General features: G+C 33.2%; 5 protein-coding genes and 1 pseudogene across 8 annotated transcripts; 3 read left to right on the top strand and 3 right to left on the bottom strand.

Annotated features, from left to right (window-relative positions):
• Nucleotides 1-12,596: 12,596 nt before the first annotated feature.
• Nucleotides 12,597-14,305, bottom strand: LOC133288470 (putative pectinesterase 10). The gene is made up of 5 exons (XM_061486224.1): nucleotides 14,151-14,305; nucleotides 13,914-14,061; nucleotides 13,612-13,815; nucleotides 13,271-13,509; nucleotides 12,597-12,762 (listed from the first exon to the last, which is right to left on the bottom strand). The coding sequence occupies exons 1-5, from the start codon at nucleotides 14,297-14,299 to the stop codon at nucleotides 12,597-12,599; spliced, it is 906 nt and encodes a 301-aa protein (XP_061342208.1). The 5' UTR covers nucleotides 14,300-14,305.
• A 9,579-nt stretch (nucleotides 14,306-23,884) lies between these two features.
• Nucleotides 23,885-25,689, bottom strand: LOC133288469 (probable pectinesterase 55). Its single transcript, XM_061486223.1, has 5 exons — nucleotides 25,535-25,689; nucleotides 25,298-25,445; nucleotides 24,993-25,196; nucleotides 24,646-24,884; nucleotides 23,885-24,050 (listed from the first exon to the last, which is right to left on the bottom strand). The coding sequence occupies exons 1-5, from the start codon at nucleotides 25,681-25,683 to the stop codon at nucleotides 23,885-23,887; spliced, it is 906 nt and encodes a 301-aa protein (XP_061342207.1). The 5' UTR covers nucleotides 25,684-25,689.
• Nucleotides 25,690-36,132: 10,443 nt separating this feature from the next.
• LOC133288486 (ethylene-responsive transcription factor 3) lies at nucleotides 36,133-37,588 on the top strand. Of its 2 annotated transcripts, none has more exons than XM_061486249.1 (2): nucleotides 36,133-36,510; nucleotides 36,605-37,588. In XM_061486249.1, the coding sequence occupies exon 2, from the start codon at nucleotides 36,607-36,609 to the stop codon at nucleotides 37,249-37,251; it is 645 nt and encodes a 214-aa protein (XP_061342233.1). In that variant the 5' UTR covers nucleotides 36,133-36,510; nucleotides 36,605-36,606; the 3' UTR covers nucleotides 37,252-37,588. The 2 variants fall into 2 exon arrangements, with proteins under 2 accessions (XP_061342233.1, XP_061342232.1); XM_061486248.1 differs by having other exon boundaries at nucleotides 36,592-37,588.
• A 5,544-nt stretch (nucleotides 37,589-43,132) lies between these two features.
• LOC133288493 (protein transport protein SEC13 homolog B) lies at nucleotides 43,133-45,138 on the bottom strand. The gene is made up of 2 exons (XM_061486264.1): nucleotides 44,897-45,138; nucleotides 43,133-44,281 (listed from the first exon to the last, which is right to left on the bottom strand). Exon 2 carries the CDS (start codon nucleotides 44,275-44,277, stop codon nucleotides 43,372-43,374), a length of 906 nt encoding a protein of 301 aa, XP_061342248.1. The 5' UTR covers nucleotides 44,278-44,281; nucleotides 44,897-45,138; the 3' UTR covers nucleotides 43,133-43,371.
• Nucleotides 45,139-52,445: 7,307 nt separating this feature from the next.
• Nucleotides 52,446-62,808, top strand: LOC133288468 (eukaryotic translation initiation factor 3 subunit A-like; annotated as a pseudogene).
• Nucleotides 62,809-65,272: 2,464 nt separating this feature from the next.
• LOC133288487 (EH domain-containing protein 1) lies at nucleotides 65,273-71,881 on the top strand. 3 transcript variants are annotated; one of them, XM_061486251.1, is made up of 16 exons: nucleotides 65,273-65,523; nucleotides 65,676-65,755; nucleotides 66,848-66,916; nucleotides 66,989-67,046; nucleotides 67,215-67,270; nucleotides 67,375-67,411; nucleotides 67,519-67,580; nucleotides 68,167-68,280; nucleotides 68,409-68,511; nucleotides 68,612-68,661; nucleotides 68,914-69,042; nucleotides 69,128-69,379; nucleotides 69,478-69,557; nucleotides 69,754-69,880; nucleotides 71,248-71,391; nucleotides 71,472-71,881. In XM_061486251.1, the coding sequence occupies exons 1-16, from the start codon at nucleotides 65,439-65,441 to the stop codon at nucleotides 71,655-71,657; spliced, it is 1,632 nt and encodes a 543-aa protein (XP_061342235.1). In that variant the 5' UTR covers nucleotides 65,273-65,438; the 3' UTR covers nucleotides 71,658-71,881. The 3 variants fall into 3 exon arrangements, with proteins under 3 accessions (XP_061342235.1, XP_061342236.1, XP_061342237.1); XM_061486252.1 differs by having other exon boundaries at nucleotides 67,501-67,580; XM_061486253.1 differs by having other exon boundaries at nucleotides 65,474-65,523; nucleotides 66,864-66,916.
• Nucleotides 71,882-72,089: the final 208 nt, after the last annotated feature.

Here is a 72,089-nt window from a genome sequence, read left to right as displayed (position 1 = left end):
GTGCACCTTGACGAGTTCGAACTCTCCACTTTCCACCACATCCCGGATACAGTGATACCTCACATCAATATGCTTAGTGCGGGAGTGATAGGTCGAATTCTTCGCAAGATGGATTGCCCTTTGATTGTCACAACCCAGCTCGTACTTGTCTTGATCATGGCCGAGTTCCATAAGGAATTTCTTCATCCACAGCATTTCTTTGTTTGCCTCAGTAGCGGCAATGTACTCAGCCTCAGTTGTCGATAGTGCAACTCATTTCTGAAGTCTTGATTGCCAAGAGACAGCTCCTCCGGCAAATCTCATCAAATATCCTGTAGTCGACTTCCTCGAGTCGGCGTCTCCCCCTAAATCAGAATCTGAGTAGCCTTGCAACTCGGCTTTGCCTTCTCCAAATTGGAGACATAAGTCGGTCGTACCTCAGAGGTACTTAAAGATCCACTTCACTGCTTCCCAGTGCTCTTTGCCGGGGTTTGACAAATACCGGCTTACCATTCCAACAGCATACGCCAAGTCGGGTCTAGTGCAAACCATTGCATACATCAAGCTTCCGACGACGGATTGGTAAGGGACCATCATCATCTCATCTTTGTCTTCATCAGGTCTCGGACATTGCTTTTGGTTCAGCTTTATGTGTCCGGCAAGGGGGGTGCTCATTGTTTTGGGTTTGTCCATGCTGAATCTCTTCAGAATCTTCTCAATATATTTCTCTTGACTCAGCCACAGTAGCTTCTTCTGTCTATCTCGGATGATCTTGATTCTGATAATCTGCTTTACAGGGCCAAGGTCCTTCATTGCGAAGGACGAGCTCAACGCCTTTTTCAGGGCGGCTATCCTCGATTTGTCTTTCCCTACAATAAGCATGTCGTCAACATATAACAACAATATCAGAAAATCTTCGGCCTCATACCTCTTCACAAATACGCAGTGGTCAGCTTCTGTCTTCTCAAACTTATGATCAGTCATGAATGATTCAAACTTCTTATACTACTGCCGAGGTGCTTGCTTCAAGCCATAGAGGCTCTTCTTCAACCGACATACCAAGTCTTCTTGGTCTGTAGCTCGGAACCCTTCAGGTTGCTCCATATATATTTCTTCTTCTAAATCACCGTGAAGAAATGTCTTCTTCACGTCCATTTGTTCTACCTCGAGGTCCATCGAAGCCGCAATGGCTAACACGGTTCGGACCGAGGTCATTTTCACCACAGGAGAAAAAATCTCCTCAAAATCAACTCCTTTCTTCTGATTGCATCCTTTCACTACAATTCGAGCTTTGTATCTCGGCTTTTTCCCGTTCTCTTCATTCTTAATCTTGTAGACTCATTTGTTTTTCAGAGCTCGTCTTCCTTCTAGCAATTCGGTCAGCTCATAAGTCTGATTCTCGTGCAGAGACTTCATCTCATCTTGCATTGCCTTTTTCCATTCTTCTTTCTCTGAGCTCGTCACAGCCTCATCATAACTCTGAGGCTCACCGTCTACAGCAACAAAGGTGTATTCATCAGATGGGTATCTCGTAGAGGGTCTTCTTTCTTGAGTTGGATATCTCGGCTGTTCTTCAGCTTGAGAACCCGGTTCATCATTCTCATCCCGGATCTCATCATCAACTCGGACCTCAATGTCTTGGTCATCTTCAGCTTGTTGCTGGTTATCAATTCCATCATTCTCTTGATTTTCTCCCCCTGCTTCAACTCGGACAGGAGCATTGGGTTCTTCGCGTCTTGCAGTAACCCGGACTTTGGGATTCGAGATGTCATGAATGTTCTCATGCTCATGAAAGATCACATCTCGGCTTCTCACGATCTTCTTATTGATTGGATCCCAAAGTCGGAACCCGAACTCACATCTCGGCGAACCAAGATAGATGCATTCTTTTGTCTTCGCATCGAGTTTTGCCCTTTCATCTTTAGGGATATGCATGAAAGCTCGGCATCCAAACACTTTCAATTGATTATAGACCGCTTTCCGACCTGTCCAAACTTCTTCTGGAATTTCTCCTTCAAGTGGCCGTGATGGTGAGAGGTTGATCAAGTCAACAGCTGTTTTGACGGCTTCTCCCCAGAATGATTTCGACAATCCGACATTGGATAACATGCTTCGGAGATTCTCTTCAATAGTTCTGTTCATCATCTCAGCCAGTCCATTCAACTGTGGAGTCTTGGGGGGCGTCTTCTCAAGTCGGATCCCGGCCGCTCTGCAGTATGCATCAAATGGGCCGCAATACTCACCACCATTATCAGATCGGACTACCTTCAATTTGTTGTCAGTTTCCCTTTCAACCATAGCATGAAATTCTTTAAAGGATTGGAGTACCTGGTCTTTAGACTTCAACAAATATACCCACACTTTGCGGGAATGGTCATCAATAAATGAAACAAAGTACTGAGCTCCTCCAAGGGATCTTTCCGACATGGAGCAGACATCAGTATGGACGAGGTCAAGAATATACCTGCGTCGTCTAGGTTGATCCGGTCTCTCAAAAGAAACCCGGTGTTGCTTTCCAGCTAGGCAATGCGTGCAACTCTCCAACGCTTGGCCTTTCAACCCGGTCAATAATCCTTTCTTGTTCAGAATCTGGAGCCTTTTCTCGCTCATGTGGCCGAGGCGCTTGTGCCATAGCTCCAAGCTAGGTTCATCTCGAACAGAATTGACTTCTTCGCCATTGATCTTTCCTTGCATCACGTACAAGAAGCCTTCCTTCTTACCTCGGCCACGACCAAGTTTCCCTTGGCCAGCATCCATCTAACACTACCGAAGTAGTTCACTAACCCGACATCGTCAAGTTTGCCTACCGAGATTAGGTTCAAACGCATGTCAGGAACATGCCTTACATCTTTCAACACAAGTCGGCATCCGACATCCGTGGTCAGAGTTACATCACCGACACCACCAATCTTGCTGGTCACCTGATTTCCCATCTTCACGACTCCAAAATCACCACCTCAGTAAGAGGAGAAAAAACCTTTGTGTGGAGTAACGTGGAAGGAGGCACCGGAATCAACAATCCAGGTGCAGTCATCATATGCAACATTCAAATAATTATCCTCACCAAGGAGGAATATCGCGGCATCCGGGTTGGCAGCCACCGCAGTGGTGCTCTTGTCTTCCCTCTTCTTGAGAATAATCTGATCCGGCTTCACAGAGTCGTTCTTCTCATCATTCTGCAGGGTCCAGCAGTCTCGCTTCTTATGGCCTGTCTTTCCACAGTAAAAGCACTTCAACTTATATTTCGGCTTTGACCGACCTCTGGACTTTTCTCATCTGTCACGACCTCTACCCCGACTTTTGCTTCTACCCCGGGAGTCAGATTTCCCTTTGTTCTCAGCAACATTGGCCTCAACGTACTCGAAGTACCTCGTTCTCTTCTCTTGGATTCTTTGCCCAGGAGGCTGTCTGTCACGACATCTATCTTTAATTTTCCATCTGGAGTCGAATTATTCAGGGTCACCACCAGAATATCCCAGCTTTCTGGCAGCGAGCTCAACAGCAGCAATGCCTGCAATTCTTCATCAATTTTCATATCAGCCTTTGATAGCTGATTCACAATACCTTTGTAGGTGTTCAAGTGTTCAATCATGCTCATGTCATCCTTGTATTCAAGCTTAACAAGTCGGCGAACCAGGTGTGCTTTGTTCCTGAGAGTCTTCTTCTGAATCATGGACTCCAGCTTCGTCCACAACTCATACGCGTTCGTGAATTCGGACACGTGCTCAAAGAGGCTTTTATCAATATGTTTCCTTATCGTGGCTACCGCCTTCCGACTCAGGATCTCCCACTCCTTATCAGTTTTGCATGCCGGTCTCTCATCAAGGGTAATGGGCTCACATAGATCTTTGCAGTAGAGATGATCTTCCATCATCGGTCTCCAACAAGTGAAGTTGTCTGCGGTCAACTTGAACATGTCTCCATCATTGGTTATGCCACTGGTCTCCATCTCGTCTCCCTCAGAACCCGTCGAACCCGGGCTCTGATACCACTGTTGGGAACTCGGTTCCCTCAAATCGGCTAAGCAGCCTTTGTGCAGAAGTCAACCAACAAGATCTTGATCTCGGATCTCGGCAATACCTCGGCCTGAACTTCACCAGGTCAGGCAGCGCAGCGAAAAAACAAAACGAAAGATAAGAGAGAGAGAAGAAGAACTCAACCAGATTTAACGTGGGAAAACCTTCTTTAATGAAGAAGTAAAAACCCACGGGACCTAGTCTAGATCAAAAATCCACTATGAAATTAATGGTTACAAAGAATCAAATACACCAATGTGGTGGTTAACTCAACCTCTCCAACAATGGTGATAATCAAACTACCCTAGAGATGTTTCACTCAAACTCTCTTTAGAGATCTCTCAAATGCAAAGCATAAAGCTTTGCTCAAACAATCAAATAATTTTTCTCTCAAATTTGTTCTCTCAATGTGACCTAGCCTCCACCCTCAACTAATGAGTATATATAGAGGAGGTGAAAATTAGGGTTAGGGGTTTTAGGAAACCCCTCAAATAGGCTTGAGCTTAGATTGAAGGAGGAAGCCCAACACTTTCCTTAGACTATATAGTTCATAGAAGTTACAACGAAGTCTAACTGTTGACTCTATTATAAATCAGGCCCTCCTCCAATCATGAACTTGAACATGAACATTAATATCTATTTATTACATAACCTAGTCACGAAAGAAAATGATAGGTTGTCTTTGAAAGAGTATATTTTTACTGGAATGATATTTAAAATTCAAAGGCCCACTTGGTGCATATCAACCATGTCGATTATGTGGTCAATTTCGAAAACTAGAACGATCAAAAGACTAAAGCTTTCATCATATACTTCCTCAAGCTTGAATACTTTCTTTACATCAGCTATTCTATTGTATAAAGAATTAGTTCAAGCCATTAAAATCTAATATGAATGAGAGAATTCGGTAGTTTGTAAGAGTTTTTTAACCCTATCATTATATATACCCAAAGAAGAAAATTGAAAAAAGTTGGAATTATTTCTAATTGTCCTATCACAATCAACTCACATTCTTTTTTCCTTTCATTGCAAGTAAAATGCAAATCCAATTGAGGCTTGACAGATTACCTGTCCAATTTCACCTCCTAGTCCGTGTTTAACATTTTTTTTTAATAAGCAATTTTTTTTTTTTTTGGAAACAATAATAAGCAAAAGTTTATATTACCTACGGAATGTATGCCCCCTATAAGATCAGCATACCCCTCATATAATATCAGGATTAAAGGAGCAAATACGTTGGACCGAACTAGATTTTAACTTAAATAGGTAAAGTTTGTATAAAATATTTTAGGCCTAGCCTGATTTGATCTGTTAGGCCCAAATTATAAATTTAGTCTTTCTTATATTTAGAAAATAAAAATCTTAGCCTAGGGCTGTTGCCAGTTTAAGTCTATTAGGCATTTAATAATTTAAAAAATAATTAAAATAATATTACTTTATTATTCAAAATTAATAAAATAATAATTTATTTATTTTATTTATAATAAATAATATGATATAGGACGACCTGTAGACTTATAGACCAGTATATAAAAGAAAGCATCTGCTTTCTAAATAGACTTTTTTTTATGCCTTAGTCTATTCTATTTGATTATATGTGATATATTAAGCCGTAGGTCCCTGTTTGGTCGACTAATTCATTTACACCCCTAATTAGGGTAAATCGCCAACCTTTAAAGTGAAATTACATTTAAATTGGGATTATATGTGTTTAACAAGCACACTTACGCATTTTTCATTTTTTTTTTCACTTTTGTAGGGCTCATTTGCTATTACATTTAATCCTTTAGGGTGGTGTGCCTCTCTTTTTTTAAAAACAAACTCCTTTAAAGTGAGTTTGTACACAATTTTCATAAATAATGATATACCCACCCTTAATTAAATTTAAAGTATATGATGATCTTATTCCACTTAAATTGACATCCTTATTTATATATTTTAGAGACAAATATGTTTTAGAAGAGTCTTGTCTCTCCTTGGCTGTCCACTTTCATCTCTCCATCCTGAAATCTCTGCATTTTTCCTTAATTTTTAATTCGGAAGCTGCACCCTAATTTATATTACTTGTCAGACTTTTATGATCTCATAATGGTACATATAGGCCTGTCTAAAAATTGAAAAACAATTATTTGGGTCTTCCAGCAAAAACCCCCTTCCTATACGTGGGCTTCTTTTGCACCAATTTTCCTTTGTTACTGGAAAACCAACATTCGTTTTTGTTCCTCCTTGGATCAACGAAACCCAACATTCCAAATTATCTTACCATATTGCTCCACTTATTCAATACGGTCTGAACATCTTAACGGGCCTTGGGCCAAGTTGCACGTAATCTTATAACATCTGTTTTTATTTTTTATTTTTTTAAAGAAAAAAAACTGGCTTAATATCTCATCATGTAATTTCTATCGTAAGAAAATGATTACGAGCTAAATATTTGAGAGACAATTTCCAGAAAGATGAAAAATAGGGCAAAATTTATGATAAATTAGTAGCAGTTGGTTGAGTTATATTATTCTCACGTATCATTTGCAACATGTCAGAGTTTGTTGTTGCAATTTATAATCCTGGTTCAAATGAAATTAATTGTACGGAGAAAATTATGTTTGAACGCACTCTTTGTGCTATTTATGGACAACACGAGTCCTTTACTCTGATAGTAAACATGGTTGGTAGCATATTTACTGGTTCCATGCTGCAAGTGACTGTTTGGATTTTAATCATATTCATTTGCCTCCCTTTTCGTCAGAATTTACTCTCCTCCAATTTGGATCCTCACTTTTCTACGACATGTTTAGATTATAATTTTCAAAGTGGGGATAGAATCAGTGAATTTTTTGTTTTTATTTACTTCGTCTATTTGAATTATATTTTCTTTAAACATTATTTGGCCGTGAGTTTGCCAAACATAATGTTATGAACTTAGTTTAGAGTGTGGAAATTATAATTCAAACATCATACTATTCTTCAATTGTCATAAAATCAATTGTTTCGGATCATGGTACTTACTGCCTCAAAGGCCTAATTCTCCATATTCGCTAGAGGATAAAAGTCTTATTTACGTTTTATCTCCGTTCACATATATAGCATGCCCCTTGCATGTGAGGGTCATGATTGGCTCACGCAATATGCAGGCCCATGAGGGCTAAGGGTTTCTATCAACATGCATCACGTGCTTGGGGAGTCATTTTCCTCCTATATATACCACTATCATTCTTACACAAAGCGCTTTATGTTCTCAACTACACCTCACCGTTACTCTACCGAAATATAGCTGGACACTTTCCTATTGCACATCCTCAGTTTGGGCCATCACACTTTACAGAAATCTCTATTGAGTTTTAGTCTTTCTTTCTAATGTCTCTTTACTTATATCACTGTTGCATCAACATATTGTACTCTTTGAGGAAAATAGCCTCTCCTCTTACCCACAATCAAGTTCACCAATTATTCTAAAAATTAAGCCGTTAGGTAAAGGCACGTATATTATTTCTTAATATCGATGCTGAATAATTTATGCAATGACTATGAGCTATCAATTGGTATGACGAATATTAATAGCTGAACATGGGCATGGTCAGCAGTAGAGATGAAAATGGGCTGGGTTGGGCCAAGCTTTGCCCTGAAAAGCTCAAGCCTACATCAAAAAATTTCAATTTGGCCTGATCCAAGCTTAGTACGAGTTTAACTGTTAGCCTGGCTTGACCTATTTATAAAATAACAAATGGCCTGGCCTGTTGGCATGTTAGTTTTTAACTTCTAAGCAGAACTGTGAATCAACTTTACAAAATACTCAAATTCTGTTGCTAAACCAAATATCATAATTTCAACATCCAAACAAAATTATGAATCACAACAAAACTCATACAATCTGCATTTAAGTCACTTTTAAAACAAAATGCTCAGACTAAATAACGTATATTTTATCATATCCAACAAACAAATTCATACTATGTAAATTAAAATAACTACATGAATCCAACAAACACATCATGATGCTTGTAGTAAGTATAACCTCTCCCAAAAACTTTTTAATATATTCATATACACAATCTAACATGCTGAGATGTTGGTTCCTCCTACATAAGAAATAAATTCAGATTTTTATTAAAATATAATCGAATATAATTAAGTTATAAATAATTACAATTGATTAAATTTATATCTTTTCTTTTTTCTTTAAGGCATACTTGTTTTATTTTATTTAAAATAAATATTATTATATAGGCCGGCTTGTAGGCTTATAGGCCAGGCCTTGTGAAAGTGGGCCTACGGTCTTTTTATTAAACAAGCTTTTTCAAGGCCTAAGTCCGACCTATTTTACGAAATATATTAGGTCAGAACTGACCTGACATAGGCCGAGCCGTAGGCCCCTGTAAATCGACCCGGCCCAGTTTCACCTTACTTATTTTCTGGGTCTTGTACCTTCCCACAATGACAAAACAACTTTAAACATAGACGATAATTGTGTCTTTAGCCAAGTAATGTTCTCCTGAAGCGCGTATGATGATTTTTTGTTTAAAGAAATAAAATAGTTTGAATTTTTTTTACCCAAATGACTACAAAATTCTTATTTCAAGGTTAGACTATATATTTGTTTAAATTTTATTTTATTTTCGGAGCGAGCGAGATAGACTATGAGAAATATTTTTCTTATGTTGATGGAGATAGGTTATCTCATGTTAGTGGCACAAAATTATAGGAGGGACCCATAAATAATTGGAAAGAGAAAAAATAGATGTGGGACCCACCTTTGTTATGTGTGTGTAAGAAATTGATTTATCTCATGTTGAATGAGATAAATATAACCCATAGACTATTATATATTTTTATTGAGAAGGACAGTAGAGAAACCAAACTCTTGCTTTTAAGTGTTAGTATCTACATAAAAGAAGTCATACGTACATTGATCTTAGAGAAGGGCCAACGCAATGAAATAAGATACAAAAATTATGCATATATAGTTTGACAAAAGGCTTGATATGGACGATTTAAGAAATATGTCAAGAATTAAGAGGAGGCGCTGCCCTAAGGGAAAGGAAATCCACGGAGAGAAATGCATGTATGCGACGAGGGAGGGGTCAGAGTTTGGAAGAATTGACGATAGTTAAAATTTTGATTTAAATTTTTGATTTTATAATTTTATATTTTTTTTAATTAAAATAATTTCATCAAAATTTTAAACGTTTTTAAACTTTTACGATTTTCTACGATTTTTTTTATTTTATGTTTTACGATTTTTTTTATTCTCTTTTCGATTTTAGGTAGAATTTCAATTTTAAACCGCCAATAGCCAAACGAATCCCGAATTTCCAACGTCATCTTCTCTCTCTTTAATTTTCATTTAACAATCCTTTTGGTCATTATGTTTGCAAAATTCTCTTGATTTATTATTTTCCATTGTACATTTGTTTATATTATTATTATTGTATTACTTTATGCATCGTTTTTAAGCTTTTAAATTTTATCACTCTTAATAAAATTTAATCACATATATATACCTGCAGAACCCAAATTTTTTGAGTTAGAGAACTAAATATATATTTACTTATTTACATACATATGTTATAAAACTTGTAATAGTAAAGATCATTTAATCTATTTAATAGGGCTTATTCTCGAAATTATACACAATAAACAAGTAAAAGAAATTATATTCATAAAAGCAATGAGAACAAGTAGGAGCCTTAGTCCTCTAACCATAGTTCTATTTTCTGTTATACATTTAAAATATTTTTTATGAAAAAGAAATATATACCGGCCGCTTCATTCATTAATTTTTTCTTCAGCTCATATTATATTAAAAACCAAATATTAATTATATTGGTAAGTTTATGTTTAACTGCTTAATATACTAATTAAAAACATATTTTATTTTAAAAGTAAGAGACATTATAAATAAAAATAAAAATTTTAAAAAGAAGCTTGAATAAATTAATCACATGAAAAAAAAAAGTTTTTAATAAAAATTGAATTCTTATATACCATGTTAAATAAGGAAAAGAATCCGTTTACAAATTTTTTTTTACAAATTATATTAAGTATGACCGATCATACACTCTTAATTGAAGTATGACTGGTCATACTTAGTGTAATTTGTAAGAGTTTGTAAATATAACATTCCTCATTAAACAATTCAAGATGTATTATTCAGTTATATAACAATCATGACATAATTTTATCTTTCCTTTTTTTTTGAGATAATTAATCAGGTCATAAATAAAATTTATGGCATGAAATAATAATACAACATTATACTCAAATTCAAACCTTATCCTAACTAACTAAACTCGTTTATATTTTTTAATTTAAATAAACAAGTCCAAACTCCAAAGAGGATAGGCATGAACGCGCCAAATATGAAGTGGTTGTGGTTGGAGGGTGAGGATATGATAGATGTTGTTAGTTGGCGTTGGTGATGCGAGTACGAAGCTATAATAAAAGCGTAACCGACCACCACGATAAGAATGAAAATGTTGCGTGACAAATCACAAATTACGCGGTTGCATCATTTTCCCGCGCATGAACCAACCAAATAAAAAAAAGAAAAGAAAAGAGAGAAAAAAAAAAAAACGTGTGTGTGAGAGAGAGAGATAAGGGTAAAAGTGGAAAATGGACGCGTTTCTCGAAGTAGAAGTGGCGTGCGCGCTTAGCAAGAAAAAAATAAAATAAAAAAAATAAGAGTTCCCAATTCCAACAACACTCGAACCTGACTCCTCCTTCCGCAACTCCCTTTCAGTTTCCTTTGAGCCTTTGAGTGATACACACTGTATTCTTCCGTGTTTCACATGTTTCAAGGACGAACCATGAAAGGTCACCTTCTGACCCCTCAAATTAAAAAAAACGTAAAATAATATTAAATAGTGAAAATAATTATATTCATAATTTATTTTTCTTATAACCTCTTATAACAATTGCTCTTATTTAATATCATTTTTGGGATAAATGGTTATTAGCAAAAGTAGACTCTAAATAAAACCTCCTTCTTATATAATTTTAATTGTCTGGACAAGTTATTTTTACTTAAAAGTTTTATATTAATTTTTTTATTGATTCATTTGTATCAAATGATTCACATAATTAAAAAATTTGAGACATTATATTTAAATAGAATTAATGGACAAAATTGATAGTGCAACTTAAATTAATGTAAAATGATTTTAACCCTCAATTGTCATTTTTAAAATATTGAAAACATAATGAAATTGAATAAAATTAATAAAACATATTATATTTAATTCGACTTTTTTCTTCATTTTTTCCTTAATTTTGAAAAAAATGCAATGGAATTACTCTATCTAATAATAATAAAATTTATAAATCTTATTATTTTATTTACTTCTTAAATAATATATTTTTTTTGATAATTATAAAACTTGTGTATCTAATGTTCCATCCACCAAATTTGATAGTGATAAAATTGTAATTTACATAAAAGAATAATAATAATAATAAGACAAGGATTTTAGGAGGTTTCCGCATAATGTAATGTTGGTACATAATGTCACGTGAGTTAATACTCAAGAAAGGGATAAAATGAGTGTTTAAAAAAATTACTTTTTATTTCTAATAATATTTTTCCAAATTTTATATGTTAAAAGTAAATAGCTTGAAATAAACAATGCAAATAATTTAATGTTGAAAAAACTATCAACTTATAGCAGAAAAAGAATAAACACAAATGGGGCTCAGAATTTAAAGCTTGTAAAAACTTGAAAGGAAACTGTAAAAAAAAAACAAAAAAACAAAAAATAAAAAATAAACTCTCTCGTCCATCACCATTAATGAGCAATTGAAACTTTGATGATATCATGTTTGCCTATATTTTGATTTATTTTTATTTAAATTTTTTTAAATGCGCTGAATCTGATGAAAGAAATTTTTGAAATTTAACTTTAAATGGACCACAAACTTGCCCTAACCAATAGAATTTTTGGTCCATACAAATCTTTTTTTGTAAGTTATTTGATTCTGGGATTTTTTTTTGTCCTAACTCGCAATGACTAGATAAGCTGATCAATTTTAACAACTCTACAAATTTATCATTATATTTTTGCGAAAAAAAAAAACTTTTTCCAGACTTGAATCCGGCTACAAAAAATTAACCTTAGCATTGTTAAAGGCTCACCTTTTTTAATTCAATTGGTAACAATAAATTATTATTCGATAGGCAATAACTTGAAAAAGCATTGAGTTTTGATCAATATAATTTACATACTTTTGAAAATTAACAAAAAAAAAAAAAAACCCAAGTAATCCATACCGTCGTGATCTAATCTAGCTACTCTCAGCTCAATGTATAAACTTCTGTCAACTCAATTATGCATCAATGCCTCTTCAACAGTTCAAACTAAAGACGGAGACATTTTATTAATTTTGAGCAAATCATTATATTTGTATATGTAAAAATAAACATACAAAAAAAAGGACATAAATATCTATTTGTAGCAAAATTAACATGACAGAAAGAAGAGATTGACAATAAATCATTTTATTCGTTGGAGTGATTAAACACAAAGTACATTAATCCAAAAGAGATTACAAAACTCTGACATTTTTATATAACCATACAATACATCTCAATCCCAATTTAGAGAAAAGAAATTACGAAAAGCTAATTGGTAAGTTGGAAAGCCACCCATCTTTGTTGATGAAAGAAGATAAAGAAAATTCGTTTAGCTCTGAGGAAGTAAGTTTCTTTTCCCACAAACGTTTTGAAGTATTAGCCCCTGGACCAGTACAGTTGACCTCAGCATAAGTAAACTTGTACCTGCATAATAAAATTGTTTACAAATTAATTAAGATAAAAGTAATAAAATGAGGAGAATGATTCATTTACAAATTTCTTTTACAAATTACATTAAGTATAACCGGTGATACACTCTTGATTGAAGTATGACCGGTCATACTTAGTATAGTTTGCAAGAATTTGTAAATATAATTTTTCTCATAAAATAAAATAAAAAGGGGTTGAAAGGCTTTGAGACTTGATCCTGTCTACTAGCAAATTCTCACCCCGTACGTAGATGTTTATATAAGTATTATTATACTATGAGAATTGTAGTATCTCTCCCCTTGAAATAATATATAACCTTTCATTCCCATTTCCCAACTTTTACATAAGAAAATAAAAAGTAAATCTACACTCTTGATTTTTTTATATAAATTTTATTTTTTATTTTTTAAAGTGCACTCCCTCAATTAAAAAGATATCAATTCCCTCTCTATATGATCCTACAATCATCTAAATAGTTTGTAATAATAGAAGTGAACCCTACTCTTGGCCGTTGAAACGCCAGGAATTCCATCCTTCTGGGGTTACTACCGAAGACAAGTATGTTTCTTGAAATATAACTCTGGAGTAATTTCGATAGGCTCTTCCAAGATTTACTTGACCACTCCCATATACAAATCCCTTTTTGAATATAAAACCACTTGTATCTTTTTCTGATTCACGGGCTTGAGCTGTTATAAAACCCGGAGGAGATTTTCCTTGCGTGGCATGGATTTTACAATCCTACAAGTGAAAAACCACATAAAACCAAATTCTCCATCATTTCATTTCATTCGCAAAAAGAGATACCCAAAAATTAATTATTATTATTTATTTATGTATTACCTCATAATAAGATTGACCACCACCATAAATGAAGTCCACTTCACCTTGAATATAGCAATCTTTAAAGTAATGGCGTCCCATTGCATCAAACAAAGTGTCTTGTAAACCCATGAAAGCACACTTATAGAAGACAGATTTGTCTCCATAGATGCTTGCTGCCATTGCTGGTGACATTGGTCTTTCTCCCACCAGATTAAATGAGTTCTATAAATATTACCCATTGATACACTATTAGAAACAAGATTTGGAGTGTTTTCAAATTGTTACTATATATCCTTACGTGAAAATATAATATTGTTTACCTGGAAGGTAATGCCATGTACAATAACATTGGATGGTGAAGAAGTGAACGTAGCAGCAGTATTTTTATCATTTGTAATGGTCGTGACATCTTTGCCATCGCCCTCTAAGAAGACGCAAGACTTGTATAAGGAGATTTGAACTTTCTCTCTGCAAAATCACAATATATAGGTAAGAATAAAATTACAATATATACTATCTTTTATATAAATATAATAAGTAATAACGTTACAACTTACACGTATATACCAGCATTTATATGAACTTTGACCCATCGATCATTGTTATCCTTTATCGAATCAATGGCAGCTTGAACCGTTTTGAATTCTCCTTTGCCATATCGATCAACAAGTATGGTATTTGTGATTTCCCTTCCACCACAATCCATGGCTCTACCAACCCAGAAAGAGCAGCTAAAAAACAAAATGAGAGAGAAAAAGAATGGTCGAAGAAGCACCTCCATGAGGATTGATCAATGTCGAATGTTTTTTTGCAAACATCCTCCATACTTCATATATAAATAAAGGAGAATGATTCGTTTATGAATTTTTTTTACAATTTTTTTCAAATTATACTATATACTCTTGGCAATACATAGATACATAGTGTAATATAATGTATTTATGGGAGTACATAGTGTAATTTGTAAAAAAAATAATTTGGAAATATAACATTTCCCATAAAGGGGAAGGTTATATTTTTTTTTTTTTTTGATAACAGGGGAAAGTTATATTTACAACTTGTTTTCATTTACAACCTCTTACAACCATATCTTAACAGTTGATTTCCGTCAATCAATGGTTAAGATTTTCGCAAATCAAATTTATTAATTAATTATTAATTCCCAATAAATGATAACTGTTGATTGACGAAAATCAACGGCTAAGATATAGTTGTAAGAGGTTGTAAACGAAAATAAGTTGTAATTATCACCTTCCTCAGTTTTAAAATATTAAATGTTTTCTAAGAGATCAAGATACTATATTATTTTATCCTTTCATTTAATTTTCTATTTTAAATAGAATTTGATTTGATCCTTTAAAAGGATTTATAATCATTCTTTATTTAATTTAAATGTAATATATTTTGTGTGTGAATAAAGTCATTTAAAGTACTAATTGATATTGTGTTTATTGCCGTTTTTTACTTTATTCAGATTCTGATTAAAATAGCACTTTTTTGCAAAATTTAATAAAAATAAATAAAATTATCATAAAACTTTTATTCTGTTACTGGTTAATTGAAAAAAAAGGATATTTTGTAATGGGCTATATTTCTTTGGGAGCAATCATCAATGGAAGGGAATAAAGTATTAACATATCATCTCAAAACATATTCTTAATAACTTGGGTTTATTAAGGAATATAAAAATATTAAATGAGAAAGAATAATTATAAATCATCCCAATTAGTTATTTTTATAAAATGTATTGAATATTTTACATCCCTAAAATAATAATTACACTATTTATTTAAGTATTAACAAAATTAAAATTATAATATTTTAAGAAGATTTGATAAATCTTAATTAAAAATATGTATCTTGGTTTACTGAAATTATTATGATGATTTAAAGAAAAGCAATAAATATTATTTTATTTATTAACTCGTTCAAAGAAAAACATTAACAAAATATTAAATTTTTTCTAAAACTTAATAAAAATTAAATAATATATGTTTTAAAATATAAATGGTATTCAATTTTTGCTTTATTTTTTTTATAAAATTGAACACATAACCTAATACAACTTAACCAAACTCCTTACCACTAGACCAATCCTAAAGACTTTTTAATATTTCTTCTTTAAATATAAGTATTGATTTGCTACTTTTTCAGTTGGTTGGTCCTTAAAATTTTTTTAAACTAAAAAAAAAAGATAGGATATTGTAACGACCAAATAATGTTATCACTATCATATCTCAACTATTAATTTTCGCAAATTAACGTTATCATTTATTGTAAATTAATATTTAATTAATAAATTTGATTTGTGAAAATAATAACCGTTGATTGACGGAAATCTACGGTTAAGATATTGTATATCAATATCCTATCTCAATGGAATTTAAAGCCTCGCAGTTGCAATTGCTTGGTTAGTTTGTAGCATATCCCTTCCGCATTTATTTCGTTTGTCTTAAAATATATTTCGCTTTTGAGATAATCACAAAAAAAACCTATACAATAACTTTAGTTATAAGAATATAATTGTATTTAAATAAACTATTTAAATTTTTTTTCTGTAAGCTGAACATAAAATTATTTCCTAAGCATATAGGTGAATGAATGGTGATAAGGGATGAAAAAAAAAGTTACAAAATCATCATTGTTAATTTATATAATGATGATTAAATCCTTGCATAAAACATAATTATGTTAAATAACACATCTATTTATGAGAAGCTTATACGAGACTCTTCTCCTCACGCTAGAAAGCCTCACTTGACCAAGCGGGATGAGAGAAAAAAATTAACATTAAAGTTCGTAGGCCTAAAGACGATGGTGGACTTGGCCTTCGTAATCATAAGACGAGAGGGAAAAAAAAAAGATAAACTAAGCTTTCTTATGGCTCGTTTGTATTGCCTTTTCAAGAAAGTCCTTTTTATCGCTTCCTTCTTTTAAAAGTACTTTCTATAAAAGTTACAGTTATTTAGTTTTTTAAAAAATATTTGATTTTTGAAAAAAAAATTGGCTTTTGACTTCTGTTTTTTTTAAAAGCTAAAATTTTTAGCTTCTGAAAAAAAGTAGATTTTTGGCTTTTTTATGACTTTTGCTTTTTTTAGAAGCAGACATCCAAACAGACTTTTTTCAAGAAGTGTTTTTTTTAAAAGCAGCTTTTGAAGAAAAAAATGTTCATCCAAAAGGGCTCTTAATGAAGCGAAGGTATTGACATTTGAATCAAGATAGAAGTGAATATAATTAATGTCTAAGAAGATCTCATCACCAATGTTCGGGCTAAAAGCAACTCAGCATATATATATGGAATTTGCATTTATCATTTAACATGACACAACAAAGTTTTCTACACACACAATATTTTGTGGGGCCAACACTTTTTAAAACAAAAAAAACTAAGGCACGCAAAACGAATCTCTATAACATTACACGATCACTTTTCCTACAACATAACTCTTATAAAACCCTACATATATATATATATATATATATATATATATATATTTGAGATAGGATCTTTTGACACAAATTTGACACCTCATATAAGAGCCATTAGATAAAAAAAGATCAATAGTTTCACATGCTTACAAATCAGAGTCGTTGGTCTTATTTTTATCTAATGACTCTCAGATGATGTGTCAAAGGATCCTACCTCTACATATATATATGGAAAAAATATTTCTACATCCACTTTATATAAGGTTATCTACAGTTATCCCAAAAACTATGTCGTTTTGGTTAATGAATGGTGTTTCTGTAATTTTAGGTGAATTAATGAATGGTGTTTTCATAAGATGCATATGATAAAAAAAAATTACGGAAACACCTTTCATTAATTCTCCTAAAATTATATAAACATCATTCATTAATCAAAAAAACGTAGTTTTTTTTAGGGTAGCTGTAGATAACTTTATCTAAAGTTGCTATGGAAATGTTTACCCATATATATATAGGTAAAATCATTTCTGCAGCCGCTTTACGTACAACAACGACAGGTGTATAGTTATGATTTCTCACATTTAATGCTTTCATCTTTTGTATGGTTATGATTCCTCGCATTTACTGCTCTCAAGTATATATATGGCAAGTATTTGATTGCTGCACGTACAGCAACTGCAGAAATTTAAATCCCATATATATATATATATATAGGGGATTACATTTATGCAGCTGTTGTACGTGCAACAATCAAATACTTGTCATATATATACTTGAAAACATTAAATGCGGGTAATCAAAACCACACAAAAGATGAAAGCTTTAAATAAGGAGAATCATAATCCTACACCTGTCATTGTTGTACGTAAAGCGGCTGCAGAAATGATTTAACCATATATATAGGAGAATGATCCGTTTACAAACTTTTTTTACAAATTACACTAAATATGACCGGTCATACACTCTTGATTGAAGTATGACTGGTCATACTCAGTGTAGTTTGTAAATAAAAAGTTTATAAATATATTTTTTTCCGTATATATATAAATAAGAAGGTTATAATTACAAACTCTTACAAATTATAATATGTCTCACCGGTCATACACTAATCAAGATTGTATGACGGGTCATACTTAGTGTATTTCGTAAAAAAAAATTGTAAACGGATTCTTTCCCATACACACACACATATACAACTTATCATTTCTGAAGCTGTTTGAGATAATTTTATATTCGACTACTAAATCATAACCATACAAAAATTAATCAACGATGATAAAGGAAGAGGGAGAAAAGGGGAATCATAACCATTTAAAGATAAAACAATTAATATAAAAAAGTAAATAAACAAAACGACGTAGTTATAAGGTGACCGGAGATAAATATATCTCAAGCAGCTTGAGAAATATTCTTCTCATATATATAAACTAATAAGTTCAACTGATTTTGTTTTCAATATGCAACTAGTAATTAAATAATTAATAGCCAAAACTCACTCAATTTTATTACATCTTAATAATAAAGTAAAATAAATATTATAACATAAAAATTATAAGGGAAAACTTCAAAAAATCCCCTATGAGTTTTCTTAATTATCACTTACCCCTCACAAATTGTTTGAATCATTTACACCCTTATTTAGATTTTTTTTATCACTTACCTTCTTGACCCCTAACTTAGGGGAGTAAATGATAAAAAAAACTTTAAATCAGGGAGGTAAATGATTCAAAATTTTGGAAAGGAGGTAAATGATTATGAAGAAAGTTATAGAGATTTTTTTTGAAGTTTTTCCAAATTATAATTATATGAAAATACGTAACTTTAAATGGACCACAAACTTGCCCTAACCAATAGAATTTTTGGTCCATACAAATCTTTTTATTGTAAGCTATTTGATCGTGCGAGTTTTTTTTGTCCTAACTCGCAATGACTGGATAAGCTGACCAATTTTAATAACTCTACAAATTTATCATTATATTTTTGCGAAAAAAAAACTTTTTCCAGACTTGAATCCGATATAAAAAATTAACCTTAGCATTGTTGAAGGCTCACCTTTTTAATTCAATTGGTAACAATAAATTATTATTCGATAGGCAATAACTTGAAAAAGTATAACACCCTGTAGTACTCCGATTGTTAACATACATGATATTTAACATACACAGCGAAAGATTTTATTTTAAAAGAATAATAAAATTTCTTATAAAAATACGAGTAAAATTTTTTCAAAATTTTTTCTAAAATATTTTCAAATCGTTCATCTGATATATTGCAGTCGCGTAACATAAACATCCAAGTCTACTAATTAAAACCATTGGCCATCACTAGTGGCCGTTGACCATCCAGATATGACCTCAAATGTCATTCCTGACGGAGTCTCATGGACAACATAACGGTTGTATTTCGGCTAATTGGGAACATGAGTCCTACACAAACAACAACCTGATAGATACAATAATTAAATAGACAGCTTGCAAGTCCCACGGGGACTGCAATCCCCTCAATAGGTCAATACAAACAATATGGCTCAATGCCTAATTAACTGAATACTTACATCAATTCTACATAAATTTCCAACGTCTAAGCATCAGTAAATAATCCATGGCTCCAATCATACAGTCATGAGCCTAAATAAATACATCATATAATCTCAACAAAAGATAATTAAGCATGTTAATAAATCTACATCCCATCATACAGTCTAAATATAATAAAGATAAATCAGCAGCATCATCCACTACTCCAAGACGGGGGCCTTGTCCTTAGAAGCATCACCACTACTCTGGTTACCTGAAATGATGTCCCCAAACGGGGTGAGATAACACATCTCAGTAAGCTCAAGGTTCATAGAGGATCCTCTAATCCCCTGAGCCCACTTCTTGTATGACAAGTCAAATATAAAGCATATAATACATGCATGCAGCATAAACATAGCATCATCATATCATCCTTGTGTAACCCCAGGGTCAAAGCCATAGACGGTTACACATATGTGACTCCAGGGTCAAGCCATAGACAGTCAACACAACCTCTGTATGAAATAGCTCCCAGAGTCAAGTCATAGGCAGCCTACATACCATAATCACTGGCCAGAATTCTTATAACATATATCATCAGTGCATCATCATAACATCAAGAATCATATAACATCTATATGAATGTGAATGAATGCACATATACATTATACCACATACTTCCATACAATATAACCATAATATCCACCATCATGGTGGGGCCACAAGAGAGAGGATGCATCTAGAACTAGAAGCTTACCTCACTGAGCTTATCACAAGCCCAACTCCAACTGTAAATTACGTATACTCCAACAAACCCCCAAGTGTCAAATCCTCTAGGCCAACCTAGAGCATGAATCATTTATATCATTAATACTCAATCACTTAATGATTCCACATTTCATTCTTACATGCCAATAATATGCCCATTACAAGTTTAGACCATTTATTACTTAATTTCATGTTTTTGATGTATTATGAAGTGTTCACTTATTACACAATCAACTACGTAGTTTAAGCACCTCACATAATTTTAGAATCACACTCTAGGATCACTAAGGTAACTTAGATTATTTTCAACTCATTCAAGCCATATATATAATTATTATAAGTTACTAAGGGGTTCCTATAAGCCCACTTAGCCTAAATCTCACTTTTACGGTTTTCTTATAACTGTACATGCTTCTGTTTTTTAGTCACTGTATGCAACCCACTTGTTATAAAATTCTCATCTTTTAGTATATTAATATAGACTCAATTAAATTTCCAACAAGGTATCACATTCCTCATTTGGAGTTTTCTATCTCCGGTTATCACCATTTGAAGTTGGACAAGCAAAGCTGCCTGCCAACTTCGAACAGAGCCCTAAATATCCCTCACCATTTCTGCGATTCTGGAAAATATACTAAACCAATTGATCTCAAATTTTTATACTAACAACTAGACATCTTTAGCTTTAATTAGACATATTATGAGCTTAATTTGAGTAAGAACTAAGGGAGAAACAATTTGTGGAAGTTGAATCCATGTACAGCTGTTGCACATGACCTCCCAGGGCAGCCTAGACTCAATCGAACCTACAGAATACTATACATCCTCCAATGGTACCAAATTTTGACACCACATAGCTAACATCTCAAGATTCAAAATGATATAAGGCACATCCCTATAGGACCTCTGTGGAGGGAGATATGCTCTCCACAAGTTAGCCCAAAAACTGGTCATTTAACCCTAAGTGTGTTTAATTATCATACCTTAATTACCTTTGGTTAGCAACTCTAAGTCACTTTAATTCTTGGATTTTTCTATTATTAGGCCACATTATGAAATCCCACTTAGTCATATAATGTCATGGTACCTCAAGTTCACTAATTGCATGATTAATGTTCCTAACCCTAATTAGGTTCACTTTTAGGGTTTAATATTTAATTAGTGTATTATGCATAGTCCACCTCACTTAACCACTAGATTAATGTCCTACTTAGGTCTTAATTTTAATTTTAACACAGTGACCCTAAGTTAATCATATATGGCTGAATTGCTTAGGTATTTAAATTAGTATTTTTAAGCTTATTTCTTAGTCATTTCATTAGTTAATTAGTACCTACACTTAATTAATCCACTAATCTATGATTTCCTAATTTTTATCACAACTAATCCACATTATATCAAAGGGGGCAGATTTGATTAATTATATTTATTAGGGTTTTTAGCCATCCTTAATCAAGATTAGTATGTTTCACTTAAGGATAACCCACTTAATTAATCTTTCTTAGTTTCACTTAGGATTTTTCCACACTTAACAACCTTTCAACAATTTTTAGTCAACAAACCCTAGTTCATCATGTGCCTCCTTTAGGATTCATGTTCATTCTTTTCCATGAAATTCACTCAAGGGTCCAAAGGTGGCACCTTTACACATCAAACCACTCATTTCTTGGTCCAAAACTCACACACCCTCAAGAACAATCATCAAAACCTTTTCTTTTAAAAATTTTCAGTAACATACACCCCACCCACAACACAAAACCGAGACATTAAAGTGAGGAGGGAAAGCTTTTTGGGTCATCTTTTCCCAAGGTGATGCTTACATCTTCGAGCTCACACCTTTAGCTCCAAGCTTCAACTTTTACCAACAAGAATGCTCCTTTAAACAAGAACACACCTTCAAAAATATGCTCACGATTTAGAGCTCATGAACACAAGAGAGAAAGATGAGATTTTTCATGAAAAATTTAGGAAACTTACACTAAAAATCAAGAGAACCAAGCACACAAGCGTTGTTCTTCAAGAGAACTCAAGAACACAACACCATGGCCCTTGGAGCTTAAAAAACCGTGGCTGTACATGAAGGAAATGATCACGAAAATTTGATTCGCACCATGAATATGGTATGATTGTGAAGAGGAGAGTGAGGGGAACAATCTTCGTGAAGGAGTTTTAGTGATTTGGAGAGGTTTTGGAGGAGAAATCTTAGAAAGAAGTGAGAGCAATGTTTGAATTTCAAATTTTAGAGAGAGAGAGAGGTTGGAGGCTCAAAAATTTTAAGGAGAAGGAGGGGATGGTGCCCTAATTAGTGGTGCCATGTCACTTTAGTGGCACTTTGTCCTTTAGTGAGACCCAGTGTAATTTTTATCTGAAACGTCGTCAAATTTTTACCCGGAAACTCCCAAGATTCTAACTTTAAGTACTTAAATTTAATTTTGTCTAATTATCATGTTCATAACTTAAAAATTTGATTAGAAGATCACAAATCCACTAACAGTTGTTAATTGCACTATAGTCTTTACCGGTGTTCTTAACTGTACCCAAATTTTATTATCTTCTTAACTTTAACATTATTGGTCTAATTATGACTTGTTAGGCATATATTGGTGTTTATTTACATATTCTCATCTTTTTTCCGTTCCGGAATTCTACTGGCTACTTCTACAGCAGTGCAAAATACCCGGCAAAAGTGACTTTTTCAAAATATCCCAATATGGATATCAAACTTCATCAAATCATATCAGAACCTCATTCATGATGTTTATATCATTAGATTAGTTCTCTAAATATAATTTGCTAACTTGGAACTATTCTACTGACTGTTACTTCGTCAGCCGTAAAAAACAACACCTGAAAACTCAATTGTTCAGAATATCCCCAATATGGGTATCAAACTTCATCAAATCTTATGCTTATATTATTTATGATAATCATATCATTAGGATAGCTCTCTAACTTAAATTCATTGTATTGGAGCTATTATACAGTCTATTACTGTGTCAGCAGCCAAAAACAGCAGATGAAAATTCACCTGACTGGAATACCCTCAATATGGGTATCAAATTCTTAAAATTTCATTCTCATTCTATTTATAACCAAAAGGTCCTCATCATAACCCTCTGATTCAAAAATCATGTAATTAGAGTTATTATAAAAAGCATTTAGTTTTGATCAATATAATTTACATACTTTTGAAAATTAACCAAAAAAAAAAAAACCCCAAGTAATCCATAAAGTTGTAATCTAATCTAGCTACGATCAGCTCGATATATAAACCTCTGTCAACTCAATTATGCATCAATGCCTCTTCAACAGTTCAAATTAAAGGCGGAGACATTTTATTAATTTTGATCAAATCGTTATATTTGTATATGTAAAAATAAACATAAAAAAAGGACATAAATATCTATTTGTAAGCTAATTTAGCAAAATTAACATGACAGAAAGAAGAGATTGACAATAATCATTTTATTCGTTGGAGTAATTAAACACAAAGTACATTAATCCAAAAGAGATTACAAAACTCTGACATTTTTATTTAACCATACAATACATGTTAATCCCAATTTAATGAAAAGAAATTACGAAAAGCTAATTGGTAAGTTGGAAAGCCACCCATCTTTGTTGATGAAAGAAGATAAAGAAAATTCATTTAGCTCTGAGGAAGTAAGTTTCTTTTCCCACAAGCGTTTTGAAGTATTAGCCCCTGGACCAGTACAGTTGACCTCAGCATAAGTAAACTTGTACCTGCATAATAAAATTGTTTACAAATTAATTAAGACAAAAGTAATAAAACAAAATAAAAGGGGTTGAAAGGCTTTGAGACTTGATCCTGTCTACTAGCAAATTCTCATCTCGTACGTAGATGTTTATATAAGTATTATTATACTATGAGAATTGTAGTATCTCTCCCCTTGAAATAATAAGTAACCTTTCATTCCCATTTCCCAACTTTTACATAATAAAATAAAAAGTAAATCTAAACGAGTAGCGTTATACTTATAACCTAAAAGTTTTACAATCACTTATAACTTATTTTTTTATCGTTGATTTTCGTCAATTCAACGCTTGTCATTTATCGGGTCACATTTATTTTTAATTATTAATTTTTAATAAATTATAACCGTTAGATTGATGGAAATCAACGGTGAAAAAATAGTCTGTCAGGTGTAAAATTTTTAAGTTCTAAGAATAACGCTCCTCAATCTATACTCTTGAGTTATTTTTTTATTATTTTTATATTAATTTTTAAAGTGCACTCCATAAATTAAGAAGTTATCAATTCCCTTTCTATGATCATACAATCATCTAAATAGTTTGTAATAAAAGAAGTGAACCATACTCATGACCCTTGTAATTCCATGAATTCCATCCTTCTGGGGTTACTACCGAAGACAAGTATGTTTCTTGAAATATAACTCTAGAGTAATTTCGATAGGCTCTTCCAAGATTTATATGACCACTCCCATATACAAATCCCTTTCTGAATACAAAACCACTTGTATCATTTTCTGATTCACGGGCTTGGGCTGTTATAAAACCCGGAGGAGATTTTCCTTGCGTGGCATGGATTGCACAATCCTATATACAAGTGAAAAACCACATAAAATCAAATTCTCCATCATTTCATTTCATTCAAAAAGAGATACCCAAAAATTAATTTAATTTTTTTATTTATGTATGTATTACCTCATAATAAGATTGACCACCACCATAAATGAAGTCAACTTCACCTTGAATATAACAATCTTTAAAGTAATGGCGTCCCATTGCATCAAACAAAGTGTCCTGTAAACCCATGAAACCACACTTATAGAAGACAGATTTGTCTCCATAGATGCTTGCTGCCTTTGCGGGTAACATTGGTCTTTGTCCCACCAGATTGAATGAGTTCTATAAATATTACCCATTGATACAATATTAGAAACAAGATTTGGAGTGTTTTCAAATTGTTACTATATATCCTTATTACGTGCTAACATAATACTGTTTACCTTGAAGGTAATGCCATGTACAATAACATTGGATGGTGAAGAAGTGAACGTAGCAGCAGTGTCTTTATCATTTGTAATGGTCGTGACATCTTTGCCATCACCCTCTAAGAAGACGCAAGACTTGTATAAGGAGATTTCAACTTTCTCTCTGCAGAATCACAATATATAGGTAAGAATAAAATTACAATATATATTATCTTTTACATAAATATAATAAGTGATAACGTTACAACTTACACGTATATACCAGCATTTATATGAACTTTGACCCATCGATCATTGTTATCCTTTATCGAATCAATGGCAGCTTGAACCGTTTTGAATTCTCCTTTGCCATATCGATCAACAAGTATGGTATTTGTGATTTCCCTTCCACCACAATCCATGGCTTTACCAACCCAGAAAGAGCAGCTAAAAAACAAAATGAGAGAGAAAAAGAATGGTCGAAGAAGCACCTCCATGAGGATTGATCAATGTCGAATGTTGTTTGCAAACATGCTCTATAGTTCATATATAAATAAAATCTGCAAGACTTAACTAACACTTCTATCCATTCTCATTGATGATAATTACACCACAATCACAAGATCAGCATTGACAAATTAAATTATTAACTAGTTTTAAAAAATTAAATGTTTTATAAGAAGTGTTATATTTACAAACTTTTTGTTTATAAACTACAGTATGTACTGCCAGAAGTATATTAAGTTACACTTTGTACTTCCGAGAATAATAGTGTAATTTGCAAAAATTTATAATTTTTTTTTAAATGGATCCTTCCCCTTTCTAATTGTCAAGATACTATATTATTTTTTCCTTTTATTTATTTTTCTATTTTTTTTGGACAATTTTAATTTTCTATATTAAATAGAATTTGATTTAATCCTTTAAAAGGATTTATTATCATTCTTTATTTAATTTATATGTAATATATTTTTTGTGTGAATAAAGTCATTTAAAGTACTAATTGATATTGTGTTTTTTGCCCATTTTTACTTTATTTAGATTCTGATTAGAATAGCACTTTTTTGCAAAAATTATTAAAAATAAATAAAATTATCATGAAACTTTTATTCTGTTAATGGTTAATTGGAAAAAAAAAGGATATATTGTAATGGACTATATTTATTTGGCAGCAATCATCAATGGAATGGAATAAAGTATTAACATATTATCTCAAAACATATTCTTAATAACTTGGGTTTATCAAGGAATATAAAAATATTAAATGAGAAATAATAATTATAAATCTTCCCAATTAGTTATTTTAATAATTTTTATAAAACGTATTGAATATTTTATATCCCTAAAATAATAAGTACACTATTTATTTAATATTTTTTTTATCAAGTATTAAAAACATTAAAATTATAATATTCTAAAAAGATTTAATAAATCTTAATTAAAAATATAAGTTTTTAGTATCTTGGTTTTCTTAAATTATTATGATGATTTAAATAAAAGCAATAAATATTATTTTATTTATTAACTAGTCCAAAGAAAAACATTAACAAAACATTAAATTTTTTCTAAAACTTAATAAAAATTAAATAATATATGTTTTTTATAGCCAATAATATATGTTTTAAAATATAAATGGTATTCAATATTTCCTTTATTATTTCTATAGAATTGAACACATAATCTAATACAACTTAGCCAAACTCCTCATCACTAGACTAATCTTAATTGCTTTTTAATATTTCTTCTTTAAATATTAGTATTGATTGGCTACTTTTTCAGTTGGTTGGTCCTTAAATTTTTTTAAAACTAAAAAATAAAAAAATTGTATGGGATTTAAAGCCTTGCGGTTGCAATTGCTTGGTTAGATTGTAGCATATCCCTTCCGCATTTATTTCGTTTGTCTTAAAATATATTTCGTTTTTAAGATAATCACAAAAAAAAAAAAAAACCTATACAATAACTATAGTTATAAGAATATAATTGTATTTAAATAAATTATTTATTTTTATCTGTAAGCTGAACATAAAATTATTTCCTAAGCATATAGGTGAGTGAATGGTGATAAGGGATAAAAAAGAAAAAATATTGGAATAAAAAAATTATGAAATCATCATTGTTGATTTATATATTGTGTGGAACCAATGCAAACATAAAGATTCAAGGATCTTGATGATAACAAACAAAGCATGGAAAGAAGGCCTCAAGGTGCAACGATAAAAAAGAAATAATCAAATGACATTCATGAAGCTCATCAAGATTCAAGCTTCAAAGGGAGAATCCAAGTCCAAGAGTCTCAAGCAATATCCTCTAGGACTTAGAATTCATCCCGAGAGTAATTGACCTCTTGCATGAGAAAGCTCAATATATTTCTGTTAAAATACATGCATCAAATCACCATTTGATTGCAAAAAGGTTTTCTAGCATAATACGTCTGTTAAAATATGTTTTCAAAATATAATCAAGTGATTAAACATGTTAGAAAAGGTTTTGAAATAAAGTAGAATGCTCTAGAACGATTTTTCAGCCTTTTCAACAGGCTGGGAATCGATTCCCTTCACTTGGGAATCAATTCCCTCTCACTGAAAAAGATGGGAATCGATTTTCAAATAAAAGGAATCGATTCCTACTGCACCAGAAGACAAAAATAACGGTTATAAAATGCTAGTTTGCGAAAATGAGTGTGTAAACAGCCATGAGCCCCTCTATAAATAGAGACTACTGTTTTCCTTGATGTGATACACTTCTTGATCATTATTACTCATTAATTCTCATTCTATTTGCATTAATTCTTGTCTTCTTGATCATAAATTCACTTTGAGCTTTATTCTTGTGAGAGTGTCAACAACCATTATTCTTCAACTTGTGTTATTTGTACTTAGAGTACTTAGCCATTGTTAAACACCTTCCTTTGATTTCTTGAGTAGTTAGGGGAATGAACCTTATACACTTGAAAGGTCACCAAATTTCTAAAAAAATTTGGAGTGAAAAATTGTAAGGCATCAAGAGCCTGAAGTCTTGAAAGGTTGTAATGGTTTGTCAAGCACCCTCAAGCTTGATAGTTAGTGAAAAGAATTGATCGAACGACTTCAGTCTGGACGTAGGTCACGGTGGTGGTGACCGAACCAGGATACATCTAGTTTGCAATTTCTCTAACCTTAATCTCTTTATTTAAGTATTAAAATTGCATTTTAGATTGTCTCTATATATTCGCTTGCTTAATTTGTTGTTCACTACACTTGCTCTTACACTTAGATTTTTCCTTATTAAATCACTTTATTGAAGAAATAGTCTTTAAAATATCAAAGGAGGTACTTTGTGAAAAGATTTTGTAAAACTGAATTCACCCCCCTCTTGAGTATTGAAGCCACTTGTCCAACATATTGATGATTAAATCCTTTCATAAGACATAATAATCATGTTAAATAACACATCCAAAAGCTTATATGAGGTTCTTCTCCTCACGTTAGAAAGTCTCACATGACCAACCGAGATGAGAGAAAAAAAATTAACATTAAAGTTCGTAGGCCTAAAGATGATGGTGGACTTGGCTAGGGATGTGAATGGGTCGAACCGAACCAATTTTTTTGAAAAACCAAATGGTTCGGTTCAAAAATGGTTCGGTTCAGTTTGAAACTAATTCGGTTCGGAAGTGGTTCGGTTCGGTTTAGAAACGATTCGGTTCGGAATCTGTTCGGATCGACCCTATATGGATAGATATATAATAACTAATAAGTTCAACTGATTTTTTTTTTTCAATATGCAACAAGTAATTAAATAATTAATAGCCAAAACACAATAAATTTTATTACATCTTAATAATAAAATAAAATAAAATAAATAAATATTATAATATAAAAAGTTATAATTATATGAAAATACGTAATCCAAAATAATATAATAAAACTTGCATACTTCTCTCTCTTTTTTCGGTAAACAAACTTGCATACTTCTACTTTTTAAAATTATTTTCTTTTTTTAAACCTAGAATCATTTAATTTAAAATTAAATACTATATAAAATTGTCCAGACGATCTTTTAATCTTAATAACAATCTACTTAATTACTTAATTTAAACCAATTACAAATGACAGCAATGAAAAGATTGTGGTGTCCAAAATTTTAACTATTTAAAAAAAAAATTCACATGGGAGTTTTGTTGTTTATAAGGCGAAATGTATACGTTTAAATGGAGTTTGATGTAAAAAAAAAAAAAATAACCATGATAAATAAAAGATATTAGGAGATAAGTGATAGCAGAATAAATCACGTGCAAATTTATAAACAAATATAGTAATGATAGTTTTGTGAAATCTATGGGAAAAAAAATCATATTTGTTCGTAACAGCGACAGTAAAAAAATATGGTGCATACGGAAAGGAATAAATTACTTCGTTTAAAGCCAATGCTAACTGTACTATAGTTTCTTCTCTAATTGCAAATTGTGCTCCCTTAATTGAGATTTATGAACGTAACTCCTTGAGCCTTTTTCTAAAGTAATTTCCATAACCGATTATTAAGGGGTAAAGCTGCTCCTAGTTTGTTTTCTTTTTCTTAAAATAAGTTAACCCCCAAATCAAGCAATGTTATCAGTGATACAACTCTGTTTTGATTTAGGAGGGGCCGGTCACAGTTGGATATTGAGGGAATTAAGTCCACTAATAGAGAAAGAAAAATGAGATGAAAAAAAGAAATACAAAATGGATTACAAAGGGAAGGAAATGAACAGGAAGAGAAAAATAATTGTTGTTAATGATATGTGAATTATTAAAAAAAAAATTAGAATTTCGGTGACTTTTACCATGAATATAGTTTTATATCCATCCAACTTACTTACATTAAATTTTCAAAACTACTATGAGCCCGATTATATTTTCAAAACATACAAAATTCAACATATATCTCATATAAGATAATAAGATGACTAATTATTTTTAGGGAAAAGTGTTTGTCATTTTAAATGACATATAGTTATGTCATTTTAGGAGAGAGATAAACACAAAATAATTTTTTATTTAAAATTTAAATTAAAAAAAAATATCCACTTTCTCTCTCCCATAATTTTTATTTTTTGTGTCTATCTCTCACCTAAAATGACATAATTTATGTCATTTAAAATGATAAATACCAAACCTTTTTTTTATTATTTAAAAGCATAGAACCACACTAAATGATTGTTCCTTTCAGCTTAGTCAAAATGAAAAAGATATATTACGAAAATTTAACAAAAGAATCATTCTTATAACCGAGCATCTAAAGACTATGTGATTGGAGCGAATATTGGACATCCTTTAGTTTTCAGACTCGAGAGCTGCAACTTCAACTTGCATGGTTTCGAGTTCCCACTTGCACTTATCCCTTGCCGCAACATTTTTGTTGACATAATTTTTTTTTTAATTTCAATTGTTTTAACGCAATTATTTAATTATACATTATCAAATCAAAATGGTTTTACTTTCATAATCACTAAAAACACAATTATTTTAATAACATTGTCAACTGTTATAACTAGATGACATTATAAAAATGTTATTAACATTTAATATAATTAAGTTTGAACTGTATTTTCATAAAAGAAAAAAGTATAGATCACCAATTTGTTTTTTAATCTAATGTATTGAAAATCGTTAATTGTTTCAAAAATTGAGCATATGATCTTTAATTGTTTTTAGGGGTACTAAACGAGCCAGGGGCCTTTGGCTCGGCTCGTGAAGGCCTGAGTTTTTATGTCTAGAATTGATTGTTAAAATCAGGCTTGGACTTGTATAAAAGCTCGTTTAATAAAAATGTCTCAGGCTCCAATTTAAAAGCTCGGCCTTAGAGCCTCTCAGGCTGGCCTAATATATTAATTTTTATTTTTATTTTATATTTTTTATACTACTTGTGATAGCCCTCTCTCTCTTCAATCCATTTCATCCCATTTTATTAATTAAACAGACTTTTTGAATGATTTTGCTTTATATTATGCTGTTTGGATATACATTAAATTTATGAATATTTTTGAAATTACTAGTGCTGTTGACTGTATATTTTATTTAGATAAATTTTTGTTGTCTTATTTTGTTTTAAACAGGCTAAATCAGGCTTTTATTTTTTGTAAATAAGACAGGTCACAGGCTGAAATTATATTCATAACAGGCAACAGGTTTGGTCAGGCTGACACATTTAAACACAGGCTTAGCTTTTTAAGACAAAGCTTGACTCGGCTCGGCCCGGCCCGTTAACACCCCGTAATTGTTTTCTTATTTGATTTTAACAACATGAATAAGGATAAAGTCGTCTTGGACACCAAAATAAAAAATAAAAGGATAAAGTGTCATATCCTTGTGTTTTCCTTTTTTTTTGGGTGTTTGGTAAAGTATAAATTTTTTCTGTGCACGAGAATAATGATTTTCAAGAATATGATGGAAAAATTACTTTCATGGGAATATTATCAAAACGTGAAATTCCAAAAATATCACCATTTTGGTGGTATTCTTGGATAGCATTTTGAAAGAAAATTGTACACAAACAAAATTTCGACAAAATCAGATTTTCAAAAAAAAAATTCAAAAATCTTATAGCAAATATAAGTAAATAGGATTATTACCATCACTTTTCCACAAATCTAAAAAAATATTCCCCGTGCCAAACACCCGTCTTGGTTATAAGGATCTGTTTGATTGATATATTATAGAAAACGGCAGCAAGATGTTACACTTCTTAAAAAAAAACTTCAATTTGAAATGATCTCAGATCAGCCATTATTGGCCTTTAATTTAAGTTTAGTCAATATAGCAAACAAGCTACTTCGTTGTACATAATCAATTTTGCTCAATTGGAAGGGTTATGTTTACAAATTTTTTATTTAAAAACTACATTATGTATTCTCGAAAGTAACTAGATTATATTATGTATTTCTGAAAGTACATAGTATAATTTGCAAAAATTTGTAAAAAAAAATTTGTAAACGGATCATTCTCTCTGTTCAATATATAAATTAATGTCTAATTAGTGTTATTAACTCCCTATTGATGTTCGATTGGGATATTAAGTTAATGATTTATTAATTTAATCAGTTAGTCATTGGTCAAATTAAATTAATATAAAAGTGTGGAATGAATATAATCACAAAAATATCATAACCAAAAAATAACATTGATGTATTACAGAATAAAAAATAAAAAAATAACATTGATTTAGTGGTAACATTAATGCACCTAATTTATACTTGATGGAATTAGAGTACTCACACCATATTACTTATTCGACGGAAATAATCAAACACAATCTGGGTCATATGTATATAAAACTAAATAATAATTTTATGGGACAAAATTGGTAATCACTGAGGTTACCAGTTACCACCATCTTTATTTCAAAATTACAACTATGTATATAATAAGTTGGTCAATGGAACGATGCGGTCATAAAACGTGGCTATTTTTGGAAATACACGGAAATTGATGACATGATATACTAATTTTCTTTTTAATTTTTAGGAGAGGGCATGGAAGGGTTTAGCCATAGAGACACCGGACACGGATTGGGGGGAGGAGCATTTGCATTATTAGAAGCCAGGTTCAAGCATACCTTGGAGGGAATACAAAGGAACCAAAAATGCAAAGAAAATAAAATTAATGGGGTCACGTGAAATGAGTGAGCATATCAACTTGCATTATTCTCTTTCTTTTTTCTGCTTGTCTTTTCCTTTCAAATCTTCTTTCTTTGATAATTGACTTATTGTCTGTCTTTATATATATGTTGTGTACATATAATAGTCCATTTTTTCTTGAATTATGCATAAATCAAAATTCATCTAGACCAAATTGAAATAGATCATTACTTTGATCTTATACACTATTGAATGTTTTCTTTTACTAAGTTCCTCTTACAAAATTAAAATAGATCAATTAAGACACCGAAATTTATGACAACATTAGAAAACACAATGTGTTGTTTAACAATGCTTACATTTTAAAATTTTAGCCTGGTTAATATTTTTGGACAACTTTTGAACACAAAACATAAGAACTCTTTAATTTTCTAAATTTATAAACATTAGATGAATACAATAAAAGGACACTGTTTTTATTCTTTGATTCTTGAAAAAGAAGAAGAGAAAACTAGAACATTAAGCATTAATTATGTAAAACATGTTTTGTAAGCTATTATGTTGCTTAAAGCAGGTTTTGATGCATAATAAATGATAAGACCTAATATTATAAGATTTTATAATACAAGATTTGATTGTATAAGATCTGATTAAATTTTAATATTATCCAGCATTTGACATTATATTTTATAAGATAACGTATTGTATAAGATAATATCATCCAGTGTTTGGTAATGCACTGTATAATACTAGATAGAATAAAAATAAATATTTTTGACAAAATATCATTTAATAAATAATTTATATAGTTTTTCCTAATATGTCATATGATATTAATTTTTATATAAATCTATGGATTAGTTTGTTCAAAAAATATTAATTTTTATAAAAATAAAAACTTCCAATATTTTAAAAATTAATATATTGAAATATTATTTTTTATTTTAATATATTAATATTAAAATAATATATTAATTCTTGAGAATTCCACTTGTCAACAATGCTAATACATTAATCCCTTATCAAGTATAATCTCATCTTCTTAGACATGATTAAGTTATACATCATTTTTATGTATTAAGTGATTCTTCAATATAATCTTGTACTATACGATGTTCACACCAAATAATTAAAAATGTCATAACATATAATACAAGTTTATATTATCAGAGCTTATACATCACATCAAAATATTAACATTTTTACAATCAATTATAGATTCAATAAGCATTTTTACAATTTTAAAAAAATATAATCCTAAAATATTCCAATCTCTTAATTGGGAAATCTTAAATGTTTTGAATCCAAAATGGAGGTCATTAATACCTATTTAAAAACTTACATGTCTGTTTTGTTTTTTGTTTTTTTGACTATTTTTTTACAAGTCATGATATGGTAGGTTTAATTCGTACAAATAATTAATAAGGATATTACAGTGTTAGAACGTAAAAAACAGCTATGGTTCACACGCTAGTAACACTGCTGTTTTTTTTAATAAAAAATAAGGAAAAAATGTTTCTGCAATTAATGTACATAAGTTATTTGTATTTATTCTCAAAATGACGTCATTTTGAGATTGAAATCTTAAAAAATTATAAATACAAAGACTATTATAGTCCTAAAATAAATTAAAATTATAAAAATATCATGATTTCTGTTTCAAAACGACGTCGTATTAGGCTTATTACAGATAACTTACAAACGAACCCTAAAAATAAAATAGAAAGTTGGTTCACACCACCAATCAGTAAAGTTATTGAAAATGCTTACAAAAAAAAAAAAAAAATTCCTATTGAAAATTGCAAATAGAAAAAAAGAATATTTTGGCCGGCTTTGAATAACACTCACGCATGGCTCAATCGGGTGCGTCGTTCTCCCTCAGCCGACATAATTGAAATGAATGAATAAGAATACGATCTTTCTTTTTTTGGAAAAAGGAAAATTTATTAATTAGTAGAAATTGTCGTAATATCTGTCCAAAAATCGAAATATATTGCTTCACAGGTTAGGAAAATTTATTTATTACGATTTAATATACAGACAAGATCATCTGAGCATTTTACCATTCTGTGTGTGCCCACTGCCCACTGAAAAAAGTAAGCAGAAAAAAAATAAAAATAAAAAAATAAAGAGAGAGATAAGATATCATGAAAGAGACCTCACCAAATGAAAAGTACACCAACCAACGCATTGCAAGTTTACCCCCTAGAAACTGCGAGGGCCTTCTCGCCATTACACAAACGGATTTGGTTTTCGTGTCCAAGGCAAATTTGAACATAAATTATGATATTCTAATTTTAACCGTTACGTTTATTTTTTTTAAAAGAATCAAACTAAAGTATTAACTCGTTTACTAAAAAGTAAAGGTGTTCATCAACCGGTTCAAATCGATACAAATCGTTGACCGAATCGAAAAATCGATCATCGAATAAATTGAAAATCGAAAAAAAAAACCTCAAATTTTAATCGGATTGGATCGATTTTTGAATGGGTTGATAAAAACCGATCCAATCCAAACTGATCCAATATATTGATTCCCCTCTACCTACTTGGGTCTTTTCTCAATCATAGTCCAAAAAATTTTAAACCTAAGACCAATTAACCAATTAACTAAACCAAAGAAAAAAATCTATTCACATCTCATCAACAAAATTTTATCTTTGTAGAGCTTCATATCTCATTACTAAAAAAAAATTATATTATAGTTTACGAATGTTTCTGTATTTCAAAAGAAAAAAATTACAAAGCCAATATATACAAAAGATGTTATTTGCACAATAATCATGAAATAAATTTCAGGATTTTTAAAAAACCGAAAACAATCAAATCCAAAACGAAAAAAAATTGGATTGGATTGGATCGGATTTGAAAACCGAATGGATGATTATACGATCAAACCGAAGGGATTAGATCGGATAATTTTTGTTTCCAAAACTGATTCAATCCAGACCGCGAACACTCCTACTAAAAAGGAAAAATAAATAACAAATAATTATAAAAAAGATACATTTAAAAATGATTTTTTGGTTTTTGAAAAAAAATAAAACACCCGGTTTAATAAAATTTGTTTTATAATTCTTTTTAGAAAACTATATAACTGTTTTATTATTTTTAAAATCAAATTTAAAGAATTTATCAATTTTTTTTTAACTTAAAAAAAACACTTATTTTCGTAATTATTTTACAAAATATTTAAAAAAAAGCAGAACTGAGTGACACAGACCGTACATATTTGAAGAGAGGAACAAAATAATAAAGAAGGGGATAAAGAAAGCAAGACAAAGAGGTCAGTCGAAGAAGGATGCCAGAAAGGTAAGGTAAGGAATCGAGAAAGAAAGGAAAAAAAAAAATTAAAAAAAAAAAAGAAAAAAAAGAAAAGAAATGGCATTTGAGACAGACAGAGCCAGAGAAATTCACATAGAAGAAAGAAGCTAACACGCTTCACAACCATTTTATTATTAATATATTTCTGTGTCCAGCTGAAGGAGGAGAAGGAGAAGAAGAAGAAGAAGAGAACTCTCTCTCTCTCTCTCTATTTCTGTCTCTCTCTCTCTCTCCCACCTTCATTATTCTTTCATCTGTGTCCTCATCTTATCCCCAATATCCATGCTCTGTGAAAAACCCATTAATACTGCACACTCTGAGATGTCTCTTTGAGGTACAAGATTGCATCTTTTCTTTTTGGGTAAATCTGGGTTCCTCTTTTTTCCATTCATTTCCCGAACACCCTTTTGATTAGATTGGTTCGGCAGCCATGAGGAGGGGCAGAGGAGGAGCGGCGGCGGCGGAGAAGAAGGAGCTGAACGGATCCGTGCCGAGGACGATATTAAAAGAGCCTCGGTACCGTGGAGTGAGGAAGAGACCATGGGGGAGGTTCGCGGCGGAGATCAGAGATCCGTTGAAGAAAGCGAGGGTGTGGCTTGGAACCTTTGATTCCGCCGAGGAAGCTGCTCGAGCTTACGACGCCGCCGCTCGCACCCTCCGTGGACCCAAGGCCAAAACCAATTTTCCACTTTCCCCTTTCTGTTACCACAACCACCGCCCCACCACCGATCCTTTCTTCTACACCGCCACCAACGGTGGTTTCCAAGAACACCAGGTTAATAACCCTCAGAGACCCACCTCCAGTGGTATGAGCAGCACCGTTGAATCTTTCAGTGGCCCCCGCCCTCCCTCCTCAGCCGCCGTGAAGCCGTTGTTGACGATCAACCGCAGATATCCCCGAACTCCCCCTGTCGTTCCCGAAGACTGCCACAGCGACTGCGATTCCTCCTCGTCGGTGGTCGACGACGGTGACGGTGACGGTTACAACATCGCTTCGTCGTCGTTTCGTCCGCCGTTCACTTTCGATCTAAATGCACCGCCGTTGGATGATGCTGACCTGGCACTCTGCCTTTGATTGTTCGTCAAAGAAATAATTTTTAAAATTTTTAATCTTTCTTTTCCTCCACTTCAATTTTTGTTAATTTTTGCGGTAAAAAAAAAAATTGAAAAATGAACATGAATGATCAGATATAAGATTATGGTAATACGATCTTAATTCTGTGAGAGTGTGATGGACCATGGTGTTTTCTTTTTCCTTTTTTTATTTTAATTTTCTCGGAATATGAAAACAAAAAAAGGGAAAGTAATTATGATCTGTTTGTTGTGGGTATCCAATGTGGGTTTTGCATTGCTCCCTCTCTGTATGTATGTATGTATAATACTAGTCAAGGAATTCAGTGTTACTACTCTAACGAAGTTAGATTTAGTTGTTCTCCATGTGCCAGTTCTCTTTTACTTTTAGAAAATTGGTTTCTATTTCTGATTTGGCTCTCTTTTTTTGCACCGTATTGAGTTTAATTGATTCTGTGTGTAAATGGCTAGATCTAGATGATAAGGGAGAGACATAGCTTTTCGGATATCATATGGTTTTATTTTAGTTTTGATTTTTTTTTTTATTACCTTTATGGCCAAGTCTAACCGCGAGAGCTTTTCAAAGTAACTTTGTTTGGTAAATGATGTAGACGGTGATCATTTCTTCCAATCTTTTCTTATTTTGGGAGCAATTGTTAACAGTAAAAGAACTATCATTTTGCCTCCTATAGCACTCAAACTGTTTGGTTGGGTGGGTTATTTAGATCTTTGGTGTGAATGATTAGGTGTAGAGAAATGGTTTCCTTTTTCTTTTGTGATGTCTTTCTTCCTTCGAATTATGATTTGAAATGTCTGTAAATTCTATTGTGAAAGAAAGGTATCAATCCATCTCAATTCCATGATTCATGGCTTTGTCAAGCTGAGAGGGAATTAACTTTTTAACAGACGAACCTAACTTCAGTGAAATGCGATGTTAGCAAGTTTGAATGATGAAAACCTTACTTGCTTTCTCTTCTGCTTAGACTTGTGGCTTGTCTTTGATTGCTGATCCGAAAATCTTAAAAAGAGAGGAAGGTGCTGTGTTGAGAGATGGTTTTTGTCTTGTAAGAAATTTTGGTTTCCTTGAATTTTCCTGCCCCACTCACTGTAATGAACGTGGCTCTTCTAGAAACCGCAGGGATGGTACGTTTGTTCAAGTTTTTGTTTTCATTCAATAGCAAAATAATAAAATGAAATGGAAGAGATTTCTGAAAAGTCAAAAGCGGCAACTAACGCCAACTTAACCAAACGCGCACTCTGCGTTTGAAGTGACCCCTTACATTGGCCTGCAATCTTGATTAAGGCCTGTATCCACTTTACATGTTGCAGCCAAACCATTTCTGCATTCCCACCTTGGTGCCACTTATTGCCTTGTCTAGCAATCACACGCAAAATTTCCCTTTTGTGAGGATCGATCAACACCATAGGAATGCGATCATTAGTTGCCATACAACTTGTTGGAGAAAATTTGTGAAGCATGACTTATTGATGCTTTTCCTTGGATTGTTAAATTGTTCGCCAGTTGCTGTTTCTATCAGCCGAGAATAATTCTGTAATATTCCAGCCACAAAAGAAACAATAACCGTGTGATGTCTATCATATTCCTTTTTTTTTTTTTTTTTTTTTAATGCTCTGTGATTGTATGCCCACTACTATTTGTATATGAAGCTCTCTTAGATGATTGCAATATTGATTTCTTTATGACTAGGCTTTTTATGCAACCATTATTAGATGGTACAATGCTGGTAGATGTCAACCGCTCCATCGTTGATTCATTCTTTGTATTCAGATTTCCAATAATGGATTTGGTGATGGGAATACATGTTCTGAAATACCATGGATTGTGATTAGAGGGTAGAGTAGGTATCTTAATTTCTTAACTGGATGTGTTCAGACTTGGACTGCCTCTTAATTGCGGGTATTTTATTCTCAAAGGCGGAACAACTTTGTGTCTCGTTTCCTCGACTCTTGTCTTACCCCTCAAATTAGGGGTGAGGGCAAGTGGGAATTAAGTGTGAACTATGAAGGAAGGAGTTGATGCTGGCCAAGAGATTTGTGGTCAACAAACATGTTCCATCCGACAGAGGCAACTTAGTGGGCCGATAAGCCTGTCCCACAAAGAAATTTGAAGCCTAAGTGAATCGAATATAGAATTGATGAAGGGGTTTGAACCCAACGGGTCAACCCATTAATCCGTCAAAATGAGATAGGTTGGGTTGTGTATTTCAATCCGCCAACTCACCATAACCTTTTAGGCATATAAACGGGTTAGAGAATAGAGACGGGACAAGCAAGTCAACTTGCAGGGGTTATTTATTTAAAAAATTATTAAATGTTAGATGACGATTTAGTTGGTTTATGTAAATGACTATTATGTAAGATAAAATCATTTCTTTTAGGGTGTAATGCTATTATTTCATTGGGAATTTTTTTTTTTTGACTTCTGATTTTGCAGAAAAAGAAATTAACATAAAAAAGAAAGGAGACTTGAGCTTGTTTTTGAATTTAAATGCTAGTATCTATACAAATCAAACTAGATGCTCATGAAATTCTAAATATAATATGAATTATGTGTTTATTTGCAAATATTCACAAGCTTGATATTATTACACTAGATTATTAAATAATCTTAAGTTATGGTTTCTGTAGTTAAGTTAAATGAAATTATTGGCTTAGATCATTCTTTTGTCTTTTACTTATTTGTTTGATGCATGTTTTAAACTTGAGAAATATTTAGATGTTAGAGATTAGAAATGAGAGATTAGAATTAATATTATTTTTTTCAACATTTTTATTTTTTAGTCCAGTTGAACTGTCAATCCACCTTAAAGTTGGGTGAATTGATATTTCTAATTCACTCAGCAATAACACGTCAACTTACTCCGTCCCATTTTTGGCGGGGTAAATACGGAGTGAGATGGATTGGATTAACCCGTTTTATTAACTCAAATATACTATTACTTTGGGAATATTATGATTATTATTAATTTTTTTAAGATGCATAATCTAGCTATGATCAACAAGAATGTGATACTCATTCGAGACGCTGAAAATATTAAGGAGTTGAGACTTGCGACAATATCTACTTGATCTGGATATGCGAATTTTGTTTTACACCATACTTTAAATTCAAAGCATTTCCTTAGATCTTTACGCGGCTAAACTAATTTTTATCGAAAAAAGGGGATAAATCATGTGATTCTTCTTTTACTTGTTCTTATTCCACAAGGAGTTTGGTACAAGGTATTTTGTAAGATTATCAAGAAACTGAATTTTTTTTAATTTTTAATTTTCAAATATTATCGTAAGTTGAATATTTTTATCCTATTTTTTAAAATCGAGATTTTCGGATAAATTTTTTTTTCTCCTCTACCAAACGTCATCTCTAATTAAAATCTGGCCGACAAACAAAATTATTTTGAATCATATTCCCGACGAGATACAAAATTAAAGTACAATTATTTCGTTCCAAATAAATTGTATAGAATAATAATTTTTTGGTCTATATTTAAGGTTTTTCTGGTCTTGTTTAGTAAATTTATCAAACTAATAAAGAATATCTTCAAAATTGTTTCGGAACAAACGTGGTTAGGGAGTAGTTCTATTGTGTGGGAGCACTGACTAGCGAAGAGGAGAGGCTTAGGGAGAAGCAACTGGAACTTCAATTACAAGAGCAGAGGGACTCACTTTCTGCTATTAATCAAGCTTTGCTCTCTGATCCTTCCGTTCCGGAGGCTTTAAAATTCTATTAATACTAATGATAATAAAATATGTCACACAGTTGGATCAAATTGTAGACTCCGTCTTTTGGATGGGTGCTGGTAAAATGATGTTGGATATTTCAGCTGTAGATTTCGTTCCTTACTCCTCTATCTGACAATATGCTGGTATATGTGATCATATTTCAAGAAAACTTATTCTACTTGAACATTATATATGTATTCGTTTGTTTGTGAAATAGTTTGGTATTGATATTGCTTATTTCAAGAGGTTCATCTTAACATTATCGTTAATCAAAATATTGGTTCAGATTATTCAATAGAATTAAGTGCTGTCTCGTCACTGCGTCTTCTTCCTCCACCCTTCTTTCTATCTGTTTTTTGTTTTTTTTGTTTACTGTATTCAGATTATTTAGTAAACTTACACAGCATGTGCCTTCTTCTATAAGCTGGCTGTACCTGTATACATGATTTCATTGCCTTCAATAAAAACAAAGTTTAGGCGTTTGGATATCATTTGAATCTTGACAAAAGACATGCATTTTTATCCAATTGTGACTGCTGCCATTTTCCTTTGTCGAGTTAGAAAGTTATTCTTGTCAGTCCCCCCTCTCACAAAAAATACAAAAAACAGAGTAAAGCTAGGCATTATCCATATACTAAGAATCCAAAGGGCAAACGGGAAACTGAATTTTTAGTGCTAAAAGAAAAAAGAAGACAAAAAACGAACTCAGCCTAACTAGGTCATTATCCAGTTGGCAAAATCTTATTTTGATAACTATTTTACAAAGAACTTTAAGTGAAGAAAGAAAAAGAGAACCGATTATCATAACAAATAATGCACTTTTATATGGATGTAGAACAGTGTTACTGGCAATGATTATGTCTCTATGCTGCAATATATAACAAAGGAATTGAGGCGTGAAACATTGTTTTTGTCACATTTTCCGTAAGTTGGCAAAATCTATCTAGTGCAACAGAGATGTTTTATCTCTATTCAAGAAATTAAAAAAGGGGGACATGGATTGTTTATACTTGTTGCATGTTTGTTAATTGTTACTTTGCCCAACATTGTTCCTATTTTCTAAAGGAAGAATGAATGATTTGTTTTTTACTTCAACTATGTTCATTTTGCAAGAAAACAAGAAAAATGTAGGTGCTTGTCATATGAATCCTTGTGGTTGGCAAAGATTCATTCGGCTCACATGATGGAACATAAGGCCAATTTAGTTATGGGAATATATGCTTTGCACAAACAACGGGAGGTATATGCACAATCTAAAGTCTAAACCATTCAGCAAGTTACAATTAGATCAGTGTGTTATCTAATGACTTTTATGTATAAGTGAGAAGTATTTAAGCTTATAAAAATATCATTAATGTTTCATTATATGACTTTTCATCTAATTCATGTTTAAGAAAACCCTTCATAAACTATTAATCAAACTCAATCCCAAAAGCAATGGAATTCAGAAATAGCCACAAGCGTTATGAAGTACTGACTCCATAAATTGTATAATAAAGATACAATACAACCCCTTCCCAGATATGCACCCATAGTTAAAGGACAAACCCCAGTGCATAAGGGCTTTGCAACTTTGCTAGGATATAGGTGAGGGTTGATTATATGCAATCTTATCTTTGCATTTTTACAAAGACTGTTCTCCGGTCACAAAGGAAGAACATTATCGTTGTTCCAAGGCTCGCCCTCATATGCAACAGTGTTTATAATTTATAAATTGTGTGTCCCAAAAATAAATGCAATGGCCACAAACTAATGCAAGTCACATGATACAACCTCTTGATGATGACTAAGCAAATGAGGGGAGGGTTGTTATGGAAAGTGTTTAGAAAGTGAAAAGGAGCATTGGGATATAAGGAGAGGGAAAAGCTGGTAGAGGGCATCTTTTGGGACAATTTGGGATTTGGGCTCCACGAAGAGATCAGAGGCTCTCCATTCTCCAACTCCTCTGAACCTCTCCTCACTTTCTTCAACAATCTGTGAACATTAGAATCTCTAGTGTATGTTCATCCTTTTACAATGTAATTTCAATACTGTTTCTGGAGTTGGAATATAATTTCGTTTCTGTTTCTTTCAATCTTTATCTGGTTGTAACATCACATAACACAGGTCCAAAATTCTTATGAAATATCACATTTGTCATATTATATATACCTTAAAAACATCCTTTTTATCTATAAAGGAAAAAAACAACTCAGGCTATTCAACCTCATTCTTGCAAGTACAAAATGTTAATGGATCACAAAGTTCAAGGAACTAAAGGCATTACGAAGCACACTTGCTCAACTGTATGATATGCAAAGAAACAATATGTCAATTATGTTTTTAAAAGAAATTTCTAACCATAATCTCAAATTAACAAGCAAGATTAAAAAATTGGATTTTACGGTTCCACAGTTGTCACCTGTTGCCACTCCCCATCCAGTGCTTCCTTCCATAATGTAACATTGTTGTTCCCATCAGCCACAGCCAATATGTTTCCAGTCAATGACCATGAAACCCTCCAAACAGGGGTCTTGAAATCATTCAAAATCTTTCCTTCCCATTGATCTCCCTCCTTGGCCACAGTCCATATAATCACTTTACCATCCTGTGAAGCACTAGCAATAGTAGACTTAGGAAGCCCCAAATTGGGAGCCCAAGCAACATCTCGAACCCAATCTGTATGCATCTGAAGAGCAGGGAAGCAGTCCATCTTCCAGAGCCCATTGTTGAGCTTCCATACCTTCACAGTATTATCACAACCACCTGAGCACAGCTTGTGTACCGGATCAAGCAAGCCAGCACCAACAAGAGCACCAGGTGCCATTGAGGGAGCCCATGACACAGAAGTGACACCAACAGGGTGAGCTTGGTCAATCCTTGAAGTGTCCCAGCCACCATCTGCTCTTGCAGTGAAAACCGAGATATTCCCATCCGATGAACCACAAGCCAAGCAAAGACCCAACTCGTGAGGCGCCCAAGCCACTGAATTGACGGATGACTTGTGGTCATCAAATACATGAGCTTGAGTCCATTCATTTTGATTACCCTCCTTCCAAATAATAACACGCCCATCGTATGAACACGAGGCAAGTAGAGAACCAAATTTGGGGTGAGCCCATGCTACCTGCCAAACTGGTCCTTGATGACCAGTCAGAGTTGCTAGATGCTGAGAGGCTGTGTTGCTCACCCCAATTATCTTAATGGTGTGGTCGGACGACGCTGTAGCCAGCCTCTTGCCATAATAATCCATTGCAACATCATGAACTGTGTCTTGATGACCCGTTTCAACCTTTTGAGAAGGCATATTTCTGCAATCAACCCATACACCATTATACAGTTAGCTTCAAGTAAACATTTTGCAAACTTAACTGAGCTAAACCTTCTGTTCATTTTTCTTCCCAATGCTGTAAAATTCATCTTAAATCAGATAGCAAGATAAAACCATAATCCAAAGATTCAGAACAACCTAATAATACATATATGTTCCAACTACAACTGAAAAGAAAGTGTCTTATCTTACTGGAAGTTAGCTTTTACTCAACCAAGCAACAATTCAAGGTTCAGTAACAATTCAAAAATAACACATGAACCAAAATAATAATACCCAAAAACCCTATGTTCAACTCTCAGCTCCAAAATGGAGAGCACCAAAGATTTAACAAAAAAAAAAAAAAAAACAAGGGTTATTTGACATCATTGTGAGCAAATCCCACAATTAAGAAAGAAAAATTGGTGGTGAGAATACCCATTGATATCGGAGATTACAAAATGGGCAGAAGAAACGTATTAAGCGATTCGCAAAATCAAAAACACCGATAAGGAGAACAGGGAAAGCGGGGGAAGATGGAAAAACGAAAGCGTGAAGATCTATATAGAAATTGAACAGATCCAGAGAGAGAGAGAGAGAGAGAGAGAGAAAGTACCTATGATGCGGTGGCGCCGGAGGTGTCGTGTACGGTGTGAAGTGGAGTTGGCGGTGAGTGTAAGAGAAGATAAGAAAGCTTGGATCTGAAAGAAATGAAGAGAAAAAGTGGATCCAGGTCAGGGATGGAAAGGCTTGGTTACTGCTTCACGAAATACAGATTAAGATTAAAAACAAAGCACCACGTTCAACATCACATAACCCCTTGCAGTTTCGTTTTCCTTTTTATTTTTTTTGTTTTTTGGGCTCCCTTCTTTCCCGCATGTTGTGCTTTTGGTATTTCTTAAAATTAATCTCTATCGAGCCACTATGAATTTAGTTTAACGATGAAATTAAGTGCATCTATTCGATTGAGATTTCAAAGAATTTTTATGAATTATTTTTAGATAAAAAAATTCCTTGGTATTCAATTTAGATTTTAATGGATTGAATAAAAGTCATGTGGTATTCGATTAGGATTTTAAAAGATTATTTTAGAATCCGTCCAAATCCATTGGTATTCAATCAAGATTTTAAACAATGGAAAAATAATATTGTGGTATTCAAAATCTAACGAATTTAATGAATTTTCTATTGGTGTTGATTTCGTGAGACTTTTTTAGTAAGAAATATAAATAGGATGCTTCTCTCACAAGTCACAATCTCACTCTAACCCCTAGGATTTCGATTTCTCTATTGCAGTATTTTCTTCTTCCTTCGGCAGGTTGACCCGCTTGAAATCGTGTTCCGCCATGGGAGCTTCGTCAAAACTCAAAAATAGCATATTTTTGAGTGATTTTCATTACAAAACAACCCAAAAATAACAAACCAACGAGATTTTAATATAATCTATCTCAAATACATCACTTTTTTAGCCATATTTGAGAAATTTTGGAAGTTTAAAAAATGATTTTTCACACTATGGGTCGCGGTTTTTCTCGGCACAAAAATATGTTATTTTTGTATTAAAAACAACATAAAATAGTAGGAAAATAACAGGGAACTAAAATCTTCAAACCAATTTTTGTTTTACATCAAATAGACAATATCAATTTAAAGAAAAATTAAAACTTTCATAATATGAACCCTATATTTCGTAACAATACATTCATGAACGAAATTCCTTCACTGTAGGAAACGATTTCAAATAATATTTGTATCAATAGATAACAAAAATCCTTAAAAATCCTTACTAATAGAAAAATTATATGATTTTTTAAAATCTTATAAATTCATATTGTCCTTTCAAATCTTATAAATTCTATTAAAATTCTTTAAAATCCAATCTTATGAAATCTTGATTGTAAAAAATATCTTTTAAAAAAGTATTTAAAGTCCCTCCAATTCTAAATAGCCTTTACAAATCTATAAGATTTTTTATCTCGAAAAAGTCTTTTAGAATCCTAATCCAATACACCCCCTTTAGTTTAACGATGAACGATTTCTAGATTGTATTAGCTTACGAGTTTAATTTTTATTTGTATAAAAAAAATAATCTTTATTTAAGATATTATAAGAGTTTATATTAGTAATGTTGATTTTATGACATTACTATTTGAATGGCTTAAAATATTCATTATTTCAATTAGGGTTAATGAAGTTTTAGGTATAAATTATGTTTAAACTATGATTTTCTAATGTATTAAAAATTATGTGATATGAACTCATCCCACACGTGTTTATAGGCCCAATAAGTGAGAGGTCTAAAAGGCACAAAGACTATAGTTTAAAGAGGAAGAAAATGCGACCATCCCGCATAACTTGGTCATCTTGCAACTACGTGACGCACGGAACCAGATGCTCACAATGATGCCACCCTCATAACTTGAGGACATGCACCTTTTTACCGTTACACCTACAAAGGCTTAGCCTAACTATAGGCATCCCACTCACAGAGTAATTTGTGAAGATTGTTATTGTCTACCAATAGAAATGAATGTCGCCACACCACGACAACATATACATGACATTTATCTACTATGAATACATAAGCATTAAGCTCAAGTGTGATTATTTTCCCATCAATACTTGAATCCCTTGAATTTCCATTGATTTAGCGTCGGAGTGCTTTGCAGGTACCTCTCCTTAATATCTCCAAACTACCTCAAAGCACCAGTCCTAGCTTCAAACATCTCGCAAAGCATCTTGCTAGCTAGTCAGACATCCCACAGCAACCTATCCGCCAAATCCTAACTCACTCAAAGCAAGCTCATCCTATATGATCAAGTCCAATAGTTATTGAACTAATCAGCATATAAACAAATGATTGTTTTTACATATACATATTATCTAAATAATCTATAATTTTTAACAGGGCATACTTCGAGTTTCTTACTTATTTGATAAACAATTTTATAATGCACAAGTTATTCGTCTGTCTATTAAAAAATATATTTCCCTTTGGCTATGTTAATTTTTTTTTTATTCTTTGTTTGTTTCCTTTAAAATGATTTTTTTTATTTGAAATAAGAAGGTAAACATTGATAAATTTTGAATGCTAGAATAATAAAATTTACAGGAAAAGTTCATTAACCCTCATACGGTTTACTCTTTTATGACTTATGTGGTTGAGATTACATGATAAAAGGTAATGCACATCAAATAAATTTATCTATCACGTTATTTTAACTCTCTTCTAAACTCGTCCTATTGGCTTAGAATATTTTTACAGTAACATTCCCCATGTAAACAGGAAACAACATCTCTGTATGGTTTTGATTCTTCGTATTTAATGTGAACGCGTTAAATATGAGAAATCATAACCATACAAAGGTAAAAATAAATATAAAGTATCAAATAACAAACTAACAAATCCCTAAATTTAAATGTGATATAGATGTACAGAGTGTTTGGTAAAAGGATAAAATTTAGAATACCAGGAAAGTTAGGTTGGGAATTCGAGTTACCCACATTTAGCATAAGAATTCTGAAATTTTTTCCTGAAAAATAAGATTTTCGAGATTCCAATTTATGAAGCAGAATTCTATGTAAAAATACCGTAAGGTAAGTGGTATTTTAGGATTCGCATCCAGTGAAAATATTTGCAAAAAATTTCAGACAAAATTAGCCCTAGCTTTGTGAGGTGACAAAGTTCTGAGGGTATGTAACCACTTAATGCATTGGTTTGCCATCGTCGTCGAATACGGCTTCGAACATTGCGAGGTTAGCAGCCATGAATGCAACCTTGAAGCAGAGGGAGTGTTCGAAGAGCAGCTGAGTTAACTCGGCGTATTCACTGATGAACAACTCCGCCACAGGTGGTGGCTTTTCAACCTGGTTTATATGCGATTTCAGCGCCGAAACCATGCAATCCGTGAATCGTTGATCCAAATTCTCGGTGGGGTTCGAAGCCTGCCCAAAACGGGCGAGGATCTCTATCCCAACCTCTAATTTCCCTTCGAAAATCGTCGATGTAGCCTCAGTTAACGACTGCTTGGAACAGCTCGAAGCAGCGGAATGAGAAGATGAACTTCGCGAATATTTGGTAAGTCTTCCATTCTTCTGTAAGCAGAACGTGAATGCAGCTTACCATCGGAGAGAGACTCGGACGCGATAAACCAGCAGAGAGAGAGACAGTGTTGGTGGTGAAAGAAAGGAGAAGAAGAAAAAAGGGTTTACAGTGGAAAAAAATGGGAAGAAGAAGAAAACAAGTAGAAAGGTTAAAACATGGAAGATAAAGGTAGGGAGGGATTAAGCTAATACATTAACTCATTATTTGGTCTAATCCCATCTTCACAGGCCTGATAACATTATAAGCTTATAATCAAAATGATGCATTAAGCTAGTATGATGTATCGTCGTACCAAATAATTGAAAATGTTATGTAAATGGTGTATTGGATTGAGATTTCAAAAGATTTTAATGGATTATTTTCGGACAAAAAAAATCTATTGATATTAAATTATGATTTTAATGGATTGAAAAAAGACATTTAAATAAGATTTTAAAACATTATTTTAGAGTCCTTTCAAATCCTTTGGTATTCAATCAACATTTAAAACAAAAGAAAAATAATTGTGTTATTCAAAAATCTGACGATTTTAATAAATTTTCTACTGGTATGGATTTCGTGAGATTTTTCAGTGATAAATATAAGAGAAAAATATTTATCCTTTTAAATGACACAACTTATATCCTTTCACTATCACAAAGAGGTGAGACCCACACCTTTATTTTTTTTGTCAACTATCTTTCCTCCTTTATCTATCTCTTTCTCTCTCTTAAAATGAAACAACCTTACATCCTTTAAAATGATATACACTTTACTCTAAATATAAATATGACGTCTCTTTCACAATCTCAACCTAGCCCTTAGGATTTGTTTAGATTTCTCTATTGTAGTGTCTCACAATATACTCTAGTCTTTTCTCAAAGCCAAGGTATATATTCTTATTTTACTCTCATATATTTTCTTAAATTTTGATATTCCTCCAATATGATTAATTATGTGCTTCATTGTGTTTTGAAGGGTGATAACTTATTAAATAACAAAAGAAATTGGACTGATGGGCTGGGACTTAGGGGTGTAAATGGGTCAGGCTAGCCCAGCCCAGCCTACGGCCCGACCTACATTGAGCCGGGCCCAGGCCCGGCCTTTCAAAAAAGTAGAGTAGGCTTAGGCTTATAAAAAAGTTTTTTTAACAAATAGGCCATAGGCCAATTTTGTCAAGCCCGGCCTACAACCTCGTAGGCTGGCCTATTTAATTTATTAAAATAAAATAATAAAATAATATTTATTTTATGTTGCAAAGACACAAAGTACCAAATACCAATATCTCTTACTTCTTGTGCTATTTTATTTTATGAAAGGAAAACTTGTCTAATGTCTCCAAATTTTACATGTTGTTGCAGCTTAATACCATGGAGTAATGGGTACCTTGCTGGATTATGATGTTACTGATGAAGATCTTTCAATAATACTCTTCTTTCCCTTGTCTTGATGGTGGTTTAAAGATTTTTAGATAAATGACATTCTCTTGTAGACTTTATTTCAGCATCCGGTAATTGTATTTTTCTTATTTTCTCCATTTCTTTGACTTTATTCCTCTATGATATACATTCTAGAGCTGGGGTATTATGTTGGCTCTTTCTTGTTTGTCATTTTTTTCTTATGAGAAGTATTAGTGCATGCATGAATGGAACTTTCTTTGCTCTATACAATTATTTTTTTTGCTTAGTATCTACAGTGGGAGGCCTACAAGGCCTGTAGGCCATGTCAGGCTTTCTTATTTTTAAAAATGAGCCGAACTTAGCCTACAAATAAAGTCTTTAATAGGCCAGATAGGCTGAATTTTTTTTGACGTAAGCTTGGGCCAAAAAGGCCAAAGCCCAGCCCAGCCCATTACACCCCTAGGCCGGGTCCTTTACATATCTAGATAACAAAAATATTTAGTTATAATATATCAAAAGAAAAATATTTAGTTATAAATAAGAATGAGTCCAAACCGGCCCAACCCAATAAATGAAAAGAGCCTATTAGATTAGATTGCTCAATTCCCACCTTGATATTACGATTTAGAATAAGCACTACGCTCGCTAGTGCTCTCACCTATATCTTTTAGGATTTTCGGAAAATTGAATTTTTTTAAAATTTTTAATTTTTGAATATAATCGTAAACTGAATGAAAAAATTATATTTATCAAAATCGAGATTCCCAGATAAAAACAATTTCTCCTTTACCAAACGCCCTATGGGTAACCACGACGCTACTCGAATAAGGATTGCGGCCATTCCAACGATCTTCTTCTCAGGTTCATGCCTCCTTCTTTTTTCTCTTTTCCATCTCCCTCTATATCTTCCCCCCCCCCCCCTCACTTTTGAAACCCTAGGCTTGTGTGTGATTGTACACGTTCACCAGTGACGGTAGGGGTGTGCAAAAAAACTGGTTCACTTGCCCTTCTGCCGACCTGACCTATAAATACTTATTTTTTTTGAACTGAGTTTAAATACAGACTCGCTTTTATTTGGGTCAGTTTTAGACCTGACTTGTTTTAATAATGACCATTGACCTAAAACTTGATCCACACCCATTATGTGAAAAAAAATAATCACAATTATGGTTATCTCTTTTCTCTTCTCTCTGTCACATTCTTGCACTCCACCAAAGAGGATCTCTCATATGCTTCTCGACTTTTCTTGTGCTCAATCCCGAGTTTCTTGATTAATTTAAACCCATATGGTATGATATGCCTGAATACTTGCTTGTTGCCATGTCTTGCTATAATGGTCTTTGTTATTGGCTATGGATTTAACTCTCTGATCCTTCCAACATCGCCTCCTTCATTTCATAACCAGCAGTAGATTTCCTTTCTCTCTATTCCTTCGTTTTTTTATTTTATGTTAATGTCTTTTACATAGTATCTTTTCTGGTAAAATTTAGGTGCATGGTAACTGAGAATTTCATTAATGTCTCGCATAATAATCTTGAAGGCTCGCTGCCGATTGAGCTCAGCAAATTAGCAACTACTTCTTTGTCCAATTTTTATTTGAGTCATTATGTGTGGAGTTACAATTATTACTATAATGATATATCCCTGTTTATCAATCTAATTCCTTTACATTTTCTATTTTCTTTGTATTTGATAACTAAAATTATATATGTACAATCATATTAGCCAAGAGTTGCCTTAAATTAATTGATCTTTCCCTAATAATAATTGTATAATTTGAGTTTGGATTTATGAATTTTTTATCAGTAAACATTATGTAATTTTATAATATATCATTGTTAAAATTAGTTATTTGTCATCTTAAGATGGGAAGAGCGTTCTCTCATCCTTTACTTTTCATTAATTTTGCTTCACATGTGCATGGAACTTAAAATTACATTCATTTATTTATTCAACAAATATCAAATTTATATATTTTAAAACAAATAATTAAATTACATGAGTTTAAAAAATAAATTAATAACACTAAAAAATTCAAATTCAAAACATGTTTTGAAACCAAGTCAAAAGCGGGTCAGGTCGGATTTGACCCGCTTCAAAAACTAAGTCAGACCCACTTCAGAAATCAAAGTCACGTCAGATCTAACCTATGAAAACTAAATTAAGTCGAGTCGACACAAAGACCCGACCTGACCCACGCACACAGAAGTGAGTTACGGTAACGCACGATAAAACAACCTTTCAGTTTGTGGATTTGGCAGATCCTGATTATCGTGAATCATTGCTTGTTCTACTTAGGTTCTTACACCAGTAATGGTCTTTCCTGTTTTAGTGATGCTCAATTCTTGATTTTATCTGCTGATGAAACGGTTATTGGCTTTTGTCTAGGCTGATTCAATTCTCGTATTTGTGAATCTAAATTTTTGTCGAACGTTAATACAGCAGTATTGTCATTTATGGTTATTCCTGCTCAGTTAAGCAACAGAGACAATTTCGCTCGATTCCAATCGCATGAACTGTGTTATGTGTACCATTACGTAGATAGTGTTACACTGTTACTTTAGTAGTCGTCTTGTATTTTTTGTTTCGGGCCAAAATTTTATTTATTTTTCTTTGGTTTTAATGATAATTTTTTTAATATATGTTTCAGCAGGGAAGCCTGATTCTTGTTAATTCTCAATATGACATCAGTCTTGAAGCCTGAGAATGCACTCAAAATTCAAGAGATTATTATTTACTCTGTGATTTATGTTCATGATATATATATAATGATGCAATTGAATCTTCCTGTGTAAAATTCATTATACAGAATTAATCACTGTGGGGCAGAAGCAGGATGCCTTGCAGACACTTCATGGCCTTATTACTTCAAAAAGATACAGAGCATGGCAGAAGACACTCGAAAGGATCATGTTCAAGTATGTAGAACTGTGTGCAGACATGTGTAAAGGGCGGTTTGCAAAGGATGGGCTCATTCAGTATCGGATCATATGTCAACAAGTGAATGTTAGTTCGCTGGAGGAGGTGATCAAGCATTTCATGCACCTCTCAACTGAGAAAGCTGAACAAGCCCGTAGCCAGGCACAGGCATTAGAAGAAGCCCTTGATGTTGATGATTTAGAAGCAGATAAAAGGCCAGAGGATTTGACGCTAAGCTATGTCAGTGGGGAGAAAGGAAAGGACAGATCTGATCGGGAACTTGTCACCCCATGGTTTAAATTTCTTTGGGAAACATACAGGACAGTGCTTGAAATTTTACGGAACAACTCACAACTGGAAGCCTTATATGCTGTAATCTTTCTTCTTCTGACTCTTTACAACTTGTTGGTGTCATAGTTGCTTCATATGTATATGTGTAACTCAAAAAATACACATCTTAAGCAATCAATATTTTTGATATCTATGTTTTATTATGAAGTGGTGCTTGAGTTGCACTAGCTATTTGTTGTTTATAATTTATTGTGGAACTGTTTTATTTCTCTCTCTTTCTCTCTGTCTGGTCTTGAGAGACAAGAAAATATATGCCATTATGGCATTATCAAGTTTTCATATTCCTTGTTATGAAGACTTAAATTTGCAGTGTTTCGGAATTTTACAGTGTGAGTAAATCTAGACATTTAACTGTGGCAGATATTCCTAATGAGTAGTAGTTAATTGTTTGGTTTTGGCGATATATTATTATTATTTTTTAAGTTGTTACTACTGTTCTTTGTCATTTTATATTGTTTTATGCTTTCTTGTAAAGAATGATTGTTTGAGGGTGTGTGTATACTTGTATTTTATGTTGAACGTATAATAGACTCTAATGCCATGTGCAGATGACAGCTCATCGAGCTTTCCAGTTTTGTAAACAATATAAGCGAACAACAGAGTTCCGAAGACTATGCGAAATCATAAGAAACCATTTAGTCAATCTTAATAAATATCGGGACCAACGAGACAGACCAGATCTTTCATCTCCGGAAAGCTTGCAACTTTATCTCGATACAAGATTTGAGCAGCTGAAAATTGCCACTGAACTTGAACTCTGGCAGGTTGGCCATTTCTCATTCTTCTTTGTGCATCTATTACATGTTTCTTTTGTTAATGCATAAGGCATAGATGGTGAATACAAATTGACAATTTGTGTCTGCATGCAGGAAGCCTTTCGATCTGTGGAAGATATACATGGACTAATGTGCTTGGTCAAGAAAACGCCCAAGTCATCCTTGATGGTTGTTTACTATGCTAAGCTGACAGAAATATTTTGGATATCATCAAGTCATTTATATCATGCATATGCATGGTTCAGGCTTTTTTTTATTACAAAAAAGCTTCAATAAGAATCTGAGTCAGAAGGATTTGCAATTAATAGCGTCATCTGTTGTTCTGGCTGCACTTTCAGTGCCTCCTCATAATCGCACTCATGGTGCATCTCATTTAGAACTGGAGCATGAAAAGGAGAGAAATTTGAGGATGGCTAATCTCATTGGCTTTAATCTTGAAACTAAACCTGAAAGCCGAGAAGTGGTACGATACTTTCCCTCAATTGTACACCCAAGGTAGCTTATAGATGTTTGTTTTCTAAATCTTACTATTTGCTTTCTGTTTCCTTTTTGGCTGCCCCCAGCTCTCAAGGTCATCACTTCTTGCTGAACTGGTAAGTTATCTTTTCATTTTTTTTAAAGCTGCTTCTATTAATCTGCATTGGTTGCTTCGATTATGGCTTGCATTATTTGAAACACACATCACAGCTATTGATCTTTGCATTTCTCCTGCTTGTGAATATTTGTTGCATCATTGCATGGTAATTATTTTAAGCTCAATATACCTTCACTGTTATGACACCTGATATTATAGGGATTAGATGGAAAAGGAGATGGAGATGATATAAAATATTATTAATGGAATGATATTTTTTGTGGTAGAAAACAGTAACCTGATCCTCCTATTTATGTTAACATTCTAGATCATGCATGTTCTAGTTTCGCATAACTACTAATAGTACAATTTCAGCCCAATGCACGCTACTGACATAGCAAGGCTCTTAAAATTACCTTAAAATTATGTGGATGTATGTTGTGCATAAATGATCTAATCAGTTAAAAACCTTCCATAGTAAACTGATGATGATGCTTGTTGATGTCAACACTCATTTATTTTTGTTCCATCATAATTGTTTTCTTAATCTCATTGTCTTTAATTGTAAGACTTATGTATAGCGTCTAGCCCATTGATTATTAGGTTTGCAGGTTGGGTGTGGTATGTGTAACCATGACTACTGCAAAGTTAAATGCAAACTTGTCAACTAATGGTGTTAGAATTAGTCTAAAGTTTGTATCTTTGCGTTCATTACAGGCATCCAAGGGTGTGATGTCTTGTGTAACTCAGGAAGTGAAGGACATTTACCATCTTTTGGAACATGAATTTCTTCCCTCGGATCTTGCATTAAAAGTGCTTCCCTTGTTAAATAAAATTGCAAAATTAGGGGGTAAGCTTTCCACTGCTTCATCTGTTCCAGAGGTGCAATTGTCTCAATATGTTCCAGCACTGGAAAAACTAGCTACCTTGAGGTTGCTGCAGCAGGTGCATTTTCATTTTTTGCTCATTTCTTTATGTAAATTTTCTTCTTCTTCTGCTTAGCTATTATTATGCGTGTTAACTTGATGCCTCTTGGTAACTTCTAGGTCTCTAATGTGTACCAGACAATGAAGATTGAGACCTTATCTGGGATGATTCCTTTCTTTGATTTTTCTGTGGTGGAAAAGATTTCTGTGGATGCTGTTAAGCAGAAGTTTGGGTCAATGAAAGTTGACCACATGGAAAATGTTGTAATTTTTTGCAAAATGGTAATGTTTTCCTCCATTTGGTGTGGTTGTCTTTCTCTAAACTTTACGATGCTGTAGGAATACTATGTTTTGCTTGAAGGTCACCTACGGAACTATACAAATTAAGTTTCTGGAATGTTTTGTTACTCTAGCAATACACTGGTTTGTTGATCGATTGTGTTTCAGCTGAATCACTATACCCTGTAATATACAAATAGAGTTCTTTGGTTAACATTCTGAAATGTCTAGAATCAGCTGTTAACATAATATTTGCTGTGGCTGAGTTGGAAATGGGTGGCTTCTGAAAAATAAAGTTTTAGTTGTATGTGAGCACTGAAATTAACAGGTCCTCTGATGGTGTTTTTCTCACACACAATACTCTGAATATACCTATATTATATTACTGATTCTGCCAAGCCACTTACAAGACTTACAATGAGCTATTTATAAACAATAGCAAATGATTATGAATACTAATGACCAACTTAGGAAATCCAAACATAATAATGACTACTTCTTAAAAAACATTAAACTCATTAATGTCCACTAACAAATTCCTAAGGGACACACCCCTTCACAGCAAAGTCTTCATTTTCTATTTTCATTTATTCTATAAATAAAGTTTAAAACCCAACAAGCACTGTGTCGGTCTCAATTTACCAATTTGTTTTGACGACAATTGCTTGATTTCTATGACAGAGTCTCGAGTCTGATGGCTTAGGGGATCACTTGGCCAATTTTGCTGAACAATTGAATAAGGCAAGACAAATGATTTATCCTCCAGATAGGAAGCCATCAAAAATTGGAGCTTTTCTTCCCACGTTGACAGAGGTTGTGGCCAAAGAACACAAGAGGCTTCTTGCTCGAAAATCGATTATTGAGAAGAGGAAAGAAGAGCAAGAACGACATCTTCTTGAAATGGTATAATCTTAATCTTATGAATTAGTGTTAATTTGTGTATTGGGAGTTGATGATTTTTAAAATGATTAAACTTCCTTTAACATTTATATTTGAAGGAACGTGAGGAGGAGTCAAAGAGGTTAAGACTGCAAAAAATAACTGAAGAAGCAGAACAAAGAAGGCTTGCCACTGAGTATGAGCAGAGAAAAAATCAAAGGATCCTTAGGGAAATAGAGGAAAGAGAAAACGAAGAAGCTCAAGCTTTGCTTCAGGAAGCTGAAAAGCGTATTAAAAAGAAGGGGAAAAAGCCAATCATAGAGGGGGTAAGTTGAAGTCTGCCTTCAATTAAATTCCTGATTTGTTGGGTTTGCAAATGTTGACAATAATCCCTATCTGTAGGACAAAATTACCAAGCAGACCTTGATGGAGGTGACTTTGACTGAACAACTCCGCGAAAGACAGGAGATGGAAAAGAAACTAGAAAAATTAGTTAAAACCATGGATTATTTGGAAAGAGCAAAAAGAGAAGAGGCGGCTCCCCTTATTGAAGCCGCATATCAGCAGCACCTAGTAGAAGAAAGGATTCTTCATGAGCGTGAGCAACAAGTATGTTGAACTCTCTCGTTTGCTGGAGTAGCATGGTTCTTTTATAATTTTTGATGTTGGCTTTCACATTTCTTTTTTTTCTCTTGGAAACAATTTAACTATTACATATTTCTCACTTCACTTCATGTTGCAACTAAATGTTCACCACCTACAACATTCCATTTTAACCAGATTTTTGTCTTAAGACTGACTGGGTTAGACTGTGTTTGATGCAGCAAGATGAGCATGCGGGGGATCTTAAGAAGAAGGTGAGGCTTATTCGAATAATGGGTAATAAAGTTAGTATCATCAACACTTTGGCTTCTCTACTGTGTGTCTTGGCCATCATCATAGGCAAATTGTGTTTTCTGTCATTTTTGTTTATTGGAAAAACTTTTTTGGGGGATATTATGAGCTAGGGACATGTGAGGAACTTTTTTGATTATCAAATATTGTTATTTATTTGTTATAAAATTAGTGGAACTATCAAGTATTAAATTTACCTATTATTATTAAGATTGCCCTTTTTCCTTCCCAGCCTTGCACTTTGGCTTGATGTTTTTGTCATGATATTGACTGCTACTATGCAGGAGATATATCAGGAGGAGAGGATCTCTAGGATTTTACAGTCCAGGAAACAGGAGAGGGAAAAAATGAGGAAGTTAAAGTTTTATCTCAAGTTGGAAGATGAGAGACAACAAAAAGTGCGTGAGGAGGAAGAAGCTCGTAAGCGTGAAGGTAATTATTCATTTAAAGAGTAAACATCTTTTTTGGTTTTGGTCCCTCACAACATCTACGAAATTCTTTTTAGTCCCTGACAATAAAAAAGTATCAAATTGGTCCCTAAAATTATGAAAAAAGAGCCACGTTAGTCCTTATGTCAATTCTTCCGTCACTAACGTGACCCTTTTTACATATTATTAGGGGTCAATTTAGTCCTTTTTTATTGTCAGGGATCAAAAAGAATTTCGTAAATATTGGCACGACAAAAAGGATGTTTACTCTTATTTATATGGGAAATCATTTTCTCATGTGATAGGAGATAGCTTTCTTATGTTGTGAGACATCGAAATCTGTGTAATCTTTTTTGTTTTTTTGTTTTTTTTAACAAGTGGTGGGCACCACTTGTTGTGTCTATGGCATGAAAGATGCAACCTCACGTGGCATGAGAAAAGAGAAACCCTATTTATATACAGTCTGTCTGTGCAGAAACATTTCAATGACTACAACATTTCAGGTTCATTGGAGCCTGGATCTGCTGCTCCTGCTCCTGCCGCAGCTGCTGCAGCCCCAGCCTCTGGGAAATATGTCCCTAAGTTCCGGCGAGGAGGAGCTGAAACCACAGGGGCTCCTCCTCCTGAAACAGACAGGTGGCGTAGTGATGATCGCAGAACCGCTTTTGGTTCTGGTGGGGGTTCAAGGTCATCTTCCACTTGGTCATCATCTTCCAGGACACGTGATCGTTAATTATTTTGTGCCCTGATTTGTTGCTAATGCCATTGGGGCCCTTGTTTGGGGTGGGGGTTCATGCCTGATTGTGCTGGTACTCGTGTCTTTTGGTCGGGTTCTCTTTGTACTCTCCCCGTTTTTAGTTCTAGAATTCTTTTTGATACTGAGTTCTTAAATTTATTATCTGCCAATGCTTATGTAGTCCTCGGTTCTGTTGAGGAGCATGCCAACAAAATTTTCTATTTATGATCGAGTGGATTGGATTGGACATGGTAATCGAAATTTCATATTGGACGAGTACGGCATAAGTGCATATCTATTTTTCTTCTTGTTGGTAATGAGTTGGGAAATAGTGAAAAATGATTGGTGGCACTAGTTCTTGGTTTTATTTTCTTCTATTCTTCTAATTTTGAAATTTCATATTTCCATTGGTTAAAAGTACAAATATCTAAGCCACTCGATTTGGTTTAATGGTGAAGGGGTTTAGATAGTTTATGGAAAATTATACTCTTGTGTCACATGAGATTCATCTTTCATGTTACACTCACATAAAAAAAATTGTCTTTTTTTTTTTTTTTTAAATTGGTGGGTACCACTTCATTTATTTCACAACATAAGAAAACTTCTCTCCTACTACATGAGAGAAGTAAAGCCCATAGTTTATATTATATTATGTGTTCAATTTTTATTTGTATATAAAAAAAGTGTTATGTTTATCTCATTTTACATGAGATAAACAACTCTTCTACACACAAAAAAAGGTTCGGTCCCACCACTCTCTTTTTTCTCTCTCCTCTTACCTATGGGTCCCACTTATATTTTTATTTCTGTAACATGAAATAATTTTTTTCTTACAACATAAAAAAAAAATATTCCATAAAAAAAGTACAAATATCTTCGCAATGCAGGGGTTGATATATGTTACTGTAATGCATAATTTCATTCTAGCTTATGTTATATTAGTTTTGAATTTTGACGGATATAATTTACAGCGTTGATATAAATTCCCACGTTCTATTCTTTGTTCTTGTCTGAACTCTTAAAATCTCATTATTATATCTAATATTCAGTAAATCTACAATATCTATCCTTAATATAAGGACTATCCAATTTTTGCAATCTAGATAGATTGTGTAAATTTATTTAGCGAATATGAAAGTAAATTTACAGCTATCGATTGGCTGAATAATAATAATAATAATAATAATATTCTTATATAGTATTATTGTTGTTGTTATTTTAGCTTATAGCATCATCTTCTATTAAAAAAAATTAGAGTAAAGTATCTTTTGAATCTTCAACAAAAATTATGAGGTCTATTTTAATCTCTTAAAAAAAATCAACTTGGGATATTGGTCTATTTGAAATTCAAAATCGACCCAGTTAATTAAAATCGTGGTCTAAAATTCAAAGAAGATTCACGTTAGTCCCTCAAAAGAATTAACATGAATTTATTTTTAATTTCAGAAGAATTACAAGTCAATTTTTTTTCCCATAATTTCTGTTGAGTATCCAAAAGTTATTTTACTAAAAAAATATTATTTGGAACTCGTCGCAAGTAGTTCAAGAAATCATTGGCATATCAACGTTGTGCTAAATTAATAAATTACAACGTCAGCAAGAATAAGATGTTTTTAAAAGGGGTTTATTATTTCTTATATGTAAAAAAAATGTGTGAGCATATAAGAAGAAAAGAAAGAAAGAATAATATGAAATAAATGTATGGAAAATATTTTTCTTATTTCGTTAGAAATAACTATTTCATGCTATATACTGATCAAATTTTGTGCCAATTTTTTTCATTTATTTATTTTTTTATTTTAAAGTGTGGATCCTATATATTTATCTCATGTAAATGAGAGAACCATCTCAAGCAACAATAAAATTAGTAACTCCCTAAATTTATTTGCTAGAAACATCGAATCCTTGCGAAATACAGCTTCTGAAAATGAAACGAAAGCCAATAACAGAGAGGCTAAGTTGAAGTCTGCCTTCAATTAAATTCGGTTTGCAAATGTTAACAATAACCCCCATCCGTAGTAGAAAATTACCAAGCAGACCTTGATGGAGTTGACTTTGACTGAAAAACTCCGGGAAAGACAAGAGATGGAAAAGAAACTGCAAAAATAAGCTAAAATCATGGATTATTTGGAAAGAGCAAAAAGATAAGAGACTGCTCCCCTTATTTAAGCTGCATATCAACAGCGCCTAGTTGAAGAAAGGATTCTTCATGAGCGTGAGCAACAAGTATGTTGAATTCTCTTGCCTTGCCTGCTGGAGTAGCATGTGTTTTCGTATAATTTTGATGTTGGCTTTCACATTTCATTTTTCTCTTGGAAACAATTTTACTATTACATATTTCTCACTTCATGTTGCACCTGAATGTTCACCTCGTACAACATTCCATTTTAACCAGATTTTGTCTTAGATTGACTGGGTCGGACTCTGGTTTGATGCAGCAAGAGGTTGAACTGAGCAAACAGCGGCATGAGGGGGATCTTAAGGAGGAGAGGCTTATTCGAATGATGGGTAATAAAGTTGGTATCGTCAACTCTTCGGCTTCTCTTCTGTGTGTCTTGGGTCTTGCCATCATCATAGGCAATTTGTGTTTTCTGTCTTTTTTGTTTATTGGAAACTTTTTTGGGGGATATTACGGGGACATATTGCCACTTCTTTAATAAAAATTTTCTTGATTGTCACTTCTGAAAAAAAAATTGCCAAAATGCCACGCATGAATCCCGCTGGTCTGACAAGCGGGAATGGACTGGACACGTGTCAACGTCTGAATGGTCAATCATTCTCACTGGGCTGCCCAGCTAGAATGACAGAATGCTGACACGTGGCAAAAGTACAGACATCCAGAGAATGCCTGTGTTTTTGCCACGTTTCAGCATTCTGTCATTCTAGCTGGGCAGCCCAGCGAGAATGGTTGACTATTCAGACGCTGACACGTGTCTAGTCCATTCTCGCTTGTCAGACCAGCGGGATTCAGGCGTGGCATTTTGGCAAAATTTTTTTCAGGAGTGACAATCAGGTAAAATTTTGCCTAAAAAGTGACAATATGGTCATTGTCCGGATATTATGGGCTAGAGGAACTTTTTTGGATTTTCAAATATTGTTATTCGTCATTAAATTAGTGGAACTATCAAGTATTAAATTTACCTATTATTAGGTTTGTTCTTTGTGCGAAATTATAAAAAATAAATTACTTGAGTGCTTTGGTAATTAATCTAGATAGTGGCGCACGATTAATGGAGATAGTGGAGCACTCAGAATTAAAAATACTTTGAAAATAATAACCTAGGAAGAGGGAAAGACTCTCTGTAAATATGAGACGTATTTATTGTATTTGTTCTCCTTTTGAATATAAATAGATATAGTGTTTGGTCTGTTTTAAGCTAAGTAATTCAGCCAAAAAGTGTAAGTTTGTTCAAGAATTATCTGATGTCAGAAGAAGAGAGACAACAAAAAATATGTGAGGAGGAAGAAGCTCGTAAACGTGATGGTAATTATTTATTTATACGTTCTGTTTGTGCAGAAACATTTCAATGACTAAACTTTCTTTTTTCAGATCTTTTAAGTAGTTTAGACGTAGTTTGTTAGAAGAGATATTTTTTTTACGAGAAAAAAAAATTTCGAGAATATGATGAGGTTCTTTTTTTTTGCATAAGTTAGGAAAAGGTGTTAGTTAGATCCAAAAAATTTTCAAAAATATTAGATTAATTATACTAATGCTACGAGAAAATAAAAATTATGATATTTATATTTGTAAATATGAGGTGTAAAATGGAATGATATGAAAAAAAGTTTACCAAAATTATTTTCAATTTTTTCATACCAACCATTAGAAACAAAATTGCCCCATTCCACTTTCTCAAAATTTCTAGGAAAATTCCCGTATCCAACAGCTCTTTCCTCCAAAATCGTCATGATTTTGTTTCCAATTTCACCTATTAATTTTCATTCTTCGTTAGTAACTGCTTATTGCCATCTTTTACACATATTCTAGTAATCTGTATTCTTTTTTGTATTTACTTATGATGGGGTTTTCGAACTTCAGAGGCCGATAGACTAAAGAATGAGGAGGCTGAACGCCTAGCAAAGTTGGCTGAAATAGCTGAAAAGCAGCGTCAAAGAGAGCGGGAACGTGAAGAAAAAGCGACTTAGGAGGGAAGAATTGTTGTCTAGATCTAGACTTTTCCAACGACGTTCGAAGCCTGCTGCTCCTCCATTCCCGGGGAAATATGTCCCCAAGTTCAGGCGAACGGGAGCTAGAACAACAGGGGCTCCTTCCCGTTCTTAGTTCTAGAATTCTTTTTGATACCGAGTTCTTAAATTTATGATCTTCTAATGTTGAGGAACATGCCAACAAATTTTTCTATTTATGATCGAGTGGATTGGATATGGTATTGAGTTGTGAAATAGTGAAAAACTATTGGTAGCCCTGTTCTTGTTTTTATTTACTTATATTCTTTTGACGGAATGTTAAAAGTACATAACTATTTTCGAAAAAATGAACATTTTCTAGTTCCGAAGGTAACTAAAAACTATTATGGTACTAATATCTTCGCCGGGGTTGACATCTATTAACGGAATGCATAATTTCATTCTTGCTTATGTTATTAGTTTAAATTTTTTTATGGATGGTGGAATTGTTGCAAGTGAGGGCATCACGCGTCCTGTTTGCAAGAGAATCTTACATGCTTGTAGGGGGCACTTTCAAGTTCCGAAGGTAACTAAAATCATTGGCATACGTGGATGCCAATGATTCATTTTTCTTCCCAAGTAAAATTGGGAAGTTTTGATACTATTATTGACAGGGTTTTTCAAGTCTATCATGATTTTCTTCCTACTAAATAAATTTAATAAAGACAATAATTAATTTAATTATATATATATGATGAATAGTGAAATTGATATTTGATTCAATTGTTATGTGATTACAATTTTTTATTTGATTATTATATTTGAGTTATATAATTGTGTCTTGATTAGAATTACCAGCTCTGCTGACTGCTTGTGTTTGTGTTTGTTTGATTGCAAAAGTTTGATTACAATTTCTCTTCCTGTTTGTTTGATTCTTTAGGGGAGCAGATTTTCAATGATACAAGTTGCAAAAGTTGGGGGTTGGTAGTGAACAGTGAGGATAATCTCAAACTTTTCAAACTAGGATTAGGATTTATAAATGTATTAGATATATTTAGATTCTTAATTTATATTTTAAATTTTTAAATATTTACATTGAATGTATATTTTGGAATAAGATTATGTTTTAGTTTGCCTTGCACTTGTCCCCCGTTACAGGTGCGATAGTAACATTTCTCCAAATTGATTTTTAATTTAGCTTCCGCAATATTTATGTAATCTTATTAAATAATTTAAATGCAAATTTTTTTAATATCTCTATTATAGGAATATGTTATCCATATAGGAAGTATTCAAATGTAGCCAAAATGCATATGAATGCAATTATTTCTTATACAATTTTTTTTTTGTATAATGGTAGTAATAAGATTTAAACTTTTAAGTTTTAACTTTACACAAATCACACAAATTGTAACGCCTGGCCGCTTAAAGAATCAACGACTATCCCCACATACTAACACGAGACTTTTCAGTGTGCTTTTGTGCTTTTTCCTCACTCGCACATTTTCCGGGAAAACTTCCCAAGAGGTCACCCATCCTAGAATTGCTCTAAGTCAAGCACACTTAACTATGAAGTTCTTCCGTTCCGAGCTACCGAAAAGCAGATGCATCTTGTTAGTATAGGTAGTATCAATTAATTCTTATAAGTTATTCCCAACTGTACCGTCCTATACCAGCACAGTCTCTGGAATTCCTCTCTTTCGGGTGTTGATTCGATTCATTCATGTACCCCCGTCGCTGGAAGCCTGCCAGGAGCCGCTCATTGTCCATGCCCTTTCGCACCGGCGATCACTCCCCGCCCTCGTCAGCGCCCGAGATGTTACCTGCCCACTAGCTTCCGCCTGGTTCGTCCTCGAACCATACCGTACTGGAAGAGAGGCCCTGCTCTGATACCACTTGTAACGCCCGGCCGCTTCAAGAATCAACGACTATCCCCATATACTAACACGAGACTTTTCAGTGTATTTTTTCCTCACTCGCACATTTCCTGAGAAGTATCCAAGTGAGGACAAATCAAGCTGAAAAGTTTGCAAGTTGCCAGACATTACACAAATATATCATTATTAGTTCACTCATAATTTCTTAAGTATTATTCAACTACATAGGATGCATTAATAATAGTTTGCACGCTTATCTTATTGCATTTTTGTGTTATATCGATATTAATTATTTGTGACAACAGTATTACTCCTTCCAATTAAATGTGATGCGCTCGAAAGGGACATCAACATAATTACTTAAGTACCATCTATTTATTTATAAACTGTAATGTTATGCCATTTGATTGTGTATATGTAAGTAAAATAAAAAGTAAACATCAATCCGAAAAAACAAAGTATAAACTGATTATCTGAGCTCAAATGGTCAAATTAATAAAAAATTAGCAAACTTGATTGGAATTAAAGTCAAGAATAAAGTGGTGGCACGAATGTCCATTAAGGTTAAGTTTAAGTCGTCATCACAATTTGAATCAGCAAGTAAAGGTATGTGCAAACTGCAACAAGGAGTAAAATCTTACCCTTTATTTGGCGCATTCAAGTGAAACTCTCAACTTTATACTTCATAATCAGGAAAGTATAAACAAGGTTAGTTAAAGCAGCAATTTATTTTTTGCGCCAACTTTGGTTTCATTGCGAATGCGACACCGCCAATGGAAGTCCTTGTCGTCGTATAACTCTCTCAGCTTCTATTCACTGAAAAGATAAAAAGCACAGAAAGTATCAAACGGCACGAGATCTCATCAAACCCGCGATTTCGAAGCGTTAAACGCAGAGTGTTCTGCGATTAATGGAGTTCGATCCGATCCCATTCGGTTCGTGCTCCAAAGAGCACGAGGCGATCTACCAGGAGTGGTTCAATTACGCTGATTCAGGTACGCACATCTTTCAGCAAATTTTTGCTCCGGTAATTTTAATTATTTTTGGTCCTGTTCTTGTTCGAAAATTTGGAGAAGCAGCAGCGCGTAACTTGAGATTTGATTTTGTTTCTCGGAACGATGGGGTCAATGTGCACTTTGTTTTTCAGATGGGGATGGCCGAATCACGGGGAGTGATGCCACCAAGTTTTTCGCCATGTCCAATTTGTCTCGCCAAGATCTTAAGCAGGTTTTCTATTTTCTGTTTTTCTTTATTATTATTGTTGTTATTATTATTTTCCATTGGAAAGCTGGGCGAATATAGATAGGAATTGTGTATTTGCTGCTGAAGGTTAAATACCACATAATTATTGTGTATGACCTGTACGTTGGTTAAATGCCACTTTCCTTTTGGCAAGGTATGTCAAATGGTAAGAGTGAACATGAAGGTAGTTGGAATGGAGTGAAAAATCTAAAATATGATTGCTTAGCAAGGATATAAGGAGAAAAATAAAAATTGGCCATTATTAGCGTGCCCTACCTAATATTATTTTGTTTTCCTCATGCATGAAATTGGTGTAAGGTGATATTGGTGTGAACATGCAATGAAAAAAGATTAAACTGGGATGATAATATGGTTTTACAAGTTTGCTGTTGTTTTGGTTTTATATTTGTTATCTTCGAGGAGTTATAGTAATTGTAATGTATTCATCTGTATTTTCATTTCAAACAATAAATAACAAGATGTTGTTGACTTTCAATTTTTATTTCTTTTCTACCTTTGCTATCAAGCATACATTGTGGAACTTTGAACTTCCCCTGTCCTTTCGTATCTTAAATCCCTCTCCATTTTCAATTTGCTAAATCAAACGTAGTTGTTGGTATTGAATGGGGTTGATCTTTGATTTGTGGTAGTTCCTTGTAGAATAGCCAGTACATACATTTATTTTGATTTTTTTTGCTATTCAGATTTAAATCTGATCTGTTGTCAGTATAGAGTTTTACTCTGTTAGTGAACCAGTGCCAACTATTTAAGATGACTTTTTAAAACTTCATTTCAAGTGAAATATTTTAATTATTCCTATGATGTGGCACTTCAATGCTTTATGATAATGCTTAGTTTTAGATTGATAATTGATAGGATTTGAACTATTGCAATTTTTTTTTTGATATCCAATTGTTTTTGATGCTGTTTTGTACTCCAACAATTAGAATGGTTTGGGCATTTAATGGATAAGTTGTTGATATAAGTTGTATTTGCTGATAAGTATATCTTTGGTCTTATTTCTTCCATCCATGTTAGTTAAATTGTTCTTTTGTTTTCTCTTGTTGCCAAAATAAGGTGTGGGCTATTGCAGATTCAAAGCGACAAGGTTTTCTTGGTTTCACCGAGTTTATCATTGCTATGCAGGTAAAAGAATGTTATGCTTCATTGAAATTTAATGCTAATAAATTTCCTGAATCTTACACTTTTGAAATGTAGGTAGTTTCTTTGGCACAATCTGGGCACCCAATAACCCATGATCTGCTGATTAATGATGGTAAGTTATGTATGTTTAGGTTTGTCTTCTATTGTTTTGTTTGAATGACTTTTTATAATTGTTTTAGTTAAATATTTTTCAATGCTCATTCTTGCTGCAGTCTGCATTTGTTGATGCTGATTGTCTATCGTAAAGATTTACCTAATGAAATCTTAACTTTTATTTCAGTTGATTTGAAAAATCTAAAACCTCCCACAATGGATGGTTTGGATGTATTACTAGTTGTAAGTATTTCCTTTTATGGTTTTTATTTTTATTTTTTTTAATGGTGTTAGCATTTTGATATTTATTTAGTGAAAGTGCTTACCACTTGGTTTTGTTTATCCAGAAGAAAAAGCATAAACAAAAAGACGTTGATACGAATGGTAATATATTTCTCATTTTATTGAATATGGGCATTCAAACTGATTTTGGTTTCTTTATTTGTTCGTTTCTCTTGAAAATTCAAGTTCAGTAATTAGCAACAATGCAGGTAGTTCTCAATTGCAGCCATCACTGTCAAGTAATTGGTTTTCATCAAAGTCAACGAAAAAGGCAAGCATTCTGTTACTGTTACTTTGATTGTATCTTAGAGCATTATCTTTATCTGCCTCTAGAGAACATACTGAATTTTCGTTTGTAGTTTTCAACTAATGACAGGTTTGGCTTGCATTCTTAGCCTGCTTTTTACATTCTGTTTTCATCATGATTTTGGAAAGTTTCTGTCTCTTTGCTTCTTTTATTAAGATGATGGATACAAATATGTTTAAACTGTTATTAGTGGCCTGCTGAAATTGGCACTAAACTTTTGATTTGTGAGTGCCGAAGTAATATGAGGCCAATATTAATATTGTGCCTGACACTCCACAAGTGAATCTTATTGTGTTAGTTTTGAATTGTTATTATCTAGTTTCTTCTTTTTGGGCTAACAAAATGTGCTTTTTATTTTGTATTTATCTAATTTAGTCTCTGATATTACGTGAATCAATTAGACGGTACCCTATAGGCCATCCTTTAGATATGTTCTCCAGGATCTTTTATCTGTGTGTTTTGCTACTTCTTTGCTGTTGACAGTTCTTAAAAACTGTCAAATATGTTCCTATAGGTTTTTCACTTGAATTTTTGGTGCATATATCTATAGGTTTCCCTTTCCTCTGTGACATCAATAATTGACGGATTGAAGAGGCTCTACATTCAGAAGTTGAAACCGTTAGAAGCTACTTACCGTTTTAATGACTTTGTATCCCCATTACTGGTGAGTGAAACTGGCTACTCTAGATTTAGTGTCACCTTACTTTATTAGTCATGTTGTTACTGTGTTTTAAATATGGACAAGAAACACAATTAGCTTCTTTATTGATTGCAATTCTTTATATACTGTAGACAAATAGCGATTTTGATGCCAAACCAATGGTCATGCTTTTGGGTCAGTACTCAACGGGTAAAACAACATTTATCAAACATCTGCTTAAAAGTAGTTATCCAGGCAAGTGATTATCCTTTCTCTATATCCATGGCATTGCTCATGTCTGTTTTGTAAATATATGTTACTGATGTTTGTCCTGTTTTCGCATAACTGTCAATAGGAGCACATATTGGACCTGAGCCTACAACTGATAGGTTTGTTGTTGTCATGGTATGTTCCAGCCTAACTAGTTTCTCTTCCATGACTCTTTTCTCATTTTTAAATTTATAAATCAATTTGACTTTTAATTCCTGACAAGATATATTTGTGGAAGTAATGCAATTTGTAGTTTGTATCTAGCATTAGTGTCAAGTTTTGACATTTTGAATTATCAGTGTCTTCTTAAAACATGTATTAATCTATATTTTAGTCATCTTGGAATGTGAGTTATTGCATTAACTAGCATCTGGTACTACTACACAGTCTGGACCAGATGAGAGAAGCATTCCTGGAAATACCATTGCTGTCCAAGCTGACATGCCATTTAGTGGTCTTACAACTTTTGGCACTGCATTTTTGTCAAAATTTGAGTGTTCACAAATGCCTCATCCTGTAAGTTGCTCCCGAGCCATTGAAAAACTTTTTGAGATTTTCCTTTTGTAGCATTTGGACTTAACTATTTTTCAATTGTCCAAAGCTACTGGAGCACATTACATTTGTGGACAGCCCTGGAGTTCTATCTGGAGAAAAGCAACGGACACAACGAGCATATGATTTTACGGGTGTAACGTCTTGGTTTGCTGCTAAGTGTGATTTGATACTCCTTTTATTTGATCCTCACAAACTTGATATCAGTGATGAGTTCAAGCGTGTGATATCATCCTTACGGGGGCATGACGACAAAATTCGTGTGGTTTTGAACAAGGCAGACCAAGTTGATACTCAGCAAGTAAGGGCTTGTGTAGTTTAACTTCTATTTGTTTATTTAATGAATCTTTCACAACATGGTTACGCCAAACCTAACCTATATTTGGCCCTATTTTGCAGCTGATGAGGGTTTATGGAGCCTTAATGTGGTCACTTGGGAAGGTACTGAATACACCTGAAGTCATGCGGGTGTATATTGGGTAGGTCACTTCATATATGTACATATATTCCACTGTCAATGTGGAAGTGTGGTCTTTGACATGAAGAATTGTAGAGAGACCACTTTGTTTATAGATCATAAGTTTTTTGAGTTCTCTTTTTGGAGTGTCATGAAGTTACATCAATGTTATTTACATTGGTGGAAGATTTTTGTGCTCAATTAACTTTCTTTTGCAGCTCGTTCAACGACAAGCCTGTAAATGATGCTGTCAGTGGTCCAATCGGTAAGGAACTCTTTGAAAAAGAACAGGATGACCTTCTTTCAGATCTGAAAAATATACCAAAGGCAGCTTGTGATCGAAGAGTGAGTTTATTTATTTGTTTTATTTTGTTTATCATAATAACAGTTTTCCACTAAATGAGATTAGTTTTACTTTCGTGCTCATGTTAGCAAATAAATTATGAAGATTTAAAGATGGCTGGCACAGTGGATATGATTCAATTCCAATGAAGCCAGCCTTTTGATTTGGTTGTTTTTCCTTTTGTGGAATTTTTTTTAAAAAAGAAAACAAATTGTGAACTCTTCTGGGGCATCTTGTCCATACAAAAATACTAGTCTCCTTTTTCTGTGGTATACATTTTATGTTGAGATATTCAAGTGTGATGAGTCTCACATTGGTTGGTAATGAGCTAAGTGAAGAGTATATAAGTGAAAGGACCCATGAACCCAATGCCTTAAGGTTTTGGGTTGAGACATGGTGTCGGATCCACTTGCTACGGTTGGTGTAGCCTTAGCTCATTGGTGGTGGCCCCCCCGCCACGGGCTTCCCCTGGACCTGCTTGACATTGGAGTTTGAGGGAACGAATTTCTCAACAGTGGTATCAGAGCCGGATTGGGCTCGAGCTAGCCTATTGATTGGCTAGGAGGCGGGTCGAGTACTTTGCGCTTCGGGTACTCGGTTGAGGGGGAGCATACCAATGGTGGGTTTCACACTTGAGGGGGAGATTGTTGAGATATTCAAGTGTGATGAGTCCCACATTGGTTGGTAATGAGCTAAGTGAAGAGTATATAAGTGAAAGGACCCATGAACCCAATGCCTTAAGGTTTTGGGTTGAGACATGGTGTCGAATCCACTTGCTACGGTTGGTGTAGCCTTAGCTCATTGGTGGTGGCTCCCCGCCACGGGCTCCCCCTGGACCCGCTTGATATTGGAGTTTGAGGGAACGAATTTTCCAACAGTGGTATCAGAGCCGGATTAGGCTCGAGCTAGCCTAGTGATTGGCTAGGAGGCGGGTCGAGTACTTAGCGCTTCGGGTACTCGGTTGAGGGGGAGCATACCAATGGTGGGTTTCACACTTAAGGGGGATGAGATATTCAAGTGTGATGAGTCCCACATTGGTTGGTAATGAGCTAAGTGAAGAGTATATAAGTGAAAGGACCCATGAACCCAATGCCTTAAGGTTTTGGGTTGAGACATGGTGTCGAATCCACTTGCTACGGTTGGTGTAGCCTTAGCTCATTGGTGGTGGCTCCCCGTCACGGGCTCCCCCTGGACCCGCTTGACATTGGAGTTTGAGGGAACGAATTTCCCAACATTTTATAGCTGCTATTGTAGAGGGTTCTCTCATCTCTTAAATTTCAGTATCCAGTTAGTTACTATTTATATTTTATTTATTGGAGTTGCTTCTTTGCATAATTAATATATCATTTGTATATATTGACCATTGTAGATCAATGAATTTGTAAAACGAGCCCGAGCAGCCAAGATACATGCTTATATTATTAGTCATCTCAAAAAGGAGATGCCTGCTATGATGGGCAAAGCTAAAGTACAGCAAAAGCTCATTGATAATTTGGCAGGTGAATTTGGAAAGGTATGAATCCAACTGTACATCCGTTCTGCTCACCTGCTTGTCTCTATGATAAGACTAAATGACCGAAAAATTTACAACAGGTACAAAGGGAGTTCCATTTACCTGCAGGTGACTTTCCAAATGTTGAACATTTTAGAGAGATCTTGAATGGTTACAATATTGACAAGTTTGAGAAATTGAAACCAAAAATGATACAAGCAGTTGATGAAATGCTAGGTTACGACATTCCTAACCTCTTGAAAAATTTTAAGAATCCCTATGATTAGGTTTATGAGCAAATTGAGTCAGTCATATATTGTAACTAAGATTGGTAGCAAATGTAAGCCTCTGTACCTTTTGTAGCAGATTGAGAGCGTGATATAGTTCCCGGGGTCATTATGTATTGTACATGCATCATGGGATCTTTATGGAATGTACCATTGGGTGCCGTTCTTCTGTAGGGAATTTTATTGTCCAATATCTGTATTTTTTTGTCATCAACAATAAGTTTCAAGACAGAAAATAAAAGGAAAACACAACTATTTGTTTTTCTCTAAGTTCCTTCTTTGTTGAATGTAGCTACTTGCTTGAGTTTGAATCCTGGGTTAGCACTTAATTTTTCTAATTAAACCTGTTATGTGAGAGTCATCCTTAAGATCGTTCGGAAGGAATGCTATTGTCGTACAATTATATGTTGTCAATAATAGTTCAGCTCTTCT

The sequence above is a fragment of the Gastrolobium bilobum genome, unplaced genomic scaffold (genome assembly GCF_033153095.1).
Source record: "Gastrolobium bilobum isolate Gb01-03AN ecotype WA unplaced genomic scaffold, APGP_CSIRO_Gbil_v1 utg2184, whole genome shotgun sequence".
NCBI classification, from domain to species: Eukaryota; Viridiplantae; Streptophyta; class Magnoliopsida; order Fabales; family Fabaceae; genus Gastrolobium; species Gastrolobium bilobum.
This window is presented reverse-complemented; position numbering and strand designations above follow the sequence as displayed.

Coding starts and splice junctions, on each gene's coding strand:
- LOC133288470 (XM_061486224.1), bottom strand. CDS start 14,299: ATGGATTGTGGTGGAAGGGAAATCACAAATACCATACTTGTTGATCGA. Junction 13,510..13,611: donor GTGGTCAATCTTATTATGAG/GTAATACATAAA, acceptor TTTCACTTGTAG/GATTGTAAAATCCATGCCAC. Junction 12,763..13,270: donor TGGCGTTTCAACGGCCAAGA/GTAGGGTTCACT, acceptor TTTATTATGCAG/GTACAAGTTTACTTATGCTG.
- LOC133288469 (XM_061486223.1), bottom strand. CDS start 25,683: ATGGATTGTGGTGGAAGGGAAATCACAAATACCATACTTGTTGATCGA. Junction 25,446..25,534: donor ATAAATGCTGGTATATACGT/GTAAGTTGTAAC, acceptor GTGATTCTGCAG/AGAGAAAGTTGAAATCTCCT. Junction 24,051..24,645: donor TGGAATTACAAGGGTCATGA/GTATGGTTCACT, acceptor TTTATTATGCAG/GTACAAGTTTACTTATGCTG.
- LOC133288486 (XM_061486249.1), top strand. CDS start 36,607: ATGAGGAGGGGCAGAGGAGGAGCGGCGGCGGCGGAGAAGAAGGAGCTG.
- LOC133288493 (XM_061486264.1), bottom strand. CDS start 44,277: ATGCCTTCTCAAAAGGTTGAAACGGGTCATCAAGACACAGTTCATGAT.
- LOC133288487 (XM_061486252.1), top strand. CDS start 65,439: ATGGAGTTCGATCCGATCCCATTCGGTTCGTGCTCCAAAGAGCACGAG. Junction 65,756..66,847: donor CTCGCCAAGATCTTAAGCAG/GTTTTCTATTTT, acceptor TGCCAAAATAAG/GTGTGGGCTATTGCAGATTC. Junction 67,047..67,214: donor TGATCTGCTGATTAATGATG/GTAAGTTATGTA, acceptor CTTTTATTTCAG/TTGATTTGAAAAATCTAAAA.